Source organism: Cetorhinus maximus, unplaced genomic scaffold (genome assembly GCF_964194155.1).
Source record: "Cetorhinus maximus unplaced genomic scaffold, sCetMax3.hap1.1 HAP1_SCAFFOLD_603, whole genome shotgun sequence".
Lineage (NCBI taxonomy): Eukaryota > Metazoa > Chordata > Chondrichthyes > Lamniformes > Cetorhinidae > Cetorhinus > Cetorhinus maximus.
In genome coordinates this window covers 11,853-63,210 of record NW_027596545.1, presented here as the reverse complement: position 1 = coordinate 63,210, position 51,358 = coordinate 11,853, and the positions used below count along the sequence as shown (strand labels likewise).

At 53.5% G+C, this 51,358-nt stretch overlaps 2 protein-coding genes and 1 pseudogene across 2 annotated transcripts; all 3 read left to right on the top strand.

Annotated features, from left to right (window-relative positions):
* Positions 1–7,103: 7,103 nt before the first annotated feature.
* Positions 7,104–11,669, top strand: LOC144674266 (erythroblast NAD(P)(+)--arginine ADP-ribosyltransferase-like; the record flags this gene model as incomplete). Its single annotated transcript, XM_078535695.1, has 2 exons — positions 7,104–7,167; positions 10,813–11,669. Coding segments are annotated over exons 1-2 (921 nt in total), but the record flags the coding sequence as incomplete, so codon positions are not given.
* A 10,693-nt stretch (positions 11,670–22,362) lies between these two features.
* LOC144674277 (erythroblast NAD(P)(+)--arginine ADP-ribosyltransferase-like) lies at positions 22,363–26,390 on the top strand (annotated as a pseudogene).
* An 8,987-nt stretch (positions 26,391–35,377) lies between these two features.
* Positions 35,378–44,505, top strand: LOC144674273 (erythroblast NAD(P)(+)--arginine ADP-ribosyltransferase-like). The gene is made up of 3 exons (XM_078535699.1): positions 35,378–35,449; positions 42,433–42,511; positions 43,649–44,505. Exons 1-3 carry the CDS (start codon positions 35,378–35,380, stop codon positions 44,503–44,505), a joined length of 1,008 nt encoding a protein of 335 aa, XP_078391825.1.
* Positions 44,506–51,358: the final 6,853 nt, after the last annotated feature.

Here is a 51,358-nt window from a genome sequence, read left to right as displayed (position 1 = left end):
TCAAGAGCAGGAACCCTGGTTGATTTCCTGTCTCTGTCTCTGACTCTGTCTCTGTCTCTGTCTTTGTCACTCTGTGCCAGACATCACTGGTCACTAATCAGGATCAGGAACCCTGGCTGCTTTCCCATCTCCATCTAACACAGGTACCACTGGACAGTGATCAGGAACAGGAACCCTGGCTGATTTCCCCTCTCTCTCTAACCCAGGGATCACTGGACAGTGATCAGGAGCAGGAACCCTGGCTGATATCACATCTCCATCTAACCCAGGGATCACTGGACAGTGATCAGGAGCAGGAACCCTGGCTGATTTCCCCCCTCTCTCTCTAACCCAGGGATCACTGGACAGTGATCAGGAGCAGGAACCCTGGCTGATTTCCCCCCTCTCTCTCTAACCCAGGGATCACTGGACAGTGATCAGGAGCAGGAACCCTGGCTGATTTCCCCTCTCTCTCTCTAACCCAGGGATCACTGGACAGTGATCAGGAGAAGGAACCCTGGCTGATTTCCCCTCTCTCTCTAACCCGGGATCACCGGGCAGTGATCAGGAGCAGGAACCCTGGGTGATTCCCCCTCTCTCTCTAACCCAGGGATCACTGGACAGTGATCAGGAGCAGGAACCCTGGCTGATTTCCTCTCTCTCTCTCTAACCCATGGACGACTGGACAGTGATCAGGAGCAGGAACCCTGGCTGATTTCCTCTCTCTCTCTCTAACCCATGGACCACTGGACAGTGATCAGGAGCAGGAAACTTGCCTGATTCCCTCTCTCTCTCTAACCCAGGGATCACTGGACAGTGATCAGGAGCAGGAACCCTGGCTGATTCCCCCTCTCTCTCTAACCCATGGACCACTGGACAGTGATCAGGAGCAGGAACCTGTGTGATTTCCTCTCTCTCTCTAACCCAGGGACCACTGGACAGTGATCATAAGGAGGAACCCTGCCTGATTCCCTCTCTCACTCTCTCTCACTCTCTCTCAATCTCTCTCACCCTCTCTCACCCTCTCTCACCCTCTCTCACTCTCTCTCACTCTCTCTCACCCTCTCTCACCCTCTCTCAACCATTCTCACCCTCTCTCAACCTCTCTCACCCTCTCTCACCCTCTCTCACCCTCTCTCCCCCTGTCTCACTCTCTCTCACTCTCTATGACCCAGACATCACTGTACAGTGATCGGGAGCAGGAACCCTGGCTGATTTCCAATCTCCATCTAACCCAGAGACCACTGGACAGTGATAAGGAGCAGGAACCCTGGCTGATTTCCACAGTCAATCTAACCCGGGGATTCACTGGACAGTGATAAGGAACAGTGGTCCTGGCTGATATCTCCTCTCTCTCTAAACCCAGGTGCCCAAAGGACAGTGATCAGGGCCACGAGTCCTGTCGGATATCCCTTCTGTCTCTCTCTATCTCTCTCTAGCCCAGGGATCACATTACAGTGATCAGGAGCAGGAACCCTGGCTGATTTCTCCTCTCTATCTCTAACCCAGGGATCACTGGACAGTGATCAGGAGCAGGATCTCTGGCTGAATTCCCGCTCTCTTCTTATCACAGGTATCACTGGATAGTGATCAGGAGCAGGAACCCTGGCTGATAGCTCCTCTCTATCTCTAACCCAGGGATCACTGGACAGTGATCAGGAGCAGGAACCCTGGCAGATTTCCCTTCTCTCTCTCTCTAACCCAGGGATCACTGGACAGTGATCAGGAGCAGGAACCCTGGCTGATTTCCCCTCTCTCTCTAACCCAGGGATCACTGGACAGTGATCAGGAGTTGGAAACCTGGCTGATTTCCTCTCTCTTTCTAACCCAGGGATCACTGGACAGTGATCAGGAGCAGGAACCCTGGCAGATTTCCCCTCTCTCTCTAACCCAGGGATCACTGGTCAGTGATCAGGAGCAGGAACATTGGCTGATATCCCCTCTCTCTTTCTAACCCAGGGATCACTGGACAGTGATCGGGAGCAGGAACCCTGGCTGATTTCCCCTCTCTCTCTAACCCAGGGATCACTGGACAGTGATCAGGAACAGTTTTGATCTCCCTCTAGTGTCCGAACATTGCCAGGGCAGGTACAGGACATTGATAAGGAGTAAAGCTCCATCAACATTCTGCACATCCAACGCATCAAACCCACCTTCCTCTGATTTCCCCAACTCCCACTTTCTCCCCATCATCCTCAATCCCACCTGCTCCTCATATCCTTCATTCCCACTTTACGAAACATCCCTCAATCCCAGCATCTCCCCGTATCCCTCAATCCCACCTTCTCCCCGTATCCCTCCATCCCACATTATCCCCATATCCCTCAATCCCACCTTCTCCCCATATCCCTCAATCCCACCTTCTGCCCACGCGCCCCAATCCCACCTTCTCCCCATATCCCTCAATCCCACTTTCTCCCCACGCCCCCCAATCCCACCTTCTCTCCATATCTCTCAATCCCACCTTCTCTCCATATCCCTCAATCCCACCTTCTCCCCATATCCCACAATCCCACCTTCTCTCCATAACCCTCAATCCCACCTTCTCTCCATATCCCTCAATCCCACCTTCTCTCCATATCCCTCAATCCCACCTTCTCCCCGTATCCCTCAATCCTACCTTCTCCCCATATCCCTCAATCCCACCTTCTCCCCATATCCCTCAATCCCACCTTCTCCCCACGCCCCTCAATCCCACCTTCTCCCCATATCCCTCAATCCCACCTTCTCCCCATGTCCCTCAATCCCACCTTCGCCCCACGCCCCTCATTCCCACCTTCTCCCCATGCCCCTCAATCCCACCTTCTCCCCACGCCCCTCAATCCCACCTTCTCCCCATATCCCTCAATCCCAACTTCTCCCCATATCCATCAATCCCACCTTCTCCCCATATCCCTCAATCCCACCTTCTCCCCACGCCCCTCAATCCCACCTTCTCCCCACGCCCCTCAATCCCACCTTCTCTCCATATCCCTCAATCCCACCTTCTCTACAAATCCCTCCATCCCACCTTCTCTCCATATCCCTCAATCCCAGCATCTCCCCGTATCCCAAAATCCCACCTTCTCCCCATATCTCTCAATCCCACCTTCTCCCCACTCTCTTCAATCGCACCTTCTCCCCATATCCCTCAATCCCTCCTTCTCTCCATATCCCTCAATCCCACCTTCCCACCATTATGTGTGTTTTGGACACTAACATTTTTTGCATCCATTTCTGTTCACCTCCAGGTGAAGCACAGATTCTGTCTTTGAAACTGGATAAGGTTATTCCCTGCAAACTGGCTCCATTTTTCCGATATGAAGGATCTCTCAGCACTCCGCCCTGTACAGAGAATGTCGTTTGGACTGTTATGGAGTGCCCCATGTCTATGAGTATCTCACAGGTACAGTTCTGTTAGCAACCCTCCGCACGTCCGCGACAGAGACCAGGGGAGAGATCGATGCATTGGGGTAACTTCAGATCATGTGGAGAGAGGAACAGGAGGAGGCCATTCAGCCCCTCGAGCCTGATATCTCTTCCAATCGGCCATGGCTCTGAACCCCCAGATTTTCAGCAGAGGGTCCGATGATCTTCTCCTGCCCCGAGAGACAGGTCAGGCATTTACCGACCTCACTGAGTGAGACTCAGTGCAGAGGAAGACTCTGGCTCATTCCAGGCAGTTTGTGGAGAGCTCACCTGAGATAACACAGCCTGATGTACACCATTGCATCGAGGTGGTCACAGACACCATGTTCCCAAAGACGTGGAATATCATCACCTTCCTACAGGATAACCACAGTCGAATGGATACAGCCTATGGGTAGCCTATGCTCATGTGTTAAGGGGTGATCGTGCTAACCACTCGCTCTAAAACAGGTCATTTCTTGAAATGCACTCAACTCCTCCTCACCTCCTCAACTCCTCCTCACCTCCTCAACTCCTCCTCACTGAACTGGACTAGCCATGTAAATACTGTGGCTACAAACGCAGTTCAGCGGTTGGGAATCCTGTGGTCAGTAACTCACTTCCTGTCTCCCCAAAGCCTGTCCACCATCTACAAGGCACAAGTCAGGAGTGTGATGGGATACTCCCCACTTGCCTGGATGAGTGCAGCTCCCACAACACTCAAGAAGCTCGACACCGTCCAGGACAAAGCAGCCCCGCTTGATGGGCACCACATCCACAAACATTCACTCCCTCCACCAACACAGCATCCGAGGGTTTCCAACCTCCAATCTCCAAGACCTCGTCTTGAGGGCACTCGCTTGAGGGGGCAGGCGGAGGCAGAGAGTGTGCGCTGGGCGCCGGCAGTCGGAGGGATGTTGGAGACCAGGGCCATGCTGGGTCGAAACCGGATGATGAGCCTATGGAGTTGTCCGTTAGGCGTCAGATGCTGGATGTGCAGTGGTATGTCCGGGAGGATCTGGTGGAGATCCGTGTGGGTCTGAGTGCCAGGCTCTCTGCTGTGGAGGAGTCCATGTGAAGCATGATCACTGCGTTAACCCTCACGGCCGAGCGTCCTGACTCCTCCATTGAGAGAGCGGCCACTCACATGGAGAGGCAGCACCAGCGACAGAATCAGGGGTTCCTGGGGATGCGCTCGGACCTGCAAGCCCTCAACACAGGCACTGACCTCAGGTGGTCAGTGCCCGTGTGGGAGATGGATGAGGCACCCAGCATCCCAGTGAGGTGCCCGTCCGTCAATGGTGAGCCGGGAGGTCCAGAACGACCTCGCGTTGGCGCACAAGCTGTCTGACATCTCTGCGGGCTCCTCTGTGACCTTCAGAGCCACTGGCATTGGGTGTCCACCCACACAGTCAGAGCTGATCCCAGTCCCACTCATCTGTCCAAATGGAGGTCACTGTCTCCCTGGAGAGACGAAGCCTCCTTCGGCACTGCACCTCGGACATATTGAGGTAGCTGCATCGCCGCCTGTAAACTCTGGCAGCAGGATAGCAGCGCTCTCTGCGGACCCTTCCGACTTAGACTACCAGCTGGCCCTGCTCCCCTTGTGCCAGCGCCTCTCCTCCCCACAGGTACCCTCCCCTGGAAGCTGCATTGGGATACCCGGCCTCCTCTCCCTTCTGCCCCTCTCTCCCTCCTCAGGGGGTGTGCGTCCAGCGGAGACCACAATCCCCATTCCCAGGGTGATGGAAGGCTGTCTGGTAACTGGAAGGGTCCCACACGGTCTGAATCCTCCGGGGTCCTTGGAGACACCAATGAGGCCTGAAATGAAGCCTGGAAATGCTCAGAATGAAACCCCGAATGGAGATGAAGCTACCAAGTACCAAAAACACACCAACAGCAAACGATCTCCTGAACTCCTCACGACTCGCGCTGGCAATGCTGCTGACCCTTTTTATCCCACCCGTGGAGGAGGGTTTTGAAATTGTCGGCTGCCCACCTGCCCGTTTTGCCCATGCGACAAGGGTAAATTCGCACTCTGGCAACGCGGAATCGGATTTTAACGGCTTAAGTGACCTTTTAATTGATGGCGGGTGGGTTTTTTCTGACTTTTCTCTCTTTCTAACTGGACTCCTGTTGCTAGGTAACAGCACAGTTTTTTTTTCTACCTTGTGCTTGTGAGACCTTCCCTTCAAGTGTCGTAAAACCTCATTAGTAATGCAGGTACACAAACAGAGCTTAGAGATGCAATCTCCACTGAAAAATGAAACTGGGCCACAGGTTTCATCTTTTAACCCACAAATAGGGAAAAATATACATTAAACTATCTCTAGATCCTAACACCTTGAGCTAACTGACCCCTCCTGGACCATATAGAGTCCAGGATACAATCCCCGCTCGGATCAATTCCTGCCATGTCTGTGAGCAGTGCTTCGTTCAACTTTGACCTTTCTCCTCGTCTGACCTCCTGTTTAAACCACTCAGTGAGAGACGTGCTCAGTTCCTGTCTCCACAAACTGTGCTGAAACCACAAGTGCTGGGCCATGACCAGGACTCCACTTCACCTGTGTCTCTCCCCTATCTCATCTGCTCCATGAAACTGATTCTCTGTTTATATCTCGCTCTCTCATTCCCCCCACCACCAGCAATCCCAATCGCTCACCCGGGCAGTCTCTCTGTCACATCCAGGACCTACAACCCTCCCTATCTCTACAACTAACTCCAGCCCCTACAACACCCACTATCTCTAAAACCTCTTCCAGCCGCTACAACCCCCGCAATCTCTGAAGTCTCCTCCAGCCCCTACAACACCCCCTATCTCTGAAGCCTCCTCCTGTCCCTACAACTCTCCCTATCTCTATAACCTCCTCCAGATCCTACAACCCTCCCTATCTCAGCAACATCCTCCAGATCCTACAACCCTCCCTATCTCTATAACCTCCTCCAGATCCTACAACCCTCCCTATCTCTGTAACCTCCTCCAGCCCCTACAACCCTCCCTATCTCTGTAACCCCCTCCAGCCCCTACAACCCTCCCTATCTCGGTAACCTCCTCCAGCCCCTACAAAGTCTCTCTGTCTCAGTAACCCTCCTCCAGCCCCTATAAACCCTCCCTGTCTCTGTAACATTCTCCAACCCCAACAACCATCCCTGTCTCTGTAACCTCCTCCAGCCCCTACAACCCTCCCTATCTCGGAAACCTCCTCCAGCCCCTACAAACCCTCCCTGTCTCTGTAAACCTCCTCCAGCCCCTACAAACCCTCCCTGTCTCTGTAACCTTCTCCAGCCCCTACAACCCTCCCTATCTCTGTAACCTCCTCCAGCCCCTACAACCCTCCCTATCTCTGTAACCTCCTCCAGCCCCTACAACCCTCCCTATCTCTGTAACCTCCTCCAGCCCCTACAACCCTCCCTATCTCTGTAACCTCCTCCAGCCCCTACAACCCTCCCTATCTCTGTAACCTCCTCCAGCCCCTACAACCCTTCCTATCTCTGTAACCTCCTCCAGCCCATACAACCCTCCCTATCTCTGTAACCTCCTCCAGCACCTCTTGTTTACACACGAATCGGGGTTCCAGGAAGTACAGTGCACCGAAGGGTGGTGCACGTTTCTCATTGTGTGGGTTAAACAAACTATCACAAAATGTAGGTGCAGCTCAGAGCCAGGTACTGGTCACGTACAAGATCGGAAATGATAAAATCAGAGTGAGGTCCATTTCCAGGACTGTGAAAGTTTAATGCATCAAATGTGGAGATTATCCAAGATGAGGTGGTTCATTTACGTTTACCTCCTGATAGGCTGTGAGTATTTACACACTGACTGCAAACCTCAAAAGAATCCGTCCCTTAACTTTGAGGTGGTTATCTTTACAACATTTTGGTCTCTATCTCACTGGGTTTTACTTTCCCTCTCTCTCTCTCGTAAACGTGACTCTGAAACTGGTGGGTTTGGGACCTGCACAGTGACAAGTCCAGACAGACATCCCCAGGCATTTTCTGATGGGGGTTCATATGGACTCGAAACGTTAACCTGGCTCCACTCTCCACACACGCTGCCACATCTGCTGAGTTATTCCAGCATCTTCCGTCTTTATTTCACATTTCCATCATCAGCAGGATTATGCTGCCTATACTGAGGGAGTGCAGCACTGTCGGAGAGTCAGTGCTGAGGGAGTGCAGCACTGTCGGTGGGTCAGTACTGAGGGAGGGCAGCACTGTCGGAGGGTCAGTACTGAGGGAGTGCCGCACTGTCGGAGGGTCAGTGCTGAGGGAGTGCAGCACTGTCGGAGGGTCAGTACTGAGGGAGTGCAGCACTGTCGGAGGGTCAGTACTGAGGGAGTGCAGCACTGTCGGTGGGTCAGTACTGAGGGAGTGCAGCACTGTCGGAGGGTCAGTACTGAGGGAGTGCAGCACTGTCGGAGGGTCAGTACTGAGGGAGTGGAGCACTTTCGGAGGGTCAGTACTGAGGGAGTGCAGCACTGTCGGAGGGTCAGTACTGAGGGAGTGCAGCACTGTCGGAGGGTCAGTACTGAGGGAGTGCAGCACTATCGGAGGGTCAGTACTGAGGGAGTGCAGCACTGTCGGAGGGTCAGTACTGAGGGAGTGCAGCACTGTCGGAGGGTCAGTACTGAGGGAGTGCTGCACTGTCGGAGGGTCAGTGCTGAGGGAGTGAAACACTGTCGGAGGGTCAGTACTGAGGGAGTGCCGCACTGTCGGAGGGACAGTACTGAGGGAGTGCCGCACTGTCGGAGGGTTAGTACTGAGGGAATGCAGCACTCTCGGAGGGTCAGTACTGAGGGAGTGCAGCACTGTCAGAGGGTCAGTACTGAGGGAGTGCAGCGCTGTCGGAGGGTCAGTACTGAGGGAGTGCCGCTCTGTCGGAGGGCCAGTACTGAGGGAGTGCAGCACTGTCGGGGGGACAGTACTGAAGGAGTGCTGCACTGTCGGAGGGACAGTACTGAGGGAGTGCTGCACTGTCGGATTGACAGTATTGAGGAAGAGCAGCACTTTCGGTGGGTCAGTACTGAGGGAGCGCCACACTGTCGGAGGGTCAGTACTGAGGGAGTGCTGCACTGTCAGTGGGTCAGTACTGAGGGAGTGCTGCACTGTCAGTGGGTCAGTACTGAGGGAGTGCTGCACTGGCGGAGGGTCAGTACTGAGGGAGTGCTGCACAGTCAGTGGGTCAGTACTGAGGGAGTGCCGCACTGTCGGAGGGTCAGTACTGAGGGAGCGCCGCACTGTCGGAGGGTCAGTACTGAGGGAGTGCTGCAATGTCAGTGGGTCAGTACTGAGGGAGTGCTGCACTGGCGGAGGATCAGTACTGAGGGAGTGCTGCACTGACAGTGGGTTTGTACTGAGGGAGTGCCGCACTGTCGGAGGGTCAGTACTGAGGCAGCACCGCACTGTCGGAGGTTCAGTACTGAGGGAGTGCCGCACTGTCGGAAAGTCAGTACTGAGGGACTGCTTCCTTGTAGAAGGGCCAGGAATCAGTGGACACTGCACTGCAATGCACTATCTCTGTAACCTTCCTTCAGACTCTACAACCCTCCCTATCTCTGTAACCTCCTCCAGCCCCTACAACACTCCCTATCTCTGTAACCTCCTCCAGCCCCTACAACCCTCCCTATCTCTGTAACCTCCTCCAGCCCCTACAACCCTCACTATCCATGTAACCTCCTCCAGCCCCTCTTGTTTACACACGAATCGGGGTTCCAGCAAGTACAGTGCACCGAAGGATTTTGCACGTTTCTCAGTGTGTGGGTTAAACAAACTATCACAAAATGTAGGTGCAGCTCAGAGCCAGGTACTGGTGACGTACAAGATCGGAAATGAGAAAATCAGAGTGAGGTCCATTTCCAGGAATGTGAAAGTTTATTGCATCAAATGTGGAGATTATCCAAGATGAGGTGGTTCATTTACGTTTACCTCCTGATAGGCTGTGAGTATTTACACACTGACTGCAAACCTCAAAAGAATCCGTCCCTTAACATTGAGGTGGTTATCTTTACAACATTTTGGTGTCTATCTCACTGGGTTTTACTGTCCCTCTCTCTCTCTCGTAAACGTGACTCTGAAACTGGTGGGTTTGGGACCTGCACAGTGACAAGTCCAGACAGACATCCCCAGGCATTTTCTGATGGGGGTTCATACGGACTCGAAACGTTAACCTGACTCCACTCTCCACACACGCTGCCAGATCTGCTGAGTTATTCCAGCATCTTCCGTCTTTATTTCACATTTCCATCATCAGCAGGATTATGCTGCCTGTACTGAGGGAGTGCAGCACTGTCGGAGGGTCAGTACTGAGGGAGTGCCGCACTGTCGGAGGGTCAGTGCTGAGGGAGTGCAACACTGTCGGAGGGTCAGTACTGAGGGAGGGCCGCACTGTCGGAGGGTCAGTACTGAGGCAGTGCCGCAATGTCGGAGGGGCAGTACTGAGGGTGTGCAGCACTGTCGGAGGGACAGTACTGAGGGAGTGCCGCACTGTCAGAGGGTCAGTACTGAGGGAGTGCAGCACTGTCGGAGGGACAGTACTGAGGTTTTGCTGCACTGTCGGAGGGTCAGTACTGAGGGAGTGCAGCACTGTCGGAGGGACAGTACTGAGGGGGTGCAGCACTATCGGATTGACAGTATTGAGGAAGTGCAGCACTGTCGGAGGGCCAGTACTGAGGGAGTGCAGCACTATCGGAGGGTCAGTACTGGGGGAGTGCTGCACTGTCAGTGGGTCAGTACTGAGGGAGTGCTGCACTGTCAGAGGGTCAGTACTGAGGGAATGCAGCTCTGTCAGTGGGTCAGTACTGAGGGAGTGCCGCACTGTCGGAGGGTCAGTACTGAGGGAGTGCTTCCTTGTAGAAGGGCCAGGATTCAGAGAACACTGCACTTCAATGCACTATCTCTGTAACCTTCCTTCAGACGCTACAACCCTTGCTATATCTGACACCTCCACCAGACTGTACAATTCTCCCTATCTCTGTAACCTCCTCCAGCCCCTACGACCCTCCCTATCTCTGTAACCTCCTCCAGCCCCTACGCCCCTCCCTATCTCTGTAACCTCCTCCAGCCCCTACAACCCTCCCTATCTCTGTAACACTCCTACGACCCTCTGAGACATCTGCACTCCTCCAATTCCGGCCACTTGACCATCCCCCGATTCCCATCGCTCCACCATCGGCGGCCGTGCCTTCAGCTGCCTGGGGACCCCTGAGCTCTGGAATTCCCTCCCTAAACCTCTCCACCTGTTTCCCTCCTGTCCGACTGCCTTTCCAATCTGTCTCTCTCTCTCTCTCTCTCTTTGAGCGATCTCTCCCTGAAATCCCCTTCTGTCTTTCCGTGTCATGGTGGGTTTCTGATACAAACTGTCACTGCTGTGAGGCGTTGGCTCATTGTGTTGTTGTGGAAGAGACTGTATCACTGGGATTTGTCTCACTCTCTCTCTCTGATTCACAGCACAGGGACTGGTCACTTCCCTGGTCAGCGATGGGGAAAGCTGTGGGATCCACACGGGTGGCAATGGGCTGGATATGGAAGAGAACTCGGCCGCGTATTGGTTCACACGGAGTGAAGATTGGGACAACTTGGCGATCGAGTGTTTGAATGAAGAACTGAAGAGAAACAAGACATTCATGAATGTTTGGGATTTGGCAAGAAAGTTTTGGAATGGGCGCACCATTCCCCATGGTCTCCTTAAGGAGCACATGATCGTGGTCACTATGTACACCCATGATGGACCATTGTACAAGGCATTTAACGATGAGGTTCAGGAATATGGAAATATCAACATATACAACTCCAAATTTAAACTGAAGGGTTTCCACTATCTCCTAACCATCGCTCTCCAGGCATTGAGAGATCATTCCAAACAGTTACACGCTTATCGCGGGTTGAACATTCCCAAGTCTGGGAGACGGGGCCAGGAGCTGAGGTTTGGGAGATTCGCCTCCACCTCCCTCAACAGAAGAGTTGCCGAGGGATTTGGAAACAGGACTTTCTTTGTGCTAAACACGGCTTACGGTGTTAATATCCGCAATTACTCGTTCTTTAAGGAGGAAGATGAGATCTTAATCCCTCCCTATGAGAAATTTGAGATTGTAAAGGCCGAGGGCTCAGGGGGAAACTGCAACTTCACCCTCCGCTCGGGAGGCTACGAGGGAGATGAGGTGGGGCTGGAGAGGGACGGTAGTGACTGTCTGAGAGTTTACCGGGAGACCCTACCCTGGTGGGTCTGGTTTCTGATCGCCTTGGGGATCTTGGTCACTCTGGGGGGGTTAGGTGCATTTCTCTACAAGGGCTTCTCCCAGGAATATATTCCAATTTCCCAACATCTCCCCAACCCTCAACCCCCATCCAATACCCCTCAAACACCCTCAACCCCTCCCCAACTCCCCAAACCTTAACCCCCATCCCTCCCCTCACACACCCTCAACCCCTCCCCATCTCCCCAAACCTGAACCCCCATCCCTCCCCTCACACACCCTCAACCCCTCCCCATCTCCCCAAACCTGAACCCCCATCACTCCCCTCACACACCATCAAACCCTCCCCACCTCCCCAACCCTCAAGCCCCATCCCTCCCCTCACACACCCTCAACCCCTGCCCACCTCCCCAACCCTCAACCCCCATCTCTCCCCTCACACACCCTCAAACCCTCCCCACCTCCCCAACCCTCAACCCCCATCCCTCCCCTCACACACCCTCAACCCCTCCCCACCTCCCCAACCCTCAACCCCCATCCCTCCCCACAACCCCTCCCCACCTCCCTAACCCTCAATCCCCATCCCTCCCCTCACATACCCTCAACCACTCCCCACCGCCCCAACGCTCAACCCCCATCCCTCCCCTCACACACCCTCAACCACACCACACCTCCCCAACCCTCAACCCCCATCCCTCCCCTCACACACCCTCACCCCTCCCCTCCACCCCAACCCTCAACCCCCATCCATCCGCTCAACCCCTCCCCAACCCTCAACCCCCATCCCTTCCCTCACACACCCTCAACCCCTCCCCACCTCCCCAACCCTCAACCCCAATCCCTCCCCTCACACACCCTCAACCCCTTCCCACCTCCCCAACCCTCAACCCCCATCCCTCCCCTCATACACCCTCAGAATGTCTCCACCTCCCCAGCCCTCAACCCCCATCCCTCCCCTCACACACGCTCATCCACTCACCACCTCCCCAACCCTCAACCCCCATCCCTCCCTTGACACACCCCAACCCCTCCCCACCTCCCCAATCCTCAACCCCCATCCCTCCCCTCAACCACTCCGCACCTCCCCAATGCTCAAACCCCATCCCTCCCCTCACACACCCTCAATCCCTCCCCACCTCCGCGACCCTCAACCCCCATCCCTCCCCTCACACACCCTCAACCCCTCCCCATCTCCCCAACCATCAACCCCAATCCATCCCCTCAACCCCACCCCACCTCCCCAACCCTCAACCCCCATCCCACCCCTCACACACCCTCAATCCCTCCCCACCTCCGCGAACCTCAACCCCCCTCCCTCCCCTCACACACCCTCAACCCCTTCCCAACCTCGCACACCATCAACCCTCACCAGCCTAATGATCAATACTCTGCCCTCACGCTCCCTAACCATGTTCCCCACATGGCAAACGATCAGGTCTGAGGGGCTGAATGGCCTCCTCCTCTTCCTATCTGTGCAAACTGTATATTAAGGTCATGTTTGATAGATTGACAGTGTTTTAAATGTTGAATTAACAATGTTGACCTCAAATTAAAATAATTTGTGCTCTATCCTTTTCACAAGCAATATGTCAATAAAAACTAACAAGCAACTATCCAAATATCTCTGATCATTGTAACTTATTGGAATCTTGCTGTGCACACTCTATACGTTGAACTGGTGAAGTGGGCAGGCAGATGGCAATTGCAGGTTAACGTAGAGAGTGAAGTGGTTCATTGTGGGAGGAAGAATTTGGAGAGACAATATCAAATAAAGGGTACAATTCTAAAGGGGGTCAGGGTGAGTGAGCGGGTAATAAAGCAGACAGTATCCTGTGCTTTATTAATAGGGGTATAGATTACAAGGGCAGGGAGGTTATGTTAAACGTGTATAAAACACTGGCTCAGCCTCAACAAGAGAATTGTGTCCAGTTCCAGGCATCACACTTCAGGGAGGATGAAAAAGGCTTCAGCGAGAGGGCAGAAAAGATTCAGAGAATGGTTCCAGGGGTGAGGAAATTCAGGAATGGGAGATCAACGGGCTGTGATCAGGAGCAGGAACCCTGGCTGATTTCCCCTCTGTCTCTAACCCCAGGATGACAGGACAGTGATCAGGAAAAGGAATCCAGGCTGATTTCCCATCTCACTCAAACCCAGGGATCACTACACAGTGGATCAGAAGCAGGAACCCTGGGTGATTTCCCCCCTCTCTCTCTCTAACCCAGGGATCACTGGACAGTGATCAGGAGCAGGAACCCTGGCTGATTTCCCCTCTCTCTCCCTAACCCAGGGATCACTGGACAGTGATCTGGAGCAGGAACCCTGGCTGATTTCCTCTCTCTCCCTAACCCAGGGATCACTGCGCAGTGATCAGGAGTAGGAACCCTGGCTGATTTCCTCTCTCTCTCTCTAACCCTGGGATCACTGCACAGTGATCAGCAGCAGGAAACCTGTCTTATTTCCACTCTCTCTCTAACCCAGGGGTCACTGGACAGTGATCAGGAGCAGGAACCCTGGCTTATTTCCCATCTCTCTCACTAACCCAGGGATCACTGCACAGTGATCAGGAGCAGGAACTCTGGCTGATATCCCCTCTCTCTCTAACACAGGGATCACTGGGCAGTGATCAGGAACAGGAAACCTGGCTGATTTCCCCTCTCTCTCTCTAACTCAGGGATCACTGGACAGTGATCAGGAGCAGGAACCCTGGCTGATTTCCCCTCTCTCTCTATCCCAGGGTCCACTGGACAGTGATCAGGAGCAGGAACCCTGGCTGATTTCCTCTCTCTCACTCTCTCTCACTCACTCTCTCTCTCATTTTCTCTCTTACACTCACTCACTCACCATCTCTCACTCACTCTCTCTCACTCACTCTATCTAACTCACTCTCTCTCAGTCATTCTCTCTCACTCACTCTCTCTCACTCATTCTCTCTCACTCACTCTCTCTCACTCACTCTCTCTCACTCACTCTCTCTCTCTCACTCTGATTCCAACATCATTGGACAGTGATCGGCAGCAAGATCTCTGGCTGATTTCCCAACTCCATCTAAAACAGGAACCAATGGACAGTGATCAGGAGCAGGAACCATGGCTGATTTCCACCCTCTCTCTAACCTGGAATCGCTGGACAGTGATCAGGAGCAGGAACCCTGGCTGATTTCACCTCTCTCTCTCTAACCCAGGGATCACTGGACAGTGATAAGGAGCGGGGGCCCTGGTTGATTTCTCCTCTTAACTTTAACCCAGGTATCACTGGACAGTGATCAGAACAGGAACACTGGCTGATTTCCCTTTCTGTCTCTTTCTGTCTCTCTGACGCAGACATTAGAGGACAGTGATCGAGATGATTTCCCCTCTCTTTCTAACCCAGGGATCACTGGTCATTGATCAGGAAAAGGAAGCCTGGCTGATTTCCCGTCTCTCTCTAACCCATTACACAGTGTTCAAGAGCAGGAACCCTGGATGATTTCCTGTCTCTGTCTCTGTCTCTGTCTCTGTCACTCTGTGCCAGACATCACTGGTCACTGATCAGGAGCAGGAACCCTGGCTGCTTTCCCATTTCTATCTAACACAGGTACCACTGGACAGTGATCAGGAAAAGGAACACAGGCTGATTTCCCCTCTGTATCTAACCCGGGATTACTGCACAGTGATCAGGGGCAGAAAACCTGGCTGATTTCCCCTCTCTTTCTAACCCAGGGATCATTGGAAAGAGATCAGGAGCAAGAACCCTGACTGATTACCCCTCTGTCCCTCTGACCCAGGGGTCACTGGACAGTCATCGGGAGCAGGAACCCTGGTTGATTTCACATCTCCATCTAACCCAGGGATCACTGGACAGTGATCAGGAGCAGGAACCCTGCCTGATTCCCCGTCTCTCTCTAACCCAGGGATCACTGGACAGTGATCAGGAGCAGGAACCCTGGCTGATTCCCCTATCTATTTCTCTCTCTCCCCCTCTCTCTCTCTCTGACCCAGACATCACTGGTCAGTGATCGGGAGCAGGAACCCTGGCTGATTTTCCCATTTCCATCTAACACCGGTACCACTGGTCAGTGATCAGGAGCAGGAACCCTGGCTGATTTTCCCATTTCCATCTAACACTGGTACCACTGGTCAGTGATCAGGAGCAGGAACCCTGGCTGATTTCCCCTCTGTCTCAAACCCCAGGATCACTGGACAGTGATCAGGCAAAGGAATCCTGGCTGATTTCCCATCTCCATCTTACACAGGAACAACTGGACAGTGATCAGGAGCAGGAACCCTGGCTGATTTCCCCTATGTCTCTAATCAGGGATCACTGGACAGTGATCTGGAGCAGGAAACCTGACTAATTTCCCCTCTCTCTCTAACCCAGGTTCCACTGGATAGTGATCAGGAGCAGGAACACTGGCTGATTTCCCCTCTCTCTCTAACCCAGGGATCACTGGACAGTGATAAGGAGCAGGAACCCTGGCTGATTTCCCCTCTCTCTCTAACCCAGGGACCACTGGACAGTGATCAGGAGCAGGAACCCTGGCTGATTTCTTCTCTTTCACTCTCTCTCACTCACTCTCTCTCTCATTTTCTCTCTTTCACTCACTCACTCATTCACTCTATCTAACTCACTCTCTCTCACTCTCTCTCTCTCACTCTGATTCTAACATCATTGGACAGTGATCGGCAGCAAGATCCCTGGCTGATTTCCCAACTCCATCTAACACAGGAACCAATGGACAGTGATAAGGAGCAGGAACCCTGGCTGATTTCACCTCTCTCTCTCTCTCTAAGCCAGGGATCACTGGACAGTGATAAGGAGCAGGAACCCTGGCTGATTTCCCCTCTCTCTCTAACCCAGAGATCACTGGTCATTGATCAGGAAAAGGAAGCCTGGATGATTTCCCGTCTCTCTCTAACCCATTACACAGTGTTCAAGAGCAGGAACCCTGGTTGATTTCCTGTCTCTGTCTCTGTCTCTGTCTCTGTCTCTGTCACTCTGTACCAGACATCACTGGACAGTGATCGGGAGCAGGAACCCTGGCTGCTTTCCCATCTCCATCTAACACAGGTACCACTGCACAGTGATCAGGGGCAGAAAACCTGGCTGATTTCCCCTCTCTCTCTAACCAAGGGATCATTGGAAAGAGATCAGGAGCAAGAACCCTGGCTGATTTCCCCTCTCTCTCTCTAACCCAGGGTTCACTGGACAGTCATCGGGAGCAGGAACCCTGGTTGATTTCACATCTCCATTTAACCCAGGGATCACTGGACAGTGATCAGGAGCAGGAACCCTGGTTGATTCCCCCTCTCTCTCTAACCCAGGGATCACTGGACAGTGATCAGGAGCATGAACCCTGCCTGATTCCCTCTCTCTCTCTAACCCAGGGACCACTGGACAGTGATCAGGAGCAGGAACCCTGGGTGATTTCCTCTATCTCTCTAACCCAGGGACCACTGTACAGTGATCAGGAGCAGGAACCCTGCCTGATTCCCTCTCTCTCTCTAACCCAGGGACCACTGCACAGTGATCAGGAGCAGGAACCCTGTGTGATTTCCTCTATCTCTCTAACCCAGGGATCACTGTACAGTGATCAGGAGCAGGAACCCTGGCTGATTTCTCCTCTCTATCTCTAACCCAGGGATCACTGGACAGTGATCAGGAGTTGGAAACCTGGCTGATTTCCTCTCTCTTTCTAACCCAGGGATCACTGGGCAGTGATCACGAGCAGGAACCTTGGCTGATTTCCCCTCTCTCTTTCTAACCCAGGGATCACTGGACATTGATCGGGAGCAGGAACCTTGGCTGATTTCCCCTCTCTCTCTCTCTAACCCAGGGATCACTGGACAGTGATCAGGAGCAGGAACCTTGGCTGATTTCCCCTCTCTCTTTCTAACCCAGGGATCACTGGACAGTGATCAGGAGCAGGAACCCTGGCTGATTTCCTCTCTCTCTCTAACCCAGGGATCACTGGACAGTGATCAGGAGCAGGAACCCTGGCTGATTTCCTCTCTCTCTCTAACCCAGTGATCACTGGACAGTGATCAGGAGCAGTTTTGATCTCCCTCTAGTGTCCCAACATTGCCAGGGCAGGTATAGGACATTGATAAGGAGTAAAGCTCCATCAACACTCAGCACATCCAACGCATTAAACCCACCTTCCTATGATTTCCCCAACTCCCACTTTCTCCCCATGATCCTCAATCCCACCTGCTCCTCATATCCTTCATTCCCACCTTACGACACATCCCTCAATCCCAGCATCTCCCAGTATCCCTCAATCCCACCTTCTCCCCATATCCCTCAATCCCACCTTCTCCCCATATCCCTCAATCCCACCTTCTCTCCATATCCCTCAATCCCACCTTCTCCCCGTATCCCTCAATCCCACCTTCTCCCCATATCCCTCAATCCCACCTTCTCCCCACGCCCCTTAATCTCACCTTCTCCCCATATCCCTCAATCCCACCTTCTCCCCATATCCCTCAATCCCACCTTCGCCCCACGCCCCTCATTCCCACCTTCTCCCCACGCCCCTCAATCCCACCTTCTCCCAACGCCCCTCAATCCCACCTTCTCCCCATATCCCTCAATCCCACCTTCTCCCCATATCCCTCAATACCACCTTCACCCGTATCCCTCAATCCCACCATCTCTCCATATCCCTCAATCCCACCTTCTCTCCATATCCCTCAATACCACCTTCTCTACAAATCCCTCAATCCCACCTTCTCTCCATATCCCTCAATCCCAGCATCTCCCCGTATCCCAACATCCCACCTTCTCCCCATATCCCTCAATCCCAACTTCCCCCCCACGCCCCTCAATCCCTCCTTCTCTCCATATCCCTCAATCCCACCTTCTCACCATTACGTGTGTTTTGGACACTATCATTTTTTGCTTCCATTTCTGTTCACCTCCAGGTGAAGCACAGATTCTGTCTTTGAAACTGGATAAGGTTATTCCCTGGAAACTGGCTCCATTTTTCCGAGATGAAGGATCTCTCAGCACTCCGCCCTGTACAGAGAATGTCGTTTGGACTGTTATGGAGCGCCCCATGTCTATGAGTATCTCACAGGTACAGTTCTGTTAGCAACCCTCATCACGTCCGCGACAGAGACCAGGGGAGAGATCGATGCATTGGGGTAACTTCAGATCATGTGGAGAGAGGAACAGGAGGAGGCCATTCAGCCCCTCCAGCCTGATGTCTCTTCCATTCGGCCACGGCTCTGAACCCCAAGATTTCCAGCAGAGGGTCCGATGATCTTCTCCTGCCCCGAGAGACAGGTCAGGCATTTACCGACCTCACTGAGTGAGACTCAGTGCAGAGGAAGACTCTGGCTCATTCCAGGCAGTTTGTGGAGAGCTCACCTGAGATAACACAGCCTGATGTACACCATTGCATCGAGGTGGTCACAGACACCATGTTCCCAAAGACGTGGAATATCATCACCTTCCTACAGGATAACCACAGTCGAATGGATACAGCCTATGGGTAGCCTATGCTCACGTGTTAAGGGGTGATCGTGCTAACCACTCGCTCTATAACCAGGTCATTTCTTGAAATGCACTCAACTCCTCCTCACCTCCTCAACTCCTCCTCACCTCCTCAACTCCTCCTCACCTCCTCAACTCCTCCTCACTGAACTGGACTAGCCATGTAAATACTGTGGCTACAAACGCAGTTCAGCAGTTGGGAATCCTGTGGTCAGTAACTCACCTCCTGTCTCCCCAAAGCCTGTCCACCATCTACAAGGCACAAGTCAGGAGTGTGATGGGATACTCCCCACTTGCCTGGATGAGTGCAGCTCCCACAACACTCAAGAAGCTCGACACCGTCCAGGACAAAGCAGCCCCGCTTGTTTGGCACCACATCCACAAACATTCACTCCCTCCACCAACCCAGCATCCAAGGGTTTCACTACCTCCACTCTCCAAGACCTCGTCATGAGGGACCTCGCTTGAGGGTGCAGGCGGAGGCAGAGAGTGTGCGCTGGGCGCCGGCAGTCGGAGGGCTGCTGGAGACCAGGGCCATGCTGGGTCGAAACCAGATGATGAGCCTATGGAGTTGTCCGTCAGGCGGCAGATGCTGGATGTCCGGGATGATCTGGTGGAGATCCGTGTGGGTCTGAGTGCCAGGCTCTCTGCTGTGGAGGAGTCCATGTGGAGCATGATCACTGCGTTAACCCTCACGGCCGAGCGCCCTGACTCCACCATTGAGAATGCGGCCACTCTCATGGAGAGGCAGCTCCAGCGACAGAATCAGGGGTTCCTGGGGTTGCGCTCGGACCTGCAAGCCCTCAACACAGGCACTGACCTCAGGTGGTCAGTGCCCGTGTGGGAGATGGATGAGGCACACAGTATCCCAGTGAGGTGCCCGTCCATCAATGGTGAGCCGGGAGGTCCAGAACGACCTCGCGTTGGCGCACAAGCTGTCTGACATCTCTGCGGGCTCCTCTGTGACCTTCAGAGCCACTGGCATTGGGTGTCCACCCACACAGTCAGAGCTGATCCCAGTCCCACTCATCTGTCCAAATGGAGGTCACTGTCTCCCTGGAGAGACGAAGCCTCCTTCGGCACTGCACCTCGGACATATTGAGGTAGCTGCATCGCCGCCTGTAAACTCTGGCAGCAGGATAGCAGTGCTCTCTGCGGACCCTTCCGCCTTAGACTACCAGCTGGCCCTGCTCCCCTTGTGCCAGCGCCTCTCCTCCCCACAGGTACCCTCCCCTGGAAGCTGCATTGGGATATCCGGCCTCCTCTCCCTTCTGCCCCTCTCTCCCTCCTCAGGGGGTGTGCGCCCAGCGGAGACCACAATCCCCATTCCTAGGGTGATGGAAGGCTGCCTGGTACCTGGAAGGTTCCCACACGGTCTGAATCCTCCGGGGTCCTTGGAGACACCAAAGAGGCCTGAAATGAAGCCTGGAAATGCTCAGAATGAAACCCCGAATGGAGATGAAGCTACCAAGTACCAAAAACACACCAACAGCAAACGATCTCCTGAACTCCTCACGACTCGCGCTGGCAATGCTGCTGACCCTTTTTATCCCACCAGTGGAGGAGGGTATTGAAATTGTCGGCTGCCCACCTGCCCGTTTTGCCCATGCGACAAGGGCAAAATCGCACTCTGGCAACGCGGAATCGGATTTTAACGGCTTAAGTGACCTTTTAATTGATGGCGGGTGGGTTTTTTTCTGACTTTTCTCTCTTTCTAACTGGACTCCTGTTGGTAGGTAACAGCACAGTTTTTTTTCCTACCTTGTGCTTGTGAGACCTTCCCTTCAAGTGTCGTAAAACCTCACTAGTAATGCAGGTATACAAACAGAGCTTAGAGATTCCATCTCCACTGAAAAATGAAACTGGACCACAGGTTTCATCTTTTAACCCACAAATAGGGAAAAATATACATTAAACTATCTCTAGATCCTAACACCTTGAGCTAACTGACCCCTCCTGGACCATATAGAGTCCAGGATACAATCCCCGCTCGGATCAATTCCTGCCATGTCTGTGAGCAGTGCTTCGTTCAACTTTGACCTTTCTCCTCGTCTGACCTCCTGTTTAAACCACTCAGTGAGAGACGTGCTCAGTTCCTGTCTCCACAAACTGTGCTGAAACCACAAGTGCTGGGCCATGACCAGGTCTCCACTTCACCTGTGTCTCTCCCCGATCTCATCTGCTCCATGAAACTGATTCTCTGTTTATATCTCGCTCTCTCATTCCCCCCACCACCAGCCATCCCAATCGCTCACCAGGGCAGTCTCTCTGTCACATCCAGGACCTACAACCCTCCCTATCTCTACAACTAACTCCAGCCCCTACAACACCCACTATCTCTAAAACCTCTTCCAGCCGCTACAACCCCCGCAATCTCTGAAGTCTCCTCCAGCCCCTACAACACCCCCTATCTCTGAAGCCTCCTCCTGTCCCTACAACTCTTCCTATCTCTATAACCTCCTCCAGATCCTACAACCCTCCCTATCTCAGCAACATCCTCCAGATCCTACAACCCTCCCTATCTCTGTAACCTCCTCCAGATCCTACAAACCTCCCTATCTCTGTAACCTCCTCCAGCCCCTACAACCCTCCCTATCTCTGTAACCCCCTCCAGCCCCTACAACCCTCCCTATCTCGGTAACCTCCTCCAGCCCCTACAAAGTCTCTCTGTCTCAGTAACCCTCCTCCAGCCCCTATAAACCCTCCCTGTCTCTGTAACATTCTCCAACCCCAACAACCATCCCTGTCTCTGTAACCTCCTCCAGCCCCTACAACCCTCCCTATCTCGGAAACCTCCTCCAGCCCCTACAAACCCTCCCTGTCTCTGTAAACCTCCTCCAGCCACTACAAACCCTCCCTGTCTCTGTAACCTTCTCCAGCCCCTACAACCCTCCCTATCTCTGTAACCTCCTCCAGCCCCTACAACCCTCCCTATCTCTGTAATCTCCTCCAACCCCTACAACCCTCCCTAACTCTGTAACCTCCTCCAGCCCCCTACAACCCTCCCTATCTCTGTAACCTCCTCCAGCCCCTACAACCCTCCCTATCTCTGTAACCTCCTCCAGCCCCTACAAACCTTCCTATCTCTGTAACCTCCTCCAGCCCATACAACCCTCCCTATCTCTGTAACCTCCTCCAGCACCTCTTGTTTACACACGAATCGGGGTTCCAGGAAGTACAGTGCACCGAAGGGTGGTGCACGTTTCTCATTGTGTGGGTTAAGCAAACTATCACAAAATGTAGGTGCAGCTCAGAGCCAGGTACTGGTCACGTACAAGATCAGAAATGAGAAAATCAGAGTGAGGTCCATTTCCAGGACTGTGAAAGTTTAATGCATCAAATGTGGAGATTATCCAAGATGAGGTGGTTCATTTACGTTTACCTCCTGATAGGCTGTGAGTATTTACACACTGACTGCAAACCTCAAAAGAATCCGTCCCTTAACTTTGAGGTGGTTATCTTTACAACATTTTGGTGTCTATCTCACTGGGTTTTACTTTCCCTCTCTCTCTCTCGTAAACGTGACTCTGAAACTGGTGGGTTTGGGACCTGCACAGTGACAAGTCCAGACAGACATCCCCAGGCATTATCTGATGGGGGTTCATACGGACTCGAAACGTTAACCTGGCTCCACTCTCCACACACGCTGCCAGATCTGCTGAGTTATTCCAGCATCTTCCGTCTTTATTTCACATTTCCATCATCAGCAGGATTATGCTGCCTGTACTGAGGGAGTGCCGCACTGTCGGAGGTTCAGTACTGAGGGAGTGGAGCACTGTCGGAGGGACAGTACTGAGGGAGTGCCGCACTGTCGGAGGGTTAGTACTGAGGGAGTGCAGCACTGTCGGAGGGTCAGTACTGAGGGAGTGCAGCACTGTCGGAGGGTCAGTACTGAGGGAGTGCAGCACTGTCGGAGGGTCAGTACTGAGGGAGTGCAGCACTGTCGGAGGGTCAGTACTGAGGGAGTGCAGCGCTGTCGGAGGGTCAGTACTGAGGGAGTGCAGCACTGTCGGGGGGACAGTACTGAAGGAGTGCTGCACTGTCGGAGGGACAGTACTGAGGGAGTGCTGCACTGTCGGATTGACAGTATTGAGGAAGAGCAGCACTTTCGGTGGGTCAGTACTGAGGGAGCGCCACACTGTCGGAGGGTCAGTACTGAGGGAGTGCTGCACTGTCGGAGGGTCAGTAGTGAGGGAGTGCAGCACTGTCGGAGGAACAGTACTGAGGGAGTGCAGCACTGTCGGAGGGTCAGTACTGAGGGAGTGCAGCGCTGTCGGAGGGTCAGTACTGAGGGAGTGCCGCACTGTCGGAGGGCCAGTACTGAGGGAGTGCAGCACTGTCGGGGGTTCTGTACTGAAGGAGTGCTGCACTGTCGGAGGGACAGTACTGAGGGAGTGCTGCACTGTCGGATTGACAGTATTGAGGAAGAGCAGCACTTTCGGTGGGTCATTACTGAGGGAGCGCCACACTGTCGGAGGATCAGTACTGAGGGAGTGCTGCACTGTCAGTGGGTCAGTACTGAGGGAGTGCTGCACTGTCAGTGGGTCAGTACTGAGGGAGTGCTGCACTGGCGGAGGGTCAGTACTGAGGGAGTGCTGCACTGCCAGTGGGTCAGTACTGAGGGAGTGCCGCACTGTCGGAGGGTCAGTACTGAGGGAGCGCCGCACTGTCGGAGGGTCAGTACTGAGGGAGTGCTGCACTGTCAGTGGGTCAGTACTGAGGGAGTGCTGCAATGTCAGTGGGTCAGAACTGAGGGAGTGCTGCACTGGCGGAGGATCAGTACTGAGGGAGTGCTGCACTGACATGTGGTCAGTACTGAGGGAGTGCCGCACTGTCGGAGGGTCAGTACTGAGGGAGCGCTCCACTGTCAGAGGGTCAGCATTGAGGGAGTGCTGCACTGGCGGAGGGTCAGTACTGAGGCAGCACCGCACTGTCGGAAGTTCAGTACTGAGGGAGTGCCGCACTGTCGGAAAGCCAGTACTGAGGGACTGCTTCCTTGTAGAAGGGCCAGGAATCAGTGGACACTGCACTGCAATGCACTATCTCTGTAACCTTCCTTCAGACTCTACAACCCTCCCTATCTCTGTAACCTCCTCCAGCCCCTACAACACTCCCTATCTCTGTAACCTCCTCCAGCCCCTACAACCCTCCCTATCTCTGTAACCTCCTCCAGCCCCTACAACCCTCCCTATCCATGTAACCTCCTCCAGCCCCTCTTGTTTACACACGAATCGGGGTTCCAGGAAGTACAGTGCACCGAAGGATTGTGCACGTTTCTCAGTGTGTGGGTTAAACAAACTATCACAAAATGTAGGTGCAGCTCAGAGCCAGGTACTGGTGACGTACAAGATCGGAAATGAGAAAATCAGAGTGAGGTCCATTTCAAGGAATGTGAAAGTTTATTGCATCAAATGTGGAGATTATCCAAGTTGAGGTGGTTCATTTACGTTTACCTCCTGATAGGCTGTGAGTATTTACACACTGACTGCAAACCTCAAAAGAATCCGTCCCTTAACTTTGAGGTGGTTATCTTTACAACATTTTGGTGTCTATCTCACTGGGTTTTAATGTCCCTCTCTCTCTCTCGTAAACGTGACTCTGAAACTGGTGGGTTTGGGACCTGCACAGTGACAAGTCCAGACAGACATCCCCAGGCATTTTCTGATGGGGGTTCATACGGACTCGAAACGTTAATCTGGCTCCACTCTCCACACACGCTGCCAGATCTGCTGAGTTATTCCAGCATCTTCCGTCTTTATTTCACATTTCCATCATCAGCAGGATTATGCTGCCTGTACTGAGGGAGTGCAGCACTGTCGGAGGGTCAGTACTGAGGGAGTGCCGCACTGTCGGAGGGTCAGTGCTGAGGGAGTGCAACACTGTCGGATGGTCAGTACTGAGGGAGGGCCGCACTGTCGGAGGGTCAGTACTGAGGGAGTGCCGCAATGTCGGAGGGACAGTACTGAGGGTGTGCAGCACTGTCGGAGGGACAGTACTGAGGGAGTGCCGCACTGTCAGAGGGTCAGTACTGAGGGAGTGCAGCACAGTCGGAGGGACAGTACTGAGGGGGTGCTGCACTGTCGGTGGGTCAGTACTGAGGGAGTGCAGCACTGTCGGAGGGACAGTACTGAGGGGGTGCAGCACTATCGGATTGACAGTATTGAGGAAGTGCAGCACTGTCGGAGGGCCAGTACTGAGGGAGTGCAGCACTATCGGAGGGTCAGTACTGGGGGAGTGCTGCACTGTCAGTGGGTCAGTACTGAGGGAGTGCTGCACTGTCGGAGGGTCAGTACTGAGGGAATGCAGCTCTGTCAGTGGGTCAGTACTGAGGGAGTGCCGCACTGTCGGAGGGTCAGTACTGAGGGAGTGCCGCACTGTCGGAGGGTCAGTACTGAGGGAGTGCCGCACTGTCGGAGGGTCAGTACTGAGGCGTTGGTTCATTGTGTTGTTGGGGAAGAGACTGTATCACTGGGATTTGTCTCACTCTCTCTCTCTGATTCACAGCACAGCGGCTAGTCACCTCCCTGGTCAGCGATGGGGAAAGCTGTGGGATCCACACGGGTGACAATGGGCTGGATATGGAAGAGAACTCGGCCGCGTATTGGTTCACACGGAGTGAAGATTGGGACAACTTGGCGATCGAGTGTTTGAATGAAGAACTGAAGAGAAACAAGACATTCATGAATGTTTGGGATTTTGCAAGATAGTTTTGGAATGGGCGCACCATTCCCCATGGTCTCCTTAAGGAGCACATGATCGTGGTCACTATGTACACCCATAATGGACCATTGTACAAGGCATTTAACGATGAGGTTCAGGAATATGGAAATATCAACATATACAACTCCAAATTTAAACTGAAGGGTTTCCACTATCTCCTAACCATCGCTCTCCAGGTATTGAGATCATTCCAAACAGTTACACGCTTATCGCGGGTTGAACATTCCCAAGTCTGGGAGACGGGGCCAGGAGCTGAGGTTTGGGAGATTCGCCTCCACCTCCCTCAACAGAAGAGTGGCCGAGTGATTTGGAAACAGGACTTTCTTTGTGCTAAACCCGGCTTACGGTGTTAATATCTGCAATTACTCGTTCTTTAAGAGGGAAGATGAGATCTTAATCCCTCCCTACGAGAAGTTTGAGATTGTAAAGGCCGAGGGCTCAGGGGGAAACTGCAACTTCACCCTCCGCTCGGGAGGCTACGAGGGAGTTGAGGTGGGGCTGGAGAGGGACGGTAGTAACTGTCTGAGAGTTTACCGGGAGACCCTACCCTGGTGGGCCGGGTTTCTGATCGCCTTGGGGATCTTGGTCACTCTGGGGGGGTTAGTTGCATTTCTCTACAAGGGCTTCTCCCAGGAATAGATTCCAATTTCCCAACATCTCCCCGACCCTCAACCCCCATCCAATACTCCTCAAACACCCTCAAACCCTCCCCAACTCCCCAAACCTTAACCCCCATCCCTCCCCTCACACACCCTCAACCCCTCCCCACCTCCCCAACCCTCAACCCCCATCACTCCCCTCACACACCCTCAAACCCTCCCCACCTCCCCAACCCTCAACCCCCATCCCTCCACTCATACACCCTCAACCCCTCCCCACCTCCCCAACCCTCAACCCCCATCTCTCCCCTCACACACCCTCAAACCCTCCCCAACCTCGCACACCATCAACCCACATCCCTCCCCTCAACCCCTCCCCACCTCCCCTTACCTTCAATCCCCATCCCTCCACTCACATACCCTCAACCCCACCCCACCTCCCCAACGCTCAACCCCCATCCCTCCCCTCCCACACGCTCAACCACTCCCCACCTCCCCAACCCGCAAACACCATCCCTCCCCTCACACAACCTCAACCCCTCCCCACCTCCCCAACCCTCAACCCCCATCCCTCCCCTCAACCCCTCCACAACCCTCAACCCCGATCCCTCCCCTCACACACCCTCAACCCCTCCCCACCTCCACAACCCTCAACCCCCATCCTCCCCTCACACACCCTCAACACCTCCCCACCTCCCCAACCCTCAATCCCCATCCCTCCCCTCACACACCCTCAACCCCTCCCCACCTCCGCAACCCTCAACCCCCATCCCTCCCCTCACACACCCTCAACCCCTCCCCACCTCCCCAACCCTCAATCCCCATCCCTCCCCTCACACACCCTCAACCCCTCCCCACCTTCCCAACCCTCAACCCCCATTCCTCCCCTCACACACCCTCAACCACTCACCACCTCCCCAACGCTCAACCCCCATCGCTCCTCTCACACACCCTCAACCCCTCCCCACCTCCCCAACCCTCAACCCCCATCCCTCCCCTCAATCCCTCCCCACCTCCCCAACCCTCAATCCCCATCCCTCCCCTCACACACCCTCAACCACTCCTCACCTCCCCAACCCTCAACCCCCCTCCCTCCCCTCACATACCCTCAACCCCTCCCTACCTCCGCATTCCTCAACCCCCATCCCTCCCCTCACACACCCTCAACCCCTCCCCACATCCCCAACCATCAACCCCCATCCATCCCCTCAACCCCACCCTTCATCCCCAACACTCAACCCCCATCCTTCCACTCACACACCCTCAATCCCTCCCCACCTCCGCAACCCTCAACCCCCCTCCCTCCCCTCACACACCCTCAACCCCTCCCCAACCTCGCACACCATCAACCCTCACGCGCCTAATGATCTAAACTCTGCCCTCATAATCCCTAACCATGTTCCCCGCATGGCAAACGATCAGGTCTGAGGGGCTGAATGGCCTCCTCCTCTTGCTATCTGTGCAAACTGTATATTAAGGTCATGTTTGATAGATTGACAGTGTTTTAAATGTTGAATTAACAATGTTGACCTCAAATTAAAATAATTTGTGCTCTATCCTTTTCACAAGCAATATTTCAATAAAAACTAACGAGCAACTATCCAAATATCTCTGATCATTGTAACTTATTGGAATCTTGCTGTGCACACTCTATACGTTGAACTGGTGAAGTGGGCAGGCAGATGGCAATTGCAGTTTAACGTAGAGAGTGAAGTGGTTCATTTTGGGAGGAAGAATTTGGAGAGACAATATCAAATAAAGGGTACAATTCTAAAGGGGGTCAGGGTGAGTGAGCGGGTAATAAAGCAGACAGTATCCTGGGCTTTATTAATAGGGGTATAGATTACAAGAGCAGGGAGGTTATGTTAAACGTGTATAAAACACTGGCTCAGCCTCAGCAAGAGAATTGTGTCCAGTTCCAGGCATCACACTTCAGGGAGGATGAAAAAGGCTTCAGGGAGAGGGCAGAAAAGATTCAGAGAATGGTTCCAGGGATGAGGAAATTCAGGAATGGGAGATCAAAGGACAGTGATCAGGAGCAGGAACCCTGGCTGATTTCCTCTCTCTCTCTCTAACCCAGGGATCACTGGACAGTGATCAGGAGCAGGAACCCTGGCTGATTTACCCTCTGACTCTAAACCCGGGATCACTGGACAGTGAACAGGAGCAGGAACCCTGGCTGATTTCCCCTCTCTCTCTCTAACCCAGGGATCACTGGACAGTGATCAGGAGCAGGAACACTGGCTGATTCCCCTATCTATTTATCTCTCTCCCTCTCTCTCTCTAACCCAGGGATCACTGGACAATGATCGGGAGCAGGAACCCTGACTGATTTTCCCATTTCCATCTAACACCGGTACCACTGGACAGTGACCAGGAGCAGGAACCCTGGCTGATTTCCCCTCTCTCTCTAACCAGGGATCACTGGACAGTGATCAGGAGCAGGAACCCTGGCTGATTTCACCTCTCTCTCTAACCAGGGATCACTGGACAGTGATCAGGAGCAGGAACCCTGGCTGATTTCACCTCTCTCTCTCTCTCTAATCCAGGGATCACTGGACAGTGATCAGGAGCAGGAACCCGGGCTGATTTCCCCTCTCTCTCTAACCCTGTGACCACTGGACAGTGATCAGGAGCAGGAACCCTCGCTGATTTCCTCTCTCTCACTCTCTCTCACTCACTCTCTCTCTCATTTTCTCTCTTACACTCACTCACTCACTCTCTCTCACTCACTCTCTCTCACTCATTCTCTCTCACTCACTCTCTCTCACTGATTCTCTCTCACTCACTCTCTCTCACTCACTCTCTCTCACTCAATCTCTCACTCTCACTCTGATTCCAACATCATTGTGCAGTGATCAGCAGCAAGATCCCTGGCTGAATTCCCAACTCCATCTAACACAGGAAACAATGGACAGTGATCAGGAGCAGGAACCATGGCTGATTTCCCCTCTCTCTCTAACCCAGGGACCACTGGACAGTGATCACGAGCATGAACACTGGCTGATTCCCCTCTCCCTCTCTAACCCAGGGATCACTGGACATTGATCAGGAGCAGGAACACTGGCTGATTCCCCCTCTCTCTCTAACCCAGGGATCACAGGACAGTGATCAGGAGCAGGAACCCTGGCTGATTTCCCCTCTGTCTCAAACCCCAGGATCACTGGACAGTGATCAGGCAAAGGAATCCTGGCTGATTTCCCATCTCCATCTTACACAGGAACAACTGGACAGTGATCAGGAGCAGGAACCATGGCTGATTTCCCCTCTCTCTCTCTCTCTATCCCTGGGATCACTGGACAGTGATCAGGAGCAGGAACCCGGGCTGATTTCCCCTCTCTCTCTCTAACCCAGGGATCACTGGACAGTGATCAGGAGCAGGAACCCTGGCTGATTTCCACCTTCTCTCTAACCCGGGATCACTGGACAGTGATCAGGAGCAGGAACCCTGGCTGATTTCACCTCTCTCTCTCTCTCTAACCCAGGGATCACTGGACAGTCATAAGGAGCAGGAACCCTGGCTGATTTCACCTCTCTCTCTCTCTCTAATCCAGGGATCACTGGACAGTGATAAGGAGCAGGAACCCTGGCTGATTTCACCTCTCTCTCTCTCTCTCTAACCCAGGGATCACTGGACAGTGATAAGGAGCGGAGGCCCTGGTTGATTTCTCCTCTTAACTTTAACCCAGGTATCACTGGACAGTGATCAGAACAGGAACACTGGCTGATTTCCCTTTCTGTCTCTTTCTCTCTCTCTGACCCAGATATTAGAGGACAGTGATCGGGATGATTTCCGCTCTGTCTCTAGCCCTGGGATCACTGGACAGTGATCAGGAGCAGGAACCCGGGCTGATTTCCCCTCTCTCTCTAACCCAGGGATTACTGGTCATTGATCAGGAAAAGGAAGCCTGGCTGATTTCCCCTCTCTCTCTAACCCATTTCACAGTGTTCAAGAGCAGGAACCCTGGCTGATTTCCCCTCTCTCTCTAACCCAGGGATCACTGGACAGTGATCAGGAGCAGGAACCCTGGCTGATTTCCCCTCTCTTTCTAACCCAGGGACCACTGGACAGTGATCAGGAGCAGGAACCCTGGCTGATTTCCTCTCTCTCACTCTCTCTCACTCACTCTCTCTCTCATTTTCTCTCTTACACTCACTCACTCACTCTCTCTCACTCACTCTCTCTCACTCACTCTCTCTCACTCACTCTCTCTCTCTCACTCTCATTCCAACATCATTGGACAGTGATCGGCAGCAAGATCCCTGGCTGATTTCCCAACTCCATCTAACACAGGAACCAATGGACAGTGATCAGGAGCAGGAACCCTGGCTGATTTCCACCCTCTCTCTAACCCGGGATCACTGGACAGTGATCAGGAGCAGGAACCCTGGCTGATTTCCATCCTCTCTCTAACCCGGGATCACTGGACAGTGATCAGGAGCAGGAACCCTGGCTGATTTCCCCTCTCTCTATCTAACCCGGGATCACTGGACAGTGATCAGGAGCAGCAACCCTGGCTGATTTCACCTCTCTCTCGCTCTCTAACCCAGGGATCACTGGACAGTGATAAGGAGCGGGGGCCCTGGTTGATTTCTCTTCTCTAACTTTTACCCAGGTATCACTGGACAGTGATCAGAACAGGAACACTGGCTGATTTCCCTTTCTGTCTCTTTCTGTCTCTCTGACGCAGACATTAGAGGACAGTGATCGAGGTGATTTCCCCTCTCTCTCTAACCCAGGGATCACTGGTCATTGATCAGGAAAAGGAAGCCTGGCTGATTTCCCGTCTCTCTCTAACCCATTACACAGTGTTCAAGAGCAGGAACCCTGGTTGATTTCCTGTCTCTGTCTCTGACTCTGTCTCTGTCTCTGTCTTTGTCACTCTGTTCCAGACATCACTGGTCACTAATCAGGAGCAGGAACCCTGGCTGCTTTCCCATCTCCATCTAACACAGGTACCACTGGACAGTGATCAGGAACAGGAACCCTGGCTGATTTCCCCTCTGTATCTAACCCGGGATCACTGCACAGTGATCAGGGGCAGAAAACCTGGCTGATTTCCCCTCTCTCTCTAACCCAGGGATCATTGGAAAGAGATCAGGAACAAGAACGCTGGCTGATTTCCCCTCTGTCCCTCTGACCCAGGGATCACTGGACAGTGATCAGGAGCAGGAACCCTGGCTGATTTCCCCCCTCTCTCTCTAACCCAGGGATCACTGGACAGTGATCAGGAGCAGGAACCCTGGCTGATTTCCCCTCTCTCTCTCTAACCCAGGGATCACTGGACAGTGATCAGGAGCAGGAACCCTGGCTGATTTCCCCTCTCTCTCTCTAACCCTGGGATCACTGGACAGTGATCAGGAGCAGGAACCCTGGCTAATTTCCCCTCTCTCTCTCTAACCCAGGGATCACTGGAAAGTTATCAGGAGAAGGAACCCTTGCTGATTTACCCTCTCTCTCTAACCCGGGATCACCGGGCAGTGATCAGGAGCAGGAACCCTGGGTGATTTCCCCTCTCTCTCTAACCCAGGGATCACTGGACAGTGATCAGGAGCAGGAACCCTGGCTGATTTCCTCTCTCTCTCTCTCTAACCCATGGACCACTGGACAGTGATCAGGAGCAGGAACCCTGGCTGATTTCCTCTCTCTCTCTCTAACCCATGGACCACTGGACAGTGATCATGAGCAGGAACCTTGCCTGATTCCCTCTCTCTCTCTAACCCAGGGATCACTGGACAGTGATCAGGAGCAGGAACCCTTGCTGATTTCCCCCTCTCTCTCTAACCCAGGGACCACTGGACAGTGATCAGGAGCAGGAACCTGTGTGATTTCCTCTCTCTCTCTAACCCAGGGACCACTGGACAGTGATCAGGAGCAGGAACCCTGCCTGATTCCCTCTCTCACTCTCTCTCACTCTCTCTCACTCTCTCTCACCCTCTCTCACCCTCTCTCACCCTCTCTCACTCTCTCTCACCCTCTCTCACCCTCTCTCAACCATTCTCACCCTCTCTCACCCTCTCTCACCCTCTCTCACCCTCTCTCACCCTCTCTCACCCTCTCTCACTCTCTCTCACTCTCTATGACCCAGACATCACTGTACAGTGATCGGGAGCAGGAACCCTGGCTGATTTCCAATCTCCATCTAACCCAGAGACCACTGGACAGTGATAAGGAGGAGGAACCCTGGCTGATTTCCACAGTCAATCTAACCCGTGGATTCACTGGACAGTGATAAGGAACAGTGGTCCTGGCTGATATCTCCTCTCTCTCTAAACCCAGGTGCCCAAAGGACAGTGATCAGGGCCACGAGTCCTGTCGGATATCCCTTCTGTCTCTCTCTATCTCTCTCTAGCCCAGGGATCACATTACAGTGATCGGGAGCAGGAAACCTGGCTGATTTCCCCTCTCTCTCTAACCCAGGGGTCACTGGACAGTGATCAGGAGCAGGAACCCTGGCTGATTTCCCCTCTCTCTCTCTAACCCAGGGATCACTGGACAGTGATCAGGAGCAGGAACCCTGGCAGATTTCCCCTCTCTCTCTAACCCAGGTATCACTGGACAGTGATCAGGAGCAGGAACCCTGGCTGATTTCTCCTCTCTCTCTAACCCAGGTATCACTGGACAGTGATCAGGAGCAGGATCTCTGGCTGAATTCCCGCTCTCTTCTTATCACAGGTATCACTGGATAGTGATCAGGAGCAGGAACCCTGGCTGATTTCCCCTCTCTCTCTCTAACCCAGGGATCACTGGATAGTGATCAGGAGCAGGAACCCTGGCTGATTTCTCCTCTCTATCTCTAACCCAGGGATCACTGGACAGTGATCAGGAGCAGGAACCCTGGCAGATTTCCCTTCTCTCTCTCTCTAACCCAGGGATCACTGGACAGTGATCAGGAGCAGGAACCATGGCTGATTTCCTCTCTATCTCTAACCCAGGGATCACTGGACAGTGATCAGGAGTTGGAAACCTGGCTGATTTCCTCTCTCTTTCTAACCCAGCGATCACTGGACAGTGATCAGGAGCAGGAACCCTGGCTGATTTCCCCTCTCTTTCTAACCCAGGGATCACTGGACAGTGATCGGGAGCAGGAACCCTGGCTGATTTCCTCTCTCTCTCTAACCCAGTGATCACTGGACAGTGATCAGGAACAGTTTTGATCTCCCTCTAGTGTCCGAACATTGCCAGGGCAGGTACAGGACAGTGATAAGGAGTAAAGCTCCATCAACACTCAGCACATCCAACGCATCAAACCCACCTTCCTCTGATTTCCCCAACTCCCACTTTCTCCCCACCATCCTCAATCCCACCTGCTCCTCATATCCTTCATTCCCACTTTACGAAACATCCCTCAATCCCAGCATTTCCCCGTATCCCTCAATCCCACCTTCTCCCCGTATCCCTCCATCCCACCTTCTCCCCATATCCCTCAATCCCACCTTCTCCCCATATCCCTCAATCCCACCTTCTCCCCATATCCCTCAATCCCACCTTCTCCCCACGCCCCTCAATCCCACCTTCTCCCCACGCCCCTCAATCCCACCTTCTCTCCATATCCCTCAATCCCACCTTCTCTACAAATCCCTCAATCCCACCTTCTCTCCATATCCCTCAATCCCAGCATCTACCCGTATCCCAACATCCCACCTTCTCCCCATATCTCTCAATCCCACCTTCTCCCCACTCTCTTCAATCGCACCTTCTCCCCATATCCCTCAATCCCTCCTTCTCTCCATATCCCTCAATCCCACCTTCTCACCATTATGTGTGTTTTGGACACTAACATTTTTTGCATCCATTTCTGTTCACCTCCAGGTGAAGCACAGATTCTGTCTTTGAAACTGGATAAGGTTATTCCCTGGAAACTGGCTCCATTTTTCCGATATGAAGGATCTCTCAGCACTCCGCCCTGTACAGAGAATGTCGTTTGGACTGTTATGGAGTGCCCCATGTCTATGAGTATCTCACAGGTACAGTTCTGTTAGCAACCCTCCGCACGTCCGCGACAGAGACCAAGGGAGAGATCGATGCATTGGGGTAACTTCAGATCATGTGGAGAGAGGAACAGGAGGAGGCCATTCAGCCCCTCGAGCCTGATATCTCTTCCAATCGGCCATGGCTCTGAACCCCCAGATTTTCAGCAGAGGGTCCGATGATCTTCTCCTGCCCCGAGAGACAGGTCAGGCATTTACCGACCTCACTGAGTGAGACTCAGTGCAGAGGAAAACTCTGGCTCATTCCAGGCAGTTTGTGGAGAGCTCACATGAGATAACACAGCCTGATGTACACCATTGCATCGAGGTGGTCACAGACACCATGTTCCCAAAGACGTGGAATATCATCACCTTCCTACAGGATAACCACAGTCGAATGCATACAGCCTATGGGTAGCCTATGCTCATGTGTTAAGGGGTGATCGTGCTAACCACTCACTCTATAACCAGGTCATTGCTTGAAATGCACTCAAATCCTCCTCACCTCCTCAACTCCTCCTCACCTCCTCAACTCCTCCTCACCTCCTCAACTCCTCCTCACCTCCTCAACTCCTCATCAGCCCCTCAACTCCTCCTCACCTCCTCAACTCCTCCTCACCTCCTCAACTCCTCCTCACTGAACTGGACTAGCCATGTAAATACTGGGGCTACAAACGCAGTTCAGGGGTTGGGAATCCTGTGGTCAGTAACTCACCTCCTGTCTCCCCAAAGCCTGTCCACCATCTACAAGGCACAAGTCAGGAGTGTGATGGGATACTCCCCACTTGCCTGGATGAGTGCAGCTCCCACAACACTCAAGAAGCTCGACACCGTCCAGGACAAAGCAGCCCCGCTTGACGGGCACCCCATCCACAAACATTCACTCCCTCCACCAACCCAGCATCCGAGGGTTTCCAACCTCCAATCTCCAAGACCTCGTCTTGAGGGCACTCGCTTGAGGGGGCAGGCGGAGGCAGAGAGTGTGCGCTGGGCGCCGGCAGTCGGAGGGCTGCTGGAGACCATGACCATGCTGGGTCGAAACCAGATGATGAGCCTATGGAGTTGTCCGTTAGGCGTCAGATGCTGGATGTGCAGTGGGATGTCCGGGAGGATCTGGTGGAGATCCGTGTGGGTCTGAGTGCCAGGCTCTCTGCTGTGGAGGAGTCCATGTGGAGCATGATCACTGCGTTGACCCTCACGGCCGAGCGTCCTGACTCCTCCATTGAGAGAGCGGCCACTCACATGGAGAGGCAGCTCCAGCGACAGAATCAGGGGTTCCTGGGGTTGCGCTCGGACCTGCAAGCCCTCAACACAGGCACTGACCTCAGGTGGGCAGTGCCCGTGTGGGAGATGGATGAGGCACACAGTATCCCAGTGAGGTGCCCGTCCATCAATGGTGAGCCGAGAGGTCCAGAACGACCTCGCGTTGGTGCACAAGCTGTCTGACATCTCTGCGGGCTCCTCTGTGACCTTCAGAGCCACTGGCATTGGGTGTCCACCCTCACAGTCAGAGCTGATCCCAGTCCCACTCGTCTGTCCAAATGGAGGTCACTGTCTCCCAGGAGAGAAGAAGCCTTCTTCGGCACTGCACCTCGGACATATTGAGGTAGCTGCATCGCCGCCTGTAAACTCTGGCAGCAGGATAGCAGCGCTCTCTGCGGACCCTTCCGCCTTAGACTACCAGCTGGCCCTGCTTCCCTTGTGCCAGCGCCTCTCCTCCCCACAGGTACCCTCCCCTGGAAGCTGCATTGGGATACCCGGCCTCCTCTCCCTTCTGCCCCTCTCTCCCTCCTCAGACGGGGTGCGTCCAGCGGAGACCACAATCCCCATTCCCAGGGTGATGGAAGGCTGTCTGGTAACTGGAAGGGTCCCACACGGTCTGAAACCTCCGGGGTCCTTGGAGACACCAATGAGGCCTGAAATGAAGCCTGGAAATGCTCAGAATGAAACCCCGAATGGAGATGAAGCTACCAAGTACCAAAAACACACCAACAGCAAACGATCTCCTGAACTCCTCACGACTCGCGCTGGCAATGCTGCTGACCCTTTTTATCCCACCAGTGGAGGAGGGTTTTGAAATTGTCGGCTGCCCACCTGCCCGTTTTGCCCATGCGACAAGGGCAAATTCGCACTCAGGCAACGCGGAATCGGATTTTAACGGCTTAAGTGACCTTTTAATTGATGGCGGGCGGGTTTTTTTCTGACTTTTCTCTCTTTCTAACTGGACTCCTGTTGCTAGGTAACAGCACAGTTTTTTTTTCTACCTTGTGCTTGTGAGACCTTCCCTTCAAGTGTCGTAAAACCTCATTAGTAATGCAGGTATACAAACAGAGCTTAGAGATTCCATCTCCACTGAAAAATGAAACTGGGCCACTGGTTTCATCTTTTAACCCACAAATAGAGAAAAATATACATTAAACTATCTCTAGATCCTAACACCTTGAGCTAACTGACCCCTCCTGGACCATATAGAGTCCAGGATACAATCCCCGCTCGGATCAATTCCTGCCATGTCTGTGAGCTGTGCTTCGTTCAACTTTGACCTTTCTCCTCGTCTGACCTCCTGTTTAAACCACTCAGTGAGAGACGTGCTCAGTTCCTTTCTCCACAAACTGTGCTGAAACCACAAGTGCTGGGCCATGACCAGGTCTCCACTTCACCTGTGTCTCTCCCCTATCTCATCTGCTCCATGAAACTGATTCTCTGTTTATATCTCGCTCTCTCATTCCCCCCACCACCAGCCATCCCAATCGCTCACCCGGGCAGTCTCTCTGTCACATCCAGGACCTACAACCCTCCCTATCTCTACAACTAACTCCAGCCCCTACAACACCCAGTATCTCAACAACCTCTTCCAGCCGCTACAACCCCCGCTATCTCTGAAGTCTCCTCCAGCCCCTACAACACCCCCTATCTCTGAAGCCTCCTCCTGTCCCTACAACTCTCCCTATCTCTATAACCTCCTCCAGATCCTACAACCCTCCCTATCTCAGCAACCTCCTCCAGATCCTACAACCCTCCCTATCTCTGTAACCTCCTCCAGATCCTACAACCCTCCCTATCTCGGTAACCTCCTCCAGCCCCTACAAAGTCTCTCTGTCTCAGTAACCCTCCTCCAGCCCCTATAAACCCTCCCTGTCTCTGTAACCTTCTCCAACACCAACAACCATTCATGTCTCTGTAACCTCCTCCAGCCCCTACAACCCTCCCTATCTCGGAAACCTCCTCCAGCCCCTACAAACCCTCCCTGTCTCTGAAAACCTCCTCCAGCCCCTACAAACCCTCCCTGTCTCTGTAACCTTCTCCAGCCCCTACAACCCTCCCTATCTCTGTAACCTCCTCCAGCCCCTACAACCCTCCCTAACTCTGTAACCTCCTCCAGCCCCCTACAACCCTCCCTATCTCTGTAACCTCCTCCAGCCCCTACAACCCTCCCTATCTCTGTAACCTCCTCCAGCCCCTACAACCCTTCCTATCTCTGTAACCTCCTCCAGCCCCTACAACCCTCCCTATCTCTGCAACCTCCTCCAGCCCCTCTTGTTTACACACGAATCGGGGTTCCAGGAAGTACAGTGCACCGAAGGATTGTGCACGTTTCTCATTGTGTGGGTTAAACAAACTATCACAAAATGTAGGTGCAGCACAGAGCCAGGTACTGGTCACGTCCAAGATCGGAAAACAGAAAATCAGAGTGAGGTCCATTTCCAGGACTGTGAAAGTTTATTGCATCAAATGTGGAGATTATACAAGATGAGGTAGTTCATTTACGTTTACCTCCTGATAGGCTGTGAGTATTTGCACACTGACTGCAAACCTAAAAAGAATCCATCCCTTAACTTTGAGGTGGTTATCTTTACAACATTTTGGTCCCTATCTCACTGGGTTTTACTGTCCCTCTCTCTCTCTGGTAAACGTGACTCTGAAACTGGTGGGTTTGGGACCTGCACAGTGACAAGTCCAGACAGACATCCCCAGGCATTTTCTGATGGGGGTTCATACGGACTCGAAACGTTAACCTGGCTCCACTCTCCACACACGCTGCCAGATCTGCTGAGTTATTCCAGCATCTTCCGTCTTTATTTCACATTTCCATCATCAGCAGGATTATGCTGCCTGTACTGAGGGAGTGCAGCACTGTCGGAGGGTCAGTACTGAGGGAGTGCAGCACTCTCGGAGGGTCAGTACTGAGGGAGTGCAGCACTGTCGGAGGGTCAGTACTGAGGGAGTGCCGCACTGTCGGAGGGTCAGTACTGAGGGAGTGCAGAACTGTTGGAGGGTCAGCACTGAGGGAGTGCCGCACTTTCGGAGGGTCAGTACTGAGGGAGTGCCGCACTGTCGGAGGGCCAGTACTGAGGGAGTGCAGCACTGTCGGGGGGACAGTACTGAAGGAGTGCTGCACTGTCGGAGGGAGAGTACTGAGGGAGTGCTGTACTGTCGGATTGACAGTATTGAGGAAGAGCAGCACTTTCGGTGGGTCAGTACTGAGGGAGCGCCGCACTGTCGGAGTGTCAGTACTGAGGGAGTGCTGCACTGTCAGTGGGTCAGTAATGAGGGAGTGCTGCACTTTCAGTGGGTCAGTACTGAGGGAGTGCTGCACTGGCGGAGGGTCAGTACTGAGGGAGTGCTGCACTGTCAGTGGGTCAGTACTGAGGGAGTGCCGCACTGTCGGAGGGTCAGTACTGAGGGAGCGCCGCACTGTCGGAGGGTCAGTACTGAGGGAGTGCTGCACTGTCAGTGGGTCAGTACTGAGGGAGTTCTTCACTGTCAGTGGGTCAGTACTGAGGGAGTGCTGCACTGGCGGAGGGTCAGTACTGAGGGAGTGCTGCACTGTCAGTGGGTCAGTACTGAGGGATTGCCGCACTGTCGGAGGGTCAGTACTGAGGGAGCGCTCCACTGTCAGAGGGTCAGCACTGAGGGAGTGCTGCACTGTCGGAAGGTCAGTACTGAGGCAGCACCGCACTGTCGGAGGTTCAGTACTGAGGGAGTGCCGCACTGTCGGAAAGTCAGTACTGAGGGACTGCTTCCTTGTAGAAGGGCCAGGAATCAGTGGACACTGCACTGCAATGCACTATCTCTGTAACCTTCCTTCAGACTCTACAACCCTCCCTATCTCTGTAACCTCCTCCAGCCCCTACAACACTCCCTATCTCTGTAACCTCCTCCAGCCCCTCTTGTTTACACACGAATCGGGGTTCCAGGAAGTACAGTGCACCGAAGGATTTTGCACGTTTCTCAGTGTGTGGGTTAAACAAACTATCACAAAATGTAGGTGCAGCTCAGAGCCAGGTACTGGTCACGTACAAGATCGGAAATGAGAAAATCAGAGTGAGGTCCATTTCCAGGAATGTGAAAGTTTATTGCATCAAATGCGGAGATTATCCAAGATGAGGTGGTTCATTTACGTTTACCTCCTGATAGGCTGTGAGTATTTACACACTGACTCCAAACCTCAAAAGAATCCGTCCCTTAACTTTGAGGTGGTTATCTTTACAACATTTTGGTCTCTATCTCACTGGGTTTTACTGTCCCTCTCTCTCTCTCGTAAACGTGACTCTGAAACTGGTGGGTTCGGGACCTGCACAGTGACAAGTCCAGACAGACATCCCCAGGCATTTTCTGATGGGGGTTCATACGGACTCGAAACGTTAACCTGGCTCCACTCTCCACACACGCTGCCAGATCTGCTGAGTTATTCCAGCATCTTCCGTCTTTATTTCACATTTCCATCATCAGCAGGATTATGCTGCCTGTACTGAGGGAGTGCCGCACTGTCGGAGGGTCAGTGCTGAGGGAGTGCAACACTGTCGGAGGGTCAGTACTGAGGGAGTGCCGCACTGTCGGAGGGACAGTACTGAGGGGGTGCAGCACTGTCGGAGGGTCAGTACTGAGGGAGTGCAGCACTGTCAGAGGGACAGTACTGAGGGGGTGCAGCACTAACGGATTGACAGTATTGAGGAAGTGCAGCACTGTCGGAGGGTCAGTACTGAGGGAGTGCAGCACTATCGGAGGGTCAGTACTGGGGGAGTGCTGCACTGTCAGTGGGTCAGTACTGAGGGAATGCCGCACTGTCAGAGGGTCAGTACTGAGGGAATGCAGCTCTGTCAGTGGGTCAGTACTGAGGGAGTGCCGCACTGTCGGAGGGTCAGTACTGAGGGAGTGCCGCACTGTCGGAGGGTCAGTACTGAGGGAGTGCTTCCTTGTACAGGGGCCAGGAATCAGTGGACACTGCACTGCAATGCACTATCTCTGTAACCTTCCTCCAGTCCCTACAACACTCCCTATCTCTGTAACCTCCTCCAGCCCCTCTTGTTTACACACGAATCGGGGTTCCAGGAAGTACAGTGCACCGAAGGATTGTGCACGTTTCTCAGTGTGTGGGTTAAACAAACTATCACAAAATGTAGGTGCAGCTCAGAGCCAGGTACTGGTCACGTACAAGATCGGAAATGAGAAAATCAGAGTGAGGTCATTTTCCAGGACTGTGAAAGTTTATTGCATCAAATGTGGAGATTACACAAGATGAGGTGGTTCATTTACGTTTACCTCCTGATAGGCTGTGAGTATTTACACACTGACTCCAAACCTCAAAAGAATCCGTCCCTTAACTTTGAGGTGGTTATCTTTACAACATTTTGGTCTCTATCTCACTGGGTTTTACTGTCCCTCTCTCTCTCTCGTAAACGTGACTCTGAAACTGGTGGGTTTGGGACCTGCACAGTGACAAGTCCAGACTGACATCCCCAGGCATTTTCTGATGGGGGTTCATACGGACTCGAAACGTTAACCTGGCTCCACTCTCCACACACGCTGCCACATCTGCTGAGTTATTCCAGCATCTTCCGTCTTTATTTCACATTTCCATCATCAGCTGGATTATGCTGCCTGTACTGAGGGAGTGCAGCACTGTCGGAGGGACAGTACTGAGGGAGTGCCGCACTGTCGGAGGGTCAGTACTGAGGGAGTGCAGCACTGTCGGAGGGTCAGTACTGAGGGAGTGCAGCACTGTCGGAGGGTCAGTACTGAGGGAGTGCAGCATTGTCGGAGGGTCAGTACTGAGGGAGTGCCGCACTGTCGGAGGGTCAGTACTGAGGGAGTGCCGCACTGTCGGAGGGCCAGTACTGAGGGAGTGCAGCACTGTCGGGGGGACAGTACTGAAGGAGTGCTGCACTGTCGGAGGGACAGTACTGAGGGAGTGCTGCACTGTCGGATTGACAGTATTGAGGAAGAGCAGCACTTTCGGTGGGTCAGTACTGAGGGAGCGCCACACTGTCGGAGGGTCAGTACTGAGGGAGTGCTGCACTGTCAGTGGGTCAGTACTGAGGGAGTGCTGCACTGTCAGTGGGTCAGTACTGAGGGAGTGCAGCACTGGCGGAGGGTCAGTACTGAGGGAGTGCTGCACTGTGAGTGGGTCAGTACTGAGGGAGTGCCGCACTGTCGGAGGGTCAGTACTGAGGGAGCGCCGCACTGTCGGAGGGTCAGTACTGAGGGAGTGCTGCACTGTCAGTGGGTCAGTGTTGAGGGAGTGATGCAATGTCAGTGGGTCAGTACTGAGGGAGTGCTGCACTGGCGGAGGGTCAGTACTGAGGGAGTGCTGCACTGACAGTGGGTCATTACCGAGGGAGTGCTGCACTGTCGGAGGGTCAGTACTGTGGGAGCGCTCCACTGTCAGAGGGTCAGCATTGAGGGAGTGCTGCACTGTCGGAGGGTCAGTACTGAGGCAGCACCGCACTGTCGGAGGTTCAGTACTGAGGGAGTGCCGCACTGTTGGAAAGTCAGTACTGAGGGACTGCTTCCTTGTAGAAGGGCCAGGAATCAGTGGACACTGCACTGCAATGCACTATCTCTGTAATCTTCCTTCAGACTCTACAACCCTCCCTATCTCTGTAACCTCCTCCAGCCCCTACAACACTCCCTATCTCTGTAACCTCCTCCAGCCCCTCTTGTTTACACACGAATCGGGGTTCCAGGAAGTACAGTGCACCGAAGGATTTTGCACGTTTCTCAGTGTGTGGGTTAAACAAACTATCACAAAATGTAGGTGCAGCTCAGAGCCAGGTACTGGTCACGTACAAGATCGGAAATGAGAAAATCAGAGTGAGGTCCATTTCCAGGAATGTGAAAGTTTATTGCATCAAATGTGGAGATTATCCAAGATGAGGTGGTTCATTTACGTTTACCTCCTGATAGGCTGTGAGTATTTACACACTGACTGCAAACCTCAAAAGAATCCGTCCCTTATCTTTGAGGTGGTTATCTTTACAACATTTTGGTCTCTATCTCACTGGGTTTTACTGTCCCTCTCTCTCTCTCGTAAACGTGACTCTGAAACTGGTGGGTTTGGGACCTGCACAGTGACAAGTCCAGACAGACATCCCCAGGCATTTTCTGATGGGGGTTCATACGGACTCGAAACGTTAACCTGGCTCCACTCTCCACACACGCTGCCAGATCTGCTGAGTTATTCCAGCATCTTCCGTCTTTATTTCACATTTCCATCATCAGCAGGATTATGCTGCCTGTACTGAGGGAGTGCAGCACTGTCGGAGGGTCAGTACTGAGGGAGTGCCGCACTGTCGGAGGGTCAGTGCTGAGGGAGTGCAACACTGTCGGAGGGTCAGTACTGAGGGAGGACCGCACTGTCGGAGGGTCAGTACTGAGGGAGTGCCGCAATGTCGGAGGGACAGTACTGAGGGTGTGCAGCACTGTCGGAGGGACAGTACTGAGGGAGTGCCGCACTGTCAGAGGGTCAGTACTGAGGGAGTGCAACACAGTCGGAGGGACAGTACTGAGGGGGTGCTGCACTGTCGGAGGGTCAGTACTGAGGGAGTGCAGCACTGTCGGGGGGACAGTACTGAGGGGGTGCAGCACTATCGGATTGACAGTATTGAGGAAGTGCAGCACTGTCGGAGGGCCAGTACTGAGGGAGTGCAGCACTATCGGAGGGTCAGTACTGGGGGAGTGCTGCACTGTCAGTGGGTCAGTACTGAGGGAGTGCTGCACTGTCAGAGGGTCAGTACTGAGGGAATGCAGCTCTGTCGGAGGGTCAGTACTGGTGGAGTGCTGCACTGTCAGTGGGTCAGTACTGAGGGAATGCAGCTCTGTCAGTGGGTCAGTACTGAGGGAGTGCCGCACTGTCGGAGGGTCAGTACTGAGGGAGTGCCGCACTGTCGGAGGGTCAGTACTGAGGGAGTGCCGCACTGTCGGAGGGTCAGTACTGAGGGAGTGCCGCACTGTCGGAGGGTCAGTACTGAGGCGTTGGTTCATTGTGTTGTTGTGGAAGAGACTGTATCACTGGGACTTGTCTCACTCTCTCTCTCTGATTCACAGCACAGGGACTGGTCACTTCCCTGGTCAGCGATGGGGAAAGCTGTGGGATCCACACGGGTGGCAATGGGCTGGATATGGAAGAGAACTCGGCCGCGTATTGGTTCACACGGAGTGAAGATTGGGACAACTTGGCGATCGAGTGTTTGAATGAAGAACTGAAGAGAAACAAGACATTCATGAATGTTTGGGATTTGGCAAGAAAGTTTTGGAATGGGCGCACCATTCCCCACGGTCTCCTTAAGGAGCACATGATCGTGGTCACTATGTACACCCATAATGGACCATTGTACAAGGCATTTAACGATGAGGTTCAGGAATATGGAAAAATCAACATATACAACTCCAAATTTAAACTGAAGGGTTTCCACTATCTCCTAACCATCGCTCTCCAGGCATTGAGAGATCATTCCAAACAGTTACACGCTTATCGCGGGTTGAACATTCCCAAGTCTGGGAGACGGGGCCAGGAGCTGAGGTTTGGGAGATTCGCCTCCACCTCCCTCAACAGAAGAGTGGCCGAGGGATTTGGAAACAGGACTTTCTTTGTGCTAAACACGGCTTACGGTGTTAATATCCGCAATTACTCGTTCTTTAAGGAGGAAGATGAGATCTTAATCCCTCCCTACGAGAAGTTTGAGATTGTAAAGGCCGAGGGCTCAGGGGTAAACTGCAACTTCACCCTCCGCTCGGGAGGCTACGAGGGACTTGAGGTGGGGCTGGAGAGGGACGGTAGTGACTGTCTGAGAGTTTACCGGGAGACCCTACCCTGGTGGGCCGGGTTTCTGATCGCCTTGGGGATCTTGGTCACTCTGGGGGGGTTAGGTGCATTTCTCTACAAGGGCTTCTCCCAGGAATAGATTCCAATTTCCCAACATCTCCCCGACCCTCAACCCCCATCCAATACTCCTCAAACACCCTAAACCCTCCCCAACTCCCCAACCCTCAATCCCCATCCCTCCCCTCACACACCCTCAACCCCTCCCCACCTCCCCAACCCTCAACCCCCATCACTCCCCTCACACACCCTCAAACCCTCCCCACCTCCCCAACCCTCAACCCCCATCCCTCCACTCACACACCCTCAACCCCTCCCCACCTCCCCAACCCTCAACCCCCATCTCTCCCCTCACACACCCTCAAACCCTCCCCAACCTCGCACACCATCAACCCACATCCCTCCCCTCAACCCCTCCCCACCTCCCCTTACCTTCAATCCCCATCCCTCCACTCACATACCCTCAAGCCCTACCCACCTCCCCAACCCTCAACCCCCATCCTACCCCTCACACACCCTCAAAGCCTCCCCACCTCCCCAACGCTCAACCCCCATCCCTCCCCTCCCACACGCTCAACCACTCCCCACCTCCCCAACCCTCAAACACCATCCCTCCCCTCACACAACCTCAACCCCTCCCCACCTCCCCAACCCTCAAACCCCATCCCTCCCCTCAACCCCTCCACAACCGTCAACCCCGATCCCTCCCCTCACACACCCTCAACCCCTCCCCACCTCCACAACCCTCAACCCCCATCCTCCCCTCACACACCCTCAACACCTCCCCACCTCCCCAACCCTCAATCCCCATCCCTCCCCTCACACACCCTCAACCCCTCCCCACCTCCCCAACCCTCAACCCCCCTCCCTCCCCTCACACACCATCAACCACTCACCACCTCCCCAACCCTCAACCCCCATCGCTCCTCTCACACACCCTCAACGCCTCCCCACCTCCCCAACCCTCAACCCCATCCCTCCCCTCAATCCCTCCCCACCTCCCCAACCCTCAATCCCCATCCCTCCCCTCACACACCCTCAACCACTCCTCACCTCCCCAACCCTCAACCCCCCTCCCTCCCCTCACATACCCTCAACCCCTCCCTACCTCCGCATCCCTCAACCCCCATCCCTCCCCTCACACACCCTCAACCCCTCCCCACATCCCCAACCATCAACCCCCATCCATCCCCTCAACCCCACCCTTCATCCCCAACACTCAACCCCCATCCTTCCACTCACACACCCTCAATCCCTCCCCACCTCCGCAACCCTCAACCCCCCTCCCTCCCCTCACACACCCTCAACCCCTCCCCAACCTCGCACACCATCAACCCTCACGCGCCTAATGATCTAAACTCTGCCCTCATAATCCCTAACCATGTTCCCCGCATGGCAAACGATCAGGTCTGAGGGGCTGAATGGCCTCCTCCTCTTGCTATCTGTGCAAACTGTATATTAAGGTCATGTTTGATAGATTGACAGTGTTTTAAATGTTGAATTAACAATGTTGACCTCAAATTAAAATAATTTGTGCTCTATCCTTTTCACAAGCAATATTTCAATAAAAACTAACGAGCAACTATCCAAATATCTCTGATCATTGTAACTTATTGGAATCTTGCTGTGCACACTCTATACGTTGAACTGGTGAAGTGGGCAGGCAGATGGCAATTGCAGTTTAACGTAGAGAGTGAAGTGGTTCATTTTGGGAGGAAGAATTTGGAGAGACAATATCAAATAAAGGGTACAATTCTAAAGGGGGTCAGGGTGAGTGAGCGGGTAATAAAGCAGACAGTATCCTGGGCTTTATTAATAGGGGTATAGATTACAAGAGCAGGGAGGTTATGTTAAACGTGTATAAAACACTGGCTCAGCCTCAGCAAGAGAATTGTGTCCAGTTCCAGGCATCACACTTCAGGGAGGATGAAAAAGGCTTCAGGGAGAGGGCAGAAAAGATTCAGAGAATGGTTCCAGGGATGAGGAAATTCAGGAATGGGAGATCAAAGGACAGTGATCAGGAGCAGGAACCCTGGCTGATTCCCTCTCTCTCTCTCTCTCACTCTCTCTCACTCTCTCTCACTCTCTCTCACCCTCTCTCACCCTCTCTCACTCTCTCTCACTCTCTCTCACCCTCTCTCACTCTCTCTCACTCTCTCTCACTCTCTCTCACCCTCTCTCACTCTCTCTCACTCTCTCTCACTCTCTCTCACTCACTATGACCCAGACATCACTGGACAGTGATCAGGAGTAGGAACCCTGGCTGATTTCCCCTCTCTCTCTAACCCAGGGATCACTGGACAGTGATCAGGAGCAGTTTTGATCTCCCTCTAGTGTCCGATCATTGCCAGGGCAGGTACAGGACATTGATAAGGAGTAAAGCTCCATCAACACTCAGCACATCCAACGCATCAAACCCACCTTCCTATGATTTCCCCAACTCCCACTTTCTCCCCATGATCCTCAATCCCACCTGCTCCTCATATCCTTCATTCCCACCTTACGACACATCCCTCAATCCCAGCATCTCCCAGTATCCCTCAATCCCACCTTCTCCCCGTATCCCTCAATCCCACCTTCTCCCCATATCCCTCAATCCCACCTTCTCCCCATATCTCTCAATCCCACCTTCTCTCCATATCCCTCAATCCCACCTTCTCCCCATATCCCACAATCCCACCTTCTCTCCATATCCCTCAATCCCACCTTCTCTCCATATCCCTCAATCCCACCTTCTCTCCATATCCCTCAATCCCATCTTCTCCTCGTATCCCTCAATCCCACCTTCTCCCCATATCCCTCAATCCCACCTTCTCCCCATATCCTTCAATCCCACCTTCTCCCCACGTCCCTCAATCTCACCTTCTCCCCATATCCCTCAATCCCACCTTCTCCCCATATCCCTCAATCCCACCTTCGCCCCACGCCCCTCATTCCCACCTTCTCCCCACGCCCCTCAATCCCACCTTCTCCCAACGCCCCTCAATCCCATTTTCTCCCCATATCCCTCAATCCCACCTTCTCCCCATATCCCTCAATACCACCTTCTCCCCGTATCCCTCAATCCCACCATCTCTCCATATCCCTCAATCCCACCTTCTCTCCATATCCCTCAATCCCACCTTCTCTACAAATCCCTCAATCGCACCTTCTCCCCATATCCCTCAATCCCAACTTCCCCCCCACGCCCCTCAATCCCTCCTTCTCTCCATATCCCTCAATCCCACCTTCTCACCATTACGTGTGTTTTGGACACTATCATTTTTTGCTTCCATTTCTGTTCACCTCCAGGTGAAGCACAGATTCTGTCTTTGAAACTGGATAAGGTTATTCCCTGGAAACTGGCTCCATTTTTCCGATATGAAGGATCTCTCAGCACTCCGCCCTGTACAGAGAATGTCGTTTGGACTGTTATGGAGTGCCCCATGTCTATGAGTATCTCACAGGTACAGTTCTGTTAGCAACCCTCCGCACGTCCGCGACAGAGACCAGGGGAGAGATCGATGCATTGGGATAACTTCAGATCATGTGGAGAGAGGAACAGGAGGAGGCCATTCAGCCCCTCCAGCCTGATGTCTCTTCCATTCGGCCACGGCTCTTAACCCCAAGATTTCCAGCAGAGGGTCCGATGATCTTCTCCTGCCCCGAGAGACAGGTCAGGCATTTACCGACCTCACTGAGTGAGACTCAGTGCAGAGGAAAACTCTGGCTCATTCCAGGCAGTTTGTGGAGAGCTCACCTGAGATAACACAGCCTGATGTACACCATTGCATCGAGGTGGTCACAGACACCATGTTCCCAAAGACGTGGAATATCATCACCTTCCTACAGGATAACCACAGTCGAATGGATACAGCCTATGGGTAGCCTATGCTCATGTGTTAAGGGGTGATCGTGCTAACCACTCACTCTATAACCAGGTCATTGCTTGAAATGCACTCAAATCCTCCTCACCTCCTCAACTCCTCCTCACCTCCTCAACTCCTCCTCACCTCCTCAACTCCTCCTCACCTCCTCAACTCCTCATCAGCCCCTCAACTCCTCCTCACCTCCTCAACTCCTCCTCACCTCCTCAACTCCTCCTCACTGAATTGGACTAGCCATGTAAATACTGGGGCTACAAACGCAGTTCAGGGGTTGGGAATCCTGTGGTCAGTAACTCACCTCCTGTCTCCCCAAAGCCTGTCCACCATCTACAAGGCACAAGTCAGGAGTGTGATGGGATACTCCCCACTTGCCTGGATGAATGCAGCTCCCACAACACTCAAGAAGCTCGACACCGTCCAGGACAAAGCAGCCCCGCTTGATGGGCACCCCATCCACAAACATTCACTCCCTCCACCAACCCAGCATCCGAGGATTTCCAACCTCCAATCTCCAAGACCTCGTCTTGAGGGCACTCGCTTGAGGGGGCAGGCGGAGGCAGAGAGTGTGCGCTGGGCGCCGGCAGTCGGAGGGCTGCTGGAGACCAGGACCATGCTGGGTCGAAACCAGATGATGAGCCTATGGAGTTGTCCGTCAGGCGGTAGATGCTGGATGTCCAGTGGTATGTCCGGGAGGATCTGGTGGAGATCCGTGTGGGTCTGAGTGCCAGGCTCTCTGCTGTGGAGGAGTCCATGTGGAGCATGATCACTGCGTTGACCCTCACGGCCGAGAGCCCTGACTCCACCATTGAGAGAGCGGCCACTCACATGGAGAGGCAGCTCCAGCGACAGAATCAGGGGTTCCTGGGGTTGCGCTCGGACCTGCAAGCCCTCAACACAGTCACTGACGTCAGGTGGTCAGTGCCCGTGTGGGAGATGGATGAGGCACCCAGCATCCCAGTGAGGTGCCCGTCCGTCAATGGTGAGCCGGGAGGTCCAGAACGACCTCGCGTTGGGGCACAAGCTGTCTGACATCTCTGCGGGCTCCTCTGTGACCTTCAGAGCCACTGGCATTGGGTGTCCACCCACACAGTCAGAGCTGATCCCAGTCCCACTCATCTGTCCAAATGGAGGTCACTGTCTCCCTGGAGAGACGAAGCCTCCTTCGGCACTGCACCTCGGACATATTGAGGTAGCTGCATCGCCGCCTGTAAACTCTGGCAGCAGGATAGCAGCGCTCTCTGCGGACCCTTCCGACTTAGACTACCAGCTGGCCCTGCTCCCCTTGTGCCAGCGCCTCTCCTCCCCACAGGTACCCTCCCCTGGAAGCTGCATTGGGATACCCGGCCTCCTCTCCCTTCTTCCCCTCTCTCCCTCCTCAGGTGGGGTGCGTCCAGCGGAGACCACAATCCCCATTCCCAGGGTGATGGAAGGCTGTCTGGCAACTGGAAGGGTCCCACACGGTCTGAAACCTCCGGGGTCCTTGGAGACACCAATGAGGCCTGAAATGAAGCCTGGAAATGCTCAGAATGAAGCCCCGAATGGAGATGAAGCTACCAAGTACCAAAAACACACCAACAGCAAACGATCTCCTGAACTCCTCACGACTCGCGCTGGCAATGCTGCTGACCCTTTTTATCCCACCCGTGGAGGAGGGTTTTGAAATTGTCGGCTGCCCACCTGCCCGTTTTGCCCATGCGACAAGGGCAAAATCGCACTCTGGCAACGCGGAATCGGATTTTAACGGCTTAAGTGACCTTTTAATTGATGGCGGGCGGGTTTTTTTCTGACTTTTCTCTCTTTCTAACTGGACTCCTGTTGCTAGGTAACAGCACAGTTTTTTTCCTACCTTGTGCTTGTGAGACCTTCCCTTCAAGTGTCGTAAAACCTCATTAGTAATGCAGGTATACAAACAGAGCTTAGAGATGCAATCTCCACTGAAAAATGAAACTGGACCACAGGTTTCATCTTTTAACCCACAAATAGAGAAAAATATACATTAAACTATCTCTAGATCCTAACACCTTGAGCTAACTGACCCCTCCTGGACCATATAGAGTCCAGGATACACTCCCCGCTCGGATCAATTCCTGCCATGTCTGTGAGCTGTGCTTCGTTCAACTTTGACCTTTCTCCTCGTCTGACCTCCTGTTTAAACCACTCAGTGAGAGACGTGCTCAGTTCCTGTCTCCACAAACTGTGCTGAAACCACAAGTGCTGGGCCATGACCAGGTCTCCACTTCACCTGTGTCTCTCCCCTATCTCATCTGCTCCATGAAACTGATTCTCTGTTTATATCTCGCTCTCTCATTCCCCCCACCACCAGCAATCCCAATCGCTCACCCGGGCAGTCTCTCTGTCACATCCAGGACCTACAAACATCCCCATCTCTACAACCAAATCCAGCCCCTACAACCCTCCCTATCTCTGTAACCTCCAGCCCCTACAACACCCAATATCTCTACAACCTCTTCCAGCCGCTACAACCCCCGCAATCTCTGAAGTCTCCTCCAGCCCCAAAAACACCCCCTATCTCTGAAGCCTCCTCTTGACCCTACAACTCTCCCTATCTCTATAGCCTCCTTCAGCCCCTACGACCCTCCCTATCTCTGAAACCTCCTACAACCCTCCCTGTCTCTATAACCTCCTCCAGATCCTACAACCCTCCCTATCTCTGTAACCTCCTCCTGATCCTACAACCCTCCCTATCTCTGTAACCTCCTCCAGATCCTACAACCCTCCCTATCTCTGTAACCTCCTCCAGACCTTACAACACTCCCTATCTCTGTAACCTCCTCCAGCCCCTGCATCCCTCCCTATCTCTGTAACCTCCTCCAGACCCTACAATCCACCCTGTCTCTGAAACATTCTACAATCCTCCCTATCTCTGTAACCTCCTCTAAGCCCCTAAAACCCTCCCTATCTCTGTAACCTCCTCCAGCCCCTACAAGCCTACCTATCTCGGTAACCTCGTCCAGCCCCTACAAAGTCTCTCTGTCTCTGTAACCTTCCTCCAGCCCCTACAAACCCTCCCTGTCTCGGTAACCTTCTCCAACCCCAACAACCCTCCCT

Bases quoted from the DNA above. Each gene is read 5' to 3' on its own strand.
- LOC144674273 (XM_078535699.1), top strand. From the start codon at position 35,378: ATGGAGTTGTCCGTTAGGCGTCAGATGCTGGATGTGCAGTGGGATGTC. The intron at 35,450-42,432 runs GTGGGTCTGAGT...GTCCATTTCCAG, and splicing joins AGGATCTGGTGGAGATCCGT to GAATGTGAAAGTTTATTGCA. The intron at 42,512-43,648 runs GTGAGTATTTAC...TCTGATTCACAG, and splicing joins CGTTTACCTCCTGATAGGCT to CACAGGGACTGGTCACTTCC.